The following is a 72,089-nucleotide window of genomic DNA, read 5'->3' on the forward strand; positions in this document are numbered from 1 at the left end:
TTTATTTTAATCCCATTCAATAATATTCATGAAATACATCTGGATATTCTTTCTGGGGAAAATACTCAACTCAATGTATGCATAAAAATTGCAGTCATGCAGAAATGTCACTCAGGCTGGATTTTCATGTACAGAACCATATAAGAGTGATCACTAAATCAACACATTATTCAATGTTATGTTATACATCAACCTTATTAGTTGGTTTTCTTTACTTATACCTCTATGGAAACCCAATAAAAATGGTTTTAATTGAAATTTCACTTCTTACTAAAATATGTAGAGCTGATGAAAGATGTGATCATAACTCAATAATTTGCTGAAATTGTAAGACAAGATAATATAAACCTTTATTTGTCTCACAACAGTTCAATAATCAAAATGAAAGACACTGAAAGGACTAAAATAAGATTATTCGAGTGAACTATACACAAATACTAATTTCTATAAAATACCTCTAACTAGTTGTACTTTCTCCTGAACACTAAAAGCAACAATCCATAGGAACTCGAAAGTAAATTTCCATTATCTATAAATAAATAGTGTATGAATACATTCAATAATAAGCCTAACATGACTTTAATTTTTGAGGCAGTGATTTTGAGACTTTTATCAGGTTTTATGAAGTTGAATACATATTTTTACATTGTATATTTGTCACGTATATGTGAGGAAATAATAATTTTCTGGAAGATTCTTGTTTTTCACAGACACAGAGGTGGGTTTGTGTTCATGGAAACATATGGAAAGCCAGCCCACGTTTACTTCTGAATGTTTAATCCTGAAACTGACGTGGATTATTTTAGTGAAATTATCTTCTCATGAATCGGTAACTGCACTGTCACTTTTATCCGAACTTGAGGGTGTTTTTTCCACCCTTGTAAAGCACAAACCATTTCCACGTCCGAGATAAGCTAGAGCCACCGCCTCTTGTTATTCTTTCTGTTTGACTCTTGTTGCATCGTGTGAAGCATTTCTATGTCTGCCTGTCAATGAACAAACTGTAGATCTCACCTGCGCTAACCTGGACCCTATTCAGTCATGCGAGACAAAGTTTACAACTCTGTCTCCTCTTTCCACGCCTCAAAAACAATCATATCCGTGATGGAGATTCATAGTTGATGGTTGGACACTGTGTAACGCCTTTCTATTGGGAGTTTTGAGTCAGTACTTTGTTCAAGTGCTGCTGCTTCTAAGGCTAGTGTTAGATTTTATACTGAGGCCTGTAATCATATTTAAACTATGACTAACAGGCCTTATTTATATTTATACAAATGTTATTCATATTTAAATCATGAACGACAGGCCTGTGTTGTTTTTTTTTTATCATGAATGCTGATACACTATATGTCACCCATGATAAACAGTAGTAGCGGTAAATGTAGCGCTAACTGATTCTATTTGACTGAATAGGGTCCGACAGTATCAAGAAGGCGGGTTTTCTATGGTTATGACCCGGGGGTGACCTTGGGGGTCCAAACTTGCACATATGTAGCACTAGTTTTGAGATTCGTCTGGCCAGACCGGTCTTTTCTTTTGTATGTTTGTGTAAATATGATGTATATACTGTGTTCTTGTGCAGAGCTCCGCCAGGACTCTGTGAAGCTCCCCCTGAAACACAAGACAGGGCCTTTCATTTATTTATCATAACAAGTCCATCTCACACCCACTCTCATGTGTACATCTAGTGTATGTACTTGTGTATGAAACATGCATGATACTTAAATAACACGGGCAGCGTTGTCGAAGATGGCAGTTTTTTTTTGCTACTGTTTGTACTACTTCGACTCGATGGCTGGTCCACGAACACCGCTGGGTAAAGGGAATGTTAGAGTATTTATTCAAACCATACCAACGATATTTTCGACGATAACCAAGAGTGTTAGGATAATGGGGGATGTGAAGATGTCGCTAGGTCAACAGAAAAGTCGTCACCATTTCATAGGGTGTCCCTAAAGTTTCCTCCCAATGCTACACGTCTGAGACTAGAACCACTACTACTTTGCATCCGTCAATGATTGAATCGTAGATCCTGTAAGTGGGCCTACCAGAGTAAAAACTAAATCTCTGGGTCACTTTCCAAAAATCACAATAAACTTGGGATCTGCCTTTAGGGTCAGCTCCTACTTCATCGACCATTACAAGGTCCTGACAGGAAGTCGCTGCACCGACCCGTTTGTGAAGCCTATGCCCCTTACTTTTCGTACTTAGGGGAGTGTTATGCCTTCTAACATTGACAGGACTTTAGAGAACTACCAACTATTACTTTCCACCCACTACTCACAGTGGTATCAGAGAATTCAACACAATGTGAGCCGTTCATTATTTTTAATGCAGTGAGCAAGTAGAGCACAGACCATCTGTAATGTTGGGCTGGGAGCACCTCTGGAAAGTCCACTAGTTCTTTAGGCAATGTGAGCCATGTATATATCTAGGGAGGCAACAAATCCAAATCTGCTGAAAACAGTGTTAGGACCTTAAGTTCACCAAATAAATTGATATAGTCCAGCCTTTGCGGAGTAGAAACTAAGCAGGTTAATTACCGGCAAAGAAGTCATCTTGGGACGCGGCCAGTGTAATTTGGTCGGATACTCATTAACCCAGAGCGCCACGAAGGATAGACGGAGGAAAACAATGAAGGCTGTCTCAGTCATCTCACAAAATATGTTGAATGATTGAGCAAAGCTAAAAAGACGAAAACAATGGTTTGACTATGGTTTGACCGTACGACAGCGCCCCCTTTGAAACGCCCTTAAATAGACCAACAGAAAGCGGATTTAAATTATTTGGAAATTGTCGTCCTACACAGTTGATAAAAACCCACCTGAGCTTCTGAAGCTCATGACAAACAAAGCTGCATCTTAATGCTGTGTGTTATTGATAGGTTGGTTTTCTGGCATGCACGCTAACGCCCTCGGGGGGGAAGACGACTGGATGGCTTTCGCACAGAAACACGCCCGCGTCTTACGACAGCTCCGGTCACGTGGCATCAACGTGTGAAATCGTCGCTACTTGAAGGCGTTGTCAGTGTGGAGGAAACCGTCCCAAGCTTTTTATTGCGTCGGCAACCAGGCGAAGATAGTGGGGGGGGGGGGCGGGGATGGCGCTGGCGGTGGAGACGTGGAGTTAGAGATGTAGGCTTTACACCTTGCTGCCTCCCACCGCTCATCACTGCATTCTTGTGACTCGGCTAAGGCGGGCCCGTGTCAGCATGCCAGGCCCGACTGACACTCATGCAACCTTCACACATGCAACATCGCACTTGTTTACTGTTTCTACGATACAAGCGAAGTCATTGAATGGAATGCTCGTGATGAATATTGGGTTTTTATTAGCATGCGGTGACTTTGCATGTGCTGTTCTGTTCTGTTGCCGAGATGAACCTGTGAGTTGAAAACTTAAAATTGTACTTTTGACTTTTTTGCCTTAAAAATCTCACTGATCAATCTTGGAATTGTGCAATGCCTTGGGGTGATTTTTTTTTGGTTTTCTTTCGTTTTTCATGCACAGCCACGCCCCTACAACTCCTGAAGCAAATCTGGGATTGATTCTATATCTTTGTCTCTTTTAAGACCAACTCGATTTTAATTAAATTAAACTTATAATATAAATATCTCACTTGAAAATCCACAGCTTTTGTAACAATTGCTTATAACATATTTGAATAACACATTTTAATTGAGTGGAAGAAAGTCTATTGAACACCTACATTTATACCAAATATATTACATTTTAAGGTTGATTTGGTTAAAAGTATGTTTATTTAAATATAGTTTGATTATGCAGTATGTAAATGTAACGTGACCAATACAGTACTGTATATTCTAATAAAATAACTATATCTAGACCATATTTAAATACAGAAAATAATTAGTCATTTAAGTCATTTAAATAGTTTCAAATTTAGGTAGCAAGAGAAACTATAAATAGAACTTTAAATCATGTTAAAATGAAAGCTCACAGATTTGCTTTGATACAGGAGTTGGACGAAATCCATAATCAATTTCTACTCAGCTAAACGTCAGATGGGTGTTTGATGGCTCTTGCATGATGCTGCTGTTGTGACTTGACAGACCAACACGGCATCTGTCAATTACTCCACTTTTTTCAATGGTTTGTGATATAAATTGACAGCACAGGTTTTACTGTTCTAATCTGAATCATTGATGATATAAATGATTATTTCTGTGATGATTGAACTCCAAAATAAATATAAATACCCAAAAAACTGATGTTGTTGTTTCATGTTGTCGGATATTTTAACAAAACGGGAAACGTTTTCAAACATATGATTATGCCACTTTATTTATGATTAAAAGTTTTGTTAATTCGTTTTTGATCGAATTTTATTTCATTATTAATCCAATTTAAACTTTTCTCTTCACTTTTCCTTTTAATGCAGCGAGCAAGTAGAGCACAGCCCACCTGTAATTTTGGGCTGGGAGCACCTTTGGAAAGTCCACTAGTTCTTTAGGTAAAGATGTCCTTTTATTTACAGTGACAAGACACAAACAGCAGTTAATCCATATGGTTGGGCTAAGAGCACCCTCACCATGTATGCCAGTTTTGATTGAAGTACAATTGATTTTCGAATATAGGGAGGCTCATAAGTGTACTTGGTGCCAGAGCTCCCTAAGCCGCAGGTCAATGATCGATTTTGTAATCGTACCATCTGACTTGAGGCGGTATGTTCTGGACCCACCGGGTGAGGAGAGGGGCAGAACTGTCAACTGATCACCATCTGGTTGTGAGCTGGCTCCGATGGCAGGGGAAGCCTCTGGACCTAAACTTGTAGTGCGGGTGAACTGGGAACGTCTGGAGGACGAAGCTGTCAAAGGAGTTTTCAGCTCACACATCCAAGAAGCTTTTTCCAACATTCCTGTGTAGGTCGGGGACATCGAACTTGACTGGGCAGCGTAAAAAGCCGCCATGGCTGAAGCTTCAGTTGCAAGTTGTGGTCTTCAGGTCAACGGTGCCTCAAGGGGCGTTAACCGAAGGACATCTTGTTGGACACCAGATGTCAGGGAAGCTGTCCGACTGAAGAAGGAGCCTTTTCGAGACCTAGTGTCTTACCGGACTCCTGAAGCAGTTGCAAAGTAGCGCCTGACTCGAAGGGCTGCTGCTTCGGCTGTTGCAAAGGCTAAACAGCGGGTGTGGGAGGAGTTTGGTAAGGTCTACTCTAAGGTCCTGGAAAGGAGGGTCCGATCAATGGTTGAACATTAGATTCAAGAGAAACAATGCTGGTTCCGTCCTGGCTTTGAAACTATGGACGAACTCTTCACTCTCTCAACGGTTCTCGAGGATGCCTGGGAGTATGACCTGCCATGTGCTTTGTGGACTTGGAGAAGGCGTACGACCGAGTGCCCAGGGTGAAGTTGTGGGAGGTGCATCGGGAGTATGGAGTGAGAGGCTCTCTACTGAGGGCCCTCCAATCAATGTATTCCCACAGGGGGAGTTATGTGCAGATCCTTGGATGCAGATCGGATTTTTCCAATGAGAGTTGGTCTCTGTCAGGGATGTGCTTTGTCTCAAATCCTGTTTCTGGTTTTCATGGACAGGATTTTGAGGCGCAGCTCTGGCGGGGAAGGTTTGCAGTTTGCCGGCCTGAAGTTCCGATCTCTGCTTTTTGCGGATGATTATGTTCCCATGGCTTCATCACACTGGGACCTTCAGCTCTGGCTGGATCGGTTTGCATCTGAATGTGAAGCGGCTGGGATGAGGATCAACGCCTCTAAATCTGAGGCCATGGTTCTCAGCAGGAGAAAGATCCATTGTTCTCTCCGGGTTGGGATTGAGGCCCTTGCCTCAATCGGAGAAGTTTAAGTGTCTTGGGGTCTTGTTCTCGCATGAGGGTGTTCAGGAATTGGAGATTGGTCGGCAAATTGGTGCAGCAAGGGCGGTATTGCATTCGCTCTAACGCACTGTTGTGCGTAAGAGTGAGCTGAGCCAAAAGTCAAAGCTCTCTATTTACCAATCAATCTTTGTACCCCACCCTCACCTATGGTCATGGTCATGACGGAGAGAACGAGATACAAGCAGCTGAAATGAGTTTCCTTCAACGGGTGGCGGCGACTCCCTTAGAGATAAGGTGAGAACTTCTGTCACTAGGGAGAGACTCGGAGTAGAGCCGCTGCTTCTCCACGTGGAAGGAGTCAAATGAGGTGGTTCGGGCAACTCTTGAGGATGCCCCCTGGGCGCCTCCCTTTGGAGGTGTTCCAGGAGCGTCCAGCTGGGAGGAGACCAAGGGGTCCACCCAGGACTCATAACTCATATCTCTTCACTGGCAAGTTCCCTTAGTCAGAGGTGGGAGATGTTGCTCGGGAGAAGGTTGTAGTGGAACCAGTATTGATTACCAGGCTAAAGCCTTATCGCAGATTTGTTTTTTGATGTTTTGAAAGCTATTGTAAGTAAATAAGTAATTTTTATTTATATAGCACTTTTCCAGACCAGGGTCACAAAGCGCTTAAACAATCAAAACAATACTCAATAAAGTATATACTTTAAAGGGCAAGATAAAACCGATAACACAACAAGATTTTCAGCACTCACCTGGCAAAGCCCCTCATGCACTAACTCAATTTTGACAATTGGTAAAATTGTTACAATTGACAAAAACGAGGGTCACATTTAGATTCTAAAAGCACCAGCACCAAAGTTGGATACATCCTAAATGATACCCATTCCTACTCTAAGGTGGGCCAATTTAAAGAGCCTCTCATGCGCAAACCAATAAAAGCACCTGAATGATAACTTTTTATTCATCTTTGTCTTAAAATCCCTTCCAGGGATTTCCATGTCCCACTTTCAATTCCAATTTGAAACCGGAGCTAATAACACAGACTCCAACCAGCTCAGCATAATTCACGACAAATACCTCTTCAACAAACAACGCGGCAAAAATTTCGGGCCTCTGTGGTGTCGTTGATTCTGCTTTTGATTTCCCCGGAGCCCCCCTATTTTTAAGAGTGTCAACTGATTTGCGTGCCGGTAGAAATGGGGATGAGTAATGGAAATAGTGTGTAGAATCTTGATGACAAGCACCTCCGAAATACCTCGAACCGAATCCCCCTGCAGATGCCAGCGTCTGTCTCTTCCACTCAGGGAGTGAAATGTCCTGCAAGTTAGCGTGAATATCTAACATCCCTGCTGCTATTTTTAGACTTTGACGGGGAGAGAGGGCGCTCTCGCTAAAAATAGCTGGATCGTTTTGTGCTGGATGGGCTATTTTTACACCGTCCAGGGCCTTCCTGGTCCTCTTCTTTTATGGACTATTACATAATGAACCAACTTAAGGTATGACGCAATGGTAGCCGGACATCTTTAGTAAGTAAGTAAGTAAGTAATATTTATTTATATAGCGCTTTTCGAGACCAGGGTCACAAAGCGCTTAAACAATCAAAACAATACTCAAAAAAGTATATACTTTAAAGATCAAGATAATACTGAGAACAACACAGGAGTTCGAGAAATTCAAGGAAAAGCCTGAACAAATAGAAACGTCTTAAGATGTTTCTTAAAGGAGTCAGTAGATCCATCAAGAGCAAAGAGAGAGAAGATCGTTCCAAAGCTTAGGAGCAACAGCCTGAAAAGATTTCTCTCCTCTGGTCCTGAACCGTGTGATGAAGTTTTGCTCGCCGCCAGTATAAATGTTAAGAGTTAATAAAGGTTAGATTCATGTCAGATTATCCGCCCGAGGACCAAACTACTGTAAATAGTGAGGCTTGTTAGCAATTAAACGGGGGGGGGGGGGGGGGGGGGGGGTGTTAAATGTTAAATTCCCGGCCTCGACGATGGTTAAGATTCACAGTCAACCCTGGTGTTTATGAAGAACGCCAGCAGAGCCTGTCGACTCTGTGCATCCGTGATGTTCGCGAAGACGTACGGCTTCTTCGAGAATGTGAACGTGATGAGAAGGATTTTCTACACTTGTGGCTCCTTTTCAGAGCTTATGTAATCTTTTCTACCGACGGCTGGATGCATATCTTTCACAAATTCAAACTGGCAGTGAAGCAAAAGTATGTTTTCAGCGACGCCATCTTAAAGGAATGAGATGATTATTATGTTTGGCTATTACTCAGGTGTCAAAACATACTTTCATTTATAAACTCATGATGAACCAGGAAAAAACAAAGCAAGGAAACTACTTTTTTTTCTTTTTTTTAAATTGTTATCCTCTGAACAGCTTTTTTCTGGATTTTAATTTTAATTTTAATTACATTTGACATTTTCTATCCCAGACCTAAACCTATACCATCTAAATTACTTGAATGTTTTATTCCTTTAAACACGCTTTAGTTTAAAATCCCATGTATACATTTTATTCAATATTTTAAAACGTATTCCATCTGTTTTCTTTCTCGTTTTAATTTAATTAATTTTTTTATACACTTTTTTATTTATATCACAATTTTAATTGATTGTCACGTACACTATAGCTTAGCTATACCTAACGCTAACAAAAACCAACAACAATTTTTTTTAATTTTGTTTAACTCTTGATTTACCATTTTCTGTAAAACTGTATACATCTATATTATCGTTATATATTACTCCATTTTTTTCCTTTTTTTAAATTTAAATACACATTTTAAAATGAATGTTCTCATATACTAAACCTGTTGGTCTCTATGTCAAACACTAACACTAAAACAGAACAAATTAAAAATATTTTTTGTTACCATTTTTAAACCATTTTTTTTTTATTTTAGATTTTTTATCATTTTTATTCCCATTTAATTGACTTGAATTATTTACACCTACTTTAAAAAAGGGACTTGATGAGTGTACGAAAAACAACAACAAAAAAAAAGTTTTAATTCACCACCACTTTTGGTTAAGAAGTGTTATAATGGAAAAGAGTCTCTTTGTTGCAGAGAATTCGTGTTCTACGATAAAGCGCTGCAGGAAAGCTTGAATGGATCCAGTCAAAAAGAAGAAGCCAGAAGTGCTTATATAAGACGCTCATGCAAAAGTTCACCGTAGAGACAAGGGGCGGACGGACGTACCTTTGCTAATATGAGGAAACCATGGGAACAAGAAGGGGAGATGTACTAGTAATAGTTTCTGACATAAAACATCATCATTTTAATTACAGAAATAAGTTTAAAATCATGCAGTCGTTCTAATTTTGCCTTTTATAATAAAGTGATGTGTCGATGAAGCTTCATGGAGCAGTATCTTATGTTTAGACTCCACTGGACATCGCTCCTTAATCTATTTCTTTGAACTGCTATTCTTCCTCGGCCAGAGAACTATTTGAGTCCGAAACCAGGAAGGGCGAAGAGAACCTGAGGCCAAGACAAGACCAAGACAATAGACCAGTAAGACCAAGACCAGACTAGGTAAGTAAGACCAAGAAGAAAAGATAGACCTTCAAGACCTTCAAGAACATCTAGACCAGGGGTGTCAAACTGGTAACCAACAATCCGGCGTCTGAAGACAGTCATCAATTAATTGTCAGTCAGGTGTTGCTTGTTTAAGCCGACACCTGATTGGTTAACTCATGTGTGCTTGACTGGTTGGAACAAAAACCTACACCACCCTGGCTCTTTACTGGACCAGTTTGACACCCCTGGTCTAGACCATTGGTGTCAAACTGGTCCAGAAAAGGGCAGAGACGGTGCAGGTTTTTGTTCCAACCAGTCAAGCACACATGTAACGAAACAACACCTGATAGACAGTTAATTGATTACTGTCTTCAGACGCCTGATTGGTTCAACAGTATGTGCTCGACTGGTTGGATCCAAAACCTGCACCGTCTCGGCCCTTTTCTGGACCAGTTTGACACCTGTGATCTAGACCATTGAGACCATCCAAACCAAGAAAAGACCAAGACAAGACCAAGAGAGGAAGCAGAAAAGACCAAGACAAGACCTAGAAATTACCAAAAAGACCAAGACAAGACCAAGACAAGACCAAGACAAGACCAAGACCAAGACAAGACCAAGACAAGACCAAGACAAGACCAAGACAAGACCTAGAAATTACCAAAAAAGACCAAGCCAAGACCAAGACCAAGACAAGACCTAGAAATTACCAAAAAAGACCAAGACAAGACCAAGACAAGACAAAGACAACACCTAGAAAATTACCAAGAAAGACCAAGACAAGACCAAGACCAAGACCAAAACCAAGACCAAGACCAAGACCAAGACCAAGAAAAGATGAATTAAGTTTAGTTTAAGGTCGATGTGAGGTAATAACTGGGAATTTAACCCTCTGTATACCGGGTACTATTTGTGATTATGATTACATAATCCAAAGTGGGAGTACGTAAGAAAATAGCAACTCTGATTATTTCTCGTCCCTTAAAATGTGTGTTCATTTTCATAAGTGATCAAATTAAAAGCAAAAAAACATTAACATAAGTAATTCTGCTACAAAAACACACTTGTTTACTCAGGCATGAATATTTTAACCTGTGTTTTAGAAGGACACTGTGGTCTGGGTCAATGTTCCTAAACTCCATGATGTCAGTTATGTGGCGGGTGTAGAACCGTCCCCCATATTTGTCCTTCTGTTAGCAAACACAAGCGATCGTGACGCCCATTACAAAAGAAAAACTGAGGAAAGGAACAACTGTGCGATAAATGATGAATGGTCAATTTACCGTCAGGCCTCTGAAATATTGAAGGACCCCTCAGCCGTGAAATCCAATGTAAATGGATCTATTTATAGGACGAGGCATGAAGGAACGCTTGTTTTTTTTTTTCTTCTGGCTTTTAGAGCCACACGGCTGCACTAGAGGGCAAAACACACCGTCCTTCAGCATCTGCATGTAAAGCCACTTTTCTCTGGGATATAAAAGTTTCAGACGGGTCGCGATAAATAATTTCCACATTAAGAAAGCCCTGCAGCCCTGCACATCTGTGCGGTCCACTCAGGTCGCTTCAGAGTCAACAATGAAGGTAGTTTCCAGTGGAAAACATGCTTTATTGACTTCTTTTTTTTTCATTATATTCCACTTTCTTATCATCCGAATGAAACCTTAAATCCTCTAGTCTCGAACAGAGGATATTGTTGTATAGAGAGAAGCCTGGAGAGATTTTATTTTCATTTCACTTTCACCATGGAGACAGCAAGTGGAAATAAATACTGTATACTTCGGCTTCAATGTCATTTTAAACCGTTTTCTTTGAATGGTTGATTCAGCACGTGTCACTTTAAACTAGTGTTTTACTGATAACATACAATTGATCCTATTATATGATTAGAATCGAAACAGTTGTATCTAATTAAGCTGTCACTTCACAATGACGCGATAAGTGGGGAGTGTACTCATGTTGGTGCAACACTGCCACCCAGTGGTCACTAGGCTTATATTACAACCATGAAGGGGAAGAGATACCTTTACAAGCGGATGACAATTTAAAAATCGTCAAATAAAAACTAACGAATCTGAAAGAAAATTACGAACTCGATAGACTAAATTCTAATGAAAAAAAATCAGTTTTATATTTTGTTAATGTGTGTTACAATTTAAACAATTGTTAGTTGTTTAAGAATTTTGTTTTATTAGTTCCGTTACATTTTCTGCATTGTTTTCACGAGTTGGTCATTTTTTCTAAATGTGTTGTAAGTGTTTTTACATTTTGTGTTACTGTTAATAAATTTGTTTTAAAAAGGTTTAAAAATGTTTTTCAATAGTTGAATAAAAGTTATTTTTTCTTTTTTTTTGTGAATTTGGTTTAGGAATGTTTTATGCAATCAGTTTATAGTTGTTATTTATTTTGATTTTTCAATTGTGTATAATCATTTGAAAATTAGTTTTAAAAATGTGTGTGTGTGTTTTATTAATTTGAAAAGCTAGTGCGTAAGAGTAAAAAAGTAAAAGTTTTGTCATTAGTTTGTAAATTAGTTTGTATGAGTTTGTGAAATGGTTTTAGGTTTCTAAATGTGTTTTTTAGTTGATACATTTTTTGTGTAATTAGTTTGTAGTTGTTAGTTATTTTGATTTTTTCATTGTGTATAATAATTTAATCAGTTTTAAACAATTGTGTGTGTTTGAAAAGTTGTGTGATTATTTTGTGAATTAGTTTTTTAGTTTTGTAAACTTGTTTTATTAGTTGGAAAAGTCACTGCGTAAGAGTTTGTAAAGTTGTGTCATTAGTTTGTAAATTAGTATGTATGAGTTTGTATAATAGTTTTAGTTAGTGTAGTACTAGTAACATGTGTTATTAGTGTTTACTCATTTTATTTTTGTTAATTAATTTGTTCTATGAATTCTTAAATTTAGTTTAAAAGTTTTTTAAATGAGTTCCAATAGTTTGTACATTTGTTTAAAGAGTTTATGAATATTTTTTCTTGTTGGTTTTAAAGTTTGTAAATTGATGTCAGTTTTTAGTTATAAGTTTGTTTTAGATTTTGTAATTTGTATTTCATTAGTTTGAATTAGTTTTTAAAATGTTTTTTAAAAGTTTCTAAATGTGTTAAAAGTGTTTATAAATTTGTTTTTTGAGTTAATAAATGTTTTTTTTAGGAACTTCTCAATTTAGTTTAGTTTAGTTCCTCAATTAGTTAAAACTAACCAATAACAAGTGGTTGTAAATTCATAATACATGAATACATTTGGTTTGAGATTTAAAATTAGAGATTTAAAATTAGTTTTAAGAGTTTGTAAGTTTAGTTTGTATTCTCACCCACCTTAAGTCCCCTTAAAAAGCCTGTAATAATCATTTTTAAAAGTGTTATTTGGAAGCATAACCATCAGTATTTCCGCTCAGTTCTTCGTTGCTTTGCAATGTTTGCTAACGTGTCTCTGTGTACGAGGCAGGTGCTGCTGTACAGATTAGAAAACGCTTTATCAGCGTGTTTTCCATGTTAAAATAACCATTTCTTAAGAGGACAGATTATCAGGGAGCTGACGTCACACAGTGGGAACCGTCCACATGACAGATGTGACATTTAAGTGAGCAGCGAGGACGGAGATCCGACATTCATGATGAGGGGACTCTGGTTCTGGCTGGTCCTCGTGGCTTCGGCCGCAGCCGAGGAAGTTTTCTATGGGTGAGTCTCGAATATCAAACACCAATGTGATTAAAGTCTTTTTTTTAGTTTTCATTTTGAAGTGAAAGGAAGTGAGGAATGATATTAGGTTTATTGTGGCGGATGTTTGATCCCCTGCAGAGATCAAGTGCTCAGGATCGTTGCTGAGTCTGAGGAGCAGATCCAAGTCCTGCAGAGCCTGCAGACCACGTATGAGGAGGAGGTACTTTTGTGATCACACGAGGATTCAACGTTATGAGTTTCTGAGACGAGCCTTGAAATTCACTGGAGTCGAATGAATGTGTGAACTTTTGTGAACATTAATACAATATGGCTTTTAATCCATAGTGATGGGTTGATGGTGCTTTATTGAAATAACATTTTCATTAGATTCTGGATCAACATTTTTTTCATTCTTAGCCTTTTAAATTAATATATACAGTATATAAGTTAATATATAATATAGGGCAGATTTTTATTCTATTCTATTTAGATTTTTCTTTTCATTTTATTATTTTATTTCTGGGTGTTTTTTTTATTTGAGGTATTGCGCTTGCTGTTGTTTAAACTGAATTTCCCCTCCCGTGACAAATAAAGGATTTCTGATTCTGATAAAAAGGTTGCTGTAATATTGTCAACATTTCCTTATTATATTTTAAATGCTACGAATAATAAAAATGTTTTACAACAATTGTAATTAGAATATCAAACTGCGTAAAAATGCATGTATTTAGAAAATACATGATTTTTTAAATGCAAATATTTAAAAGGAAAAATGAACATTTCGAGTTCAACTACTAAAAAATTATATAACAACACAAAACCAAATTTTAATAAAAAAAAAAAAAAGTTTTAACATTGTTGTCATTATTTTCAGAGTCCACTAGATGTCACTCCTTTTATTATCCATTGCTTTGAACATCTATTTAAACCTCACAACATTCTGAAACTGAAGGCGCCACCTACTGACCCTTTAAAAATACAACACTTCTTCATGAAGCTTCATCAACACATTCCTAATAAGCAACACATTTACATTGTCCTCAAAAATATTAACTTCTGCTTGTCACTGGTCATAATGATTTGGCAGTAAACCTTCTTCTAAACAATACACATATGATTTGATTTGTGTATTATTTAATGCTGACATACAAATTCAATTGTGATGTTTTTTTCTGGAGATGCACTAACGAAGCTTCATGAAACAATGTCCTCATTTTCCAAACTAGGTGGCGCTGTTTTCCCTCTAAAATGATGGAAAATTCATTGATGTATTTGTTTGAAACCAAAGATCATAATGCATATAGTGCCATCTAGTGGTCTTAAAAAAAGTGGGTCAATGCTTCACGAAGCTTCACCAACACACCAATGGATGTTTCTGTTCTAGTTCCATTACTAAGTCAAAACTTTCCAATTCCAGCTGGACTTCTGGCTTCATCCCGTCTCCGTGGACTTGCCCGTGGAACTCCGAGTTCCTGAGAGCCACCTGACCCCTGTGACAGAGTTCCTTCATGACCACGCCATCAGCTTCACGGTTATGATTGATAACCTGCAGGTTCTCCACTCCATCCACTTTTTTTTTTCTGCTTGAAAACCACATTTTTCATTCTATATATTGATATATATAAAGGAGCTTATCGACGAGGAGAAGGCAGAGATGGAGATGAACCAGATGAAGGAGAGAAGCACCAGGACCTTTAACTTTGGAGCGTATCACACTCTCGACACGGTACTTTTTTTTTTCATCCTTCACTCTTTTTTCCAGCCATGTTTAGGAATGAAATGATCTCCCCACAGATCTACAAGTGGATGGACTCTCTGGTGGCTCAGTATCCAAACCTGGTCACTAAGGAACTGATCGGCAGCTCCTATGAGAACAGACCCATGTACGTTCTGAAGGTAAGATAACGCGCTCACAAGAACACAAACTTACAATATCAGTTTTCTTATACAAGTGTGTTCAGTTCAGCACTGGTGGGAACAAGAGACCCGCCATCTGGATGGACACGGGAATCCACTCCAGAGAGTGGGTTTCCCAGGCTACTGGATTGTGGACCGCCAACAAGGTAAGAATAAACAAATAAAATAAGTAAGTAAGTAAGTAAGTACTTTTTATTTGTATAGCGCTTTTCCAGACCAGGGTCACAAAGCGCTTTAACAATCAAAACAATACTCAAAAAAGTATATACTTTAAAGATCAAGATAATACTGAGAACAACACAGGAGTTCCAGAAAATCAAGGAAAAGCCTGAACAAATAGAAACGTCTTAAGATGTTTCTTAAAGGAGTCAGTAGATCCATCAAGAGCAAAGAGAGAGGAAGATCGTTCCAAAGCTTAGGAGCAACAGCCTGAAAAGATTTCTCTCCTCTGGTCCTGAGTCGTGTGCGTGGAACCATAAGTAGATTCTGATCCACAGACCTCAGAGCCCGAGCTGGGGTGTAAGGCTGGATCAGATCAGTGATGTAAGGAGGAGCCTGACCATGAATAGATCTGAAAGTAAGAACCAGAATTTTAAAGTTGATCCTGAAAGAAACTGGAAGCCAGTGAAGAGTTTTAAGGATCGGAGAAATGTGAGTTCTTCTACTAGAGCAGGTCAGAATTCTGGCTGCAGAGTTCTGAATCAACTGCAGACGAGACACATCCTTCTTGTTAAGACATGAAAACAAACTGTTACAATAGTCCAGTCGAGAAGAAACAAATGCATGGATTACAAGCTCCAGATCATGTTCCGACAACATTTTCTTAAGTTTAGAGATTTTTCTCAGTTGAAGGAAACAGTTTCTGGTCAGTTTTCTGCAGTGTTGTACTAGAGACATGTCTTTATCAAATACAACACCCAGGTTTCTCAGGCTCAGTTTGACAGACTGACCTAAGTCACCCAAGTACTGACTCAACCCTGGTACCTTATCATCAGGAGCAATCACCAGTGTTTCAGTTTTGTCCACATTTAGCTGTAGAAGAAAATAAGTTATAAATCCAACACAGGATCATAAGATATGTGTAATGTGATATGTAATTGAGTTTACAAATTGACCCTTCATCTGCAAAAATTCATTTAAATCCTTAATTTACACATTTTTGTGTACATATAATGTTTGCTTTAAGAAAGACCCAGGTGCGGAAGATAATGAAACCAGCTGAGGTGACAAATAATACAATTTAATACAAATCACGGTGTAAATCTTTACAAAAAGTACATTTTTTTATTTGTCTGCTTTCAGGAATAGACTTTTATCGTGACGGGCTAATGGAGCCTCATGACATGTTTTTCTGTCCAGTTTACTAAAGAAAATAATCAGTGAAAAAGTACGAAACAGGCTTTTTGCCGACTCAGAGTTATGGAGAAAATTGTATTTTTGCACTTTTTTGCAGGTCGACCTTTTTTTTATTTTCGTGTTACCTGTAGGCCGGTCTGTGTTAGCAACGCTAGCATTAAACTGGTCAGCGGTGAAATAAATGCATTCTTTATGAATGCATTATTCAAAATAAATACTTTTGTAGTCACTCTGGTGTCAACTTTTTACATGTCGACTGGTTTAACTAAGTTTTATTGTAAACAGAACATCTTGACGCGGGTAAAATATCTACAGTAACTCAATAAACTCCTGCTGTTCTTCAGATCGCCACTGATTTCGGCCACGACACGTCACTCACTTCCCTGCTGAACCGGATGGACATTTATTTGCTGATCCTCGCCAACCCTGACGGATACGTCTACTCCCACACCAACGTACGTCTTTACTTGCTTCTCCACTCTTTTCATTATGAGGTGATACAGGTGAGTTCACAGACTCTGATCTGAGACAAGGGTTTTCATGGAAGAAACAGTTGGAGTTTTAATTAAAGTAAGTGGATTATACACCTGCATTACAGGGAAAGTCAAATCAAATCTGTGTATTTAGTTGAATTCAATTAATTTCTAGGTATTGTTTAAAGAACTACAACCTTATTTATTCTATTACTACCTAATAATAATTATAACTGTAACGATTGGTTAATATGATAAATAAGAAAATAAATGACAATTCATTTTAATATAAGGTATATAATTTATAAGAATCATAATATAGCATGAAAATAAATAAAATCAAATACGTATTTTATTGATTATTTTTGTTCAAATTAAAAGTTCACTGAATCTTATTTCTCTGAATTTTATTTCTACAGTAACAATACAGTAGCTCCTTGTTCTAGTTTTTCTTTTACAAAGTATTATTATTGTAATCATTGCAATACATAATTAAATTAATTAAATTAAATCATTATAAAGGTATCTCAAGACACTTTACAGTTTAAGTTGGACTATATCGGAGAAAAGAAAAATAGATCTCAGCGAATTAACGAGTCAATAACAACCTTTTAAAAGGCAGAAGGCAGAAACCTTGAGCAGAGCCGGACTCGACAGTGTCGACGGCCTCCAGCTGTGACTGGCTGGAGGGGTTTGATGGGGGATGGAGAGTTGGATAAAGAAAGGAGTGAGGGAGGATACAGTGAGAGAAAAGAAGTTTATCTTTTTTTAAGAAATGTTTTTATTGCTTCACGTCTTCTGTGCAGAACCGTATGTGGCGTAAGACTCGCTCAAGAAATGCCGGATCTACTTGCCGTGGAACTGATCCCAACAGGAACTGGGATGCAGGATTTGGTGGTAAGAATTCCTCAAAGAAATACTGGATTATCTTGTGCCATAGTTTCCTTATCTCGACTTGAACCTGTTAGTTTACTTCATTTATTTCACTAATTTTGAACCAATGTTAATCCTGGGGTCACACAAGAGTTGATTTAAATCTCTCTCTGTGGGAGGAAACCAGAGTTCTAACCTGAGGGAGAACCTACTTAGATAATGGAAATAGTTTTTACTTGCAAAGATGCAGCACCAACCTCTTAACAACCATGAATCCAGACCAGATATTCCATCTGTAATTACTTAAAACAGTTTATTAATAAATATATGTGACGAAAACTTTATTTAAAAAAATCGGTTCTAAAAAAACTCTTCTCATCTATGAAGGAGGATAAATTACATAATTATAAATATATGAATACATAACTATATATATAAATAAATAAATGTATAAATACACAACTAAATATATAAATAAATGTATAAATACATAACTAAATATATACATAAATAAGTGTATAATTACATAACTAAATATATAGATAAATAAATAAATAATTGTATAAATACATTACTGAATATTTATATAAATAAATGTATGAATACATTACTATTTATATAAATAAATAAATGTATAAATACACAATTAAATGTGTAAATAAATGTATAAATACATTACTAAAAATATAGATGAATAAATAAATGTATAAATACAAAACTAAATATGTATATAAATCAATAAATGTATAAATACATAACTAAATATGATATATATTTGTATAGAAAAGCACCGTTCTTCAACAAAAAAAAAATCAGAATTTATGCATTTTTTTATTTTTACTTTTATTAACACATTTATTGATGTTTTTATATATTGAGTAATTTATTTATACATTTATTTGTACATACATTTATACATTTATTAGTTTTTTAGTTATGTGATTTAAAAAAATAATACGACTCAGACTTGAAAACATTTCCTACATTTAAATTCTTTCTGGATTCAAAAGTACTTCTTTCCTGGCAGGTCCCGGGTCCAGCAGAAACCCCTGCTCCGACTCCTACCACGGCGTCTCGGCTCACTCCGAGGTGGAGGTGAAGAACGTGGTGAACCTGATCGAGAGCCACGGCAACTTCAAGTCCTTCATCTCCGTCCACGCCTACTCTCAGCTGCTCATGTACCCGTACGGCTACACCTGCAACCCAGTGCCGCACATGGCCGAGCTGGTGGGAGAAGAGTGTGTTGTGTGAGTGTGTGGAACTGTTGTCGACCTTCTTGTGTGTCGCCCTCAGGATGCTGTCGGCAGAGCCGCCGTGCAGAAGCTCACTTCCCTCCACGGCACCAGGTACAAGGTTGGGAGCATCTGTCGAATCATCTGTAAGTGCACAACAACACACACCGTCCTACATGCACTTACATTACTTTCTTTTGTCATTCTCCCTTCAATTTCCTTACTGATAAAATGTTAATAAACAACTCATTTCATTTCGAAAACATGCCCGAATTAGCAGATATAGGAAATGTCTCCGTTTTTAATGTCTCATTTTTACGACAAAGCAGTTATTTAGAGCTTTATACACTCCTGTGTTACCACTTGAGGCAGTACCTGTACTTCAGTCAACCTTTGTTGTGTTCTTGAAGAAAGTATTTGTCTGTATTTTTTTCTTCTTCTGCTCTTTTTAAACACAATAGCCTAGGTTGATGTTTATACTGTATGGGATTTTCAATGCACGATGCTATCTTGGTCCGAAATGTAAACGAAAGATACAACATGTTAAGAATTTTAGAGCCTTTCAATAAATCTGAGGTTTATTTTGCAATGCTACTACTAGTACTACTACTAGTACTACTACTAAATGTCTTTTTGTCATATCTTGGTGCCCCCTTTTATGCACTTTTTTAACCACAATTCTTAGGATAGCTGAGGCCTATTTTATGAAAATAATGCTCAGAAACTGTCAACAATATCTGGTTTAGTGGTTCTACTTCATCTAACTAGTTTACCTAGTCGTACAGTCAGTCATGCTAATGACTAAGCAAGAATCTGGGAATATGATAGTATCACCGCATGACTCTTGACGAAGTCGTAACTGCCTTTATTTGCTTTGAAACCAAAATATGTCCAAACATCAGCTTTAAAAGCTGCTGAAGTCCACTGTATCCTCTCGTCCTCAGTCAATCTGGCAGGATTTTATTGTTCCTTTCCATGTTAAATGTAATTTTAAATAAATCTACTGATTTTATTTTCTACAAATTTTAATCAATAAAGTGCTGTCGAATATCGATACATTATCGTGGAACAGAATATCACGATATATCGCAATATCAATATTTTCTACAACCCGTAATATAGACTGAATGTAGATGATGCCTGAACAAAAAGAAAATTCCGATGCCAAATACAGATCACAGATGGTGTACTTTACGCCAAGTACTATTAACAATATAATCATAAGAGGGAAAAATAAAGTTGAATTTACCGTAAAGAAAACGGTGTGTGAATTTTTTGCGCTTCAGAACTTTTTTACGGGGACCATGCCAGGTTCATCTGTGCCCGGAATCAAGCGGCGTAAAATTGAAAGAAGATCTTGACATTAATATTTAGATCCTTATTTTCTAAACTCTCCAAAAATAAAGTACTACACAACACTTGTTATATTTATTTTCTACTTGCAAAAGAGAGTAGTTTTTAATGCGGCTTGTTAGGTGGTAACAGGGTACTGTCTCTCTTCACAGACCAAGCTAGCGGCGGCAGCATCGACTGGTCCTACAACCTCGGCATCAAGTACTCGTACGCTTTTGAACTCAGGGACACTGGGAGGTACGGCTTCGTCCTGCCGGCCAATCAGATCATCCCAACAGCTTCTGAGACCTGGCTGGCTTTGAAGCACCTCATGGAATATGTCCGTGATCATCCCTATTGATCGTCCATGACTGCGTTTTGCAACATCTGCCATTAATAATGGCCAATAAAAATGTTGACTGTCAAGTGCTTGTGTGTACTTTTATAGGCAGGAAACAAAGTTGTATTCTGTGAAGCTTTAATTAGTTAGTTTTAATTGGAATCATGAAAAAAATTAATTACTTTTATGTGAATTATTTTATTGTAAAAATATTAAAATTTAAAACACGGCATAAACAATCCAAAGTATACAATAATCTTATATTTATGACAATGCAAAGTAAAAATCCATTGATTTACTATTTACTACAAAATACTATTATGTTCAAAAATATAAAACTTAAGTTACTGCTACTAGAGCTTCTGCTACTACTACTACTACTACTACTACTGCTACTACTACTAGGATGTATTGCTACTACTGCTACTTTTACTACCATTACTACTACTACTACTACTACTAATAGGATGTATTGCTACTACTTTTACTACCATTACTACTACTACTACTACTACTACTAATACGATGTATTGCTACTTCTAATACTTTTATTACCATTACTACGACTACTACTAATACTACTACTACTAATAATAATACTATTATTACTACTGGTATTACTTCTACTACTACCATCACTAATACTATTATTATTATTATATTTATGACAATGCAAAATAAAAATCAATTGATTTACTATTTACTATAAAATCCTATTATGGTCGAAAATATAAAACTTAAAATACTGCTACTAGAGCTACTGCTGCTGCTACTACTACTACTACTACTACTACTAGGATGTATTGCTACTACTTTTACTACCATTACTACTACTACTACTACCACTACTACTACTACTACTACTACCACTACTACTTATATGATGTATTGCTACTACTTATACTTTTATTACCATTACTACTACTACTAATAATAATAATAATAATACTATAATTACTACTGGTATTACTTCTACTACTACCATCACTAATACTATTAATACTGCTACTACTTCTAGGATTACTTCTCAATAATACTAATAATACTAATTCTAATACTAATAATAATAAAAATAAAAATGATGATAATGATAAGTTGCCCAAACGTTGTCACTATATTTCGCGCGTCAGTAAACAGTTCCCTCACTTTTCTGTCTCAGTCAAGGAAAGTGTGTCAGCAGATCTCAGCCAAAGCGACAGAAAATGGGTTATTTAAGGCAGATTGACGTTGAAAACTTCAAGTCTTGGCGAGGAAAGCAAGTTATTGGTCCTTTCATGAAGTTCAACTGCGTTATTGGCACCAACGGTTCTGGTATGAATACTTTTAAACTTCATCTTTAGCTTCATCTTTAGCTAGCAACACCCTCAGGCTGCTAATGCTAATCGCTATCAAGCTAACTAGCTTTCTAATACTCTCGTTTATCTCGATTTAAACCGTTTATAAGTCATAAAAAACTTGGCTATCAAATACATATGACTTATTTTCAATGACAAATGTATGTATTTTGGACTATATTTACTTTATTGTTAGCTAAAGTCACATTTTAAACGTTTTGTAGCATTTTAGAGAACATGAAACAGTTCAGTCACTTCATGAGTATTATTGTAAAAGTAAAGAAATATACTAGTTCTTACTGATAAAGCACTTTTCGGTGACTTGGAGTCTTCAATTCAATCATTTTACTTTACTTTATTAGTAGTATTGTATCAACAGTTATATTTTTGTTCATAAACTTTTTTCTTTCTATCCTAGCAATAGTGTTCACTTAAATCTTATCATTTACTGCGATAAAAGTCATAATTTCTGTCCAAAATAATACTAAATAAATAAATAAACTAAACTAAATACTACTAATAACACATAGACATAGGTTAGTCCAATGTGATGAATGTGTGCTCATTTTGAAAACAAATTAATATACTTTTCTATCATAGCAATAGTGTTAACTTAAATCTGATTATTATGATAAAAGTCATTATTTATCTCGAAAAAATGTTTTTTGTTAATTTAATTATTTTTGAAAGGTGTAAATATACACATAAAACAATTCTATTAAAGTTAAATACTCTTTTTGAGAGACAGTGTTGATCTGATTTAATTCTTTGTGTCATATAGGTGAGTCCAATGTGATGGATGTTTCCTCATTTTTGCTTTTATTTATTTTTACGAAAACCCTTTGTCTTATATCCCAGCAAATCTGATAAGTTACTGACATAAAAGTATTTAATTGCGTCCAAAATAATGGCATTTGTTAATGTAATTATTTTCAGTATGGTTGAAAATACACACAAACAATAATACATTTTAAAGTGAAATACTTTCCTTGGAGGACAGTGTTGTTTCGATTGAATTTTTTGATGTCAAATAGGTAAGTCCAACGTGATGGACGCTGTTAGCTTCGTCATGGGAGAGCGAGCCGCCACACTGCGAGTAAAGCACCTCAGAGACTTGATTCATGGAGCCAACGTGGGTCGACCGGTCTCTGACAGGACCAGCGTCTCTATGCATTACGTGGATAACGAAGACCAGGAGATCGTCTTTTCTCGTCGCCTTTGTGGTCAGTTTTTCTTTTCAAATGTTCATATTAGTTATAATATTAGTAATCGAGCCAGCAAAGTTCTGGAAGGGTCAACAAGGTGCATGCAGGAAACTGTTTCATCTCCTTGTATTATTTTGTCCACAGATACATTTCTGGTGTTCTTGCAAACTCTTACATCCAAGAAAAAGTTTTTTTTGTCAATACTTACAATACTCTTTCATGTGTTTTACAGGAGAATCCTCTGAGTATTGCATCAATGGTGTGCAGGTGTCTTTTAGTAGATACACAGGAGAACTAGAAAAGATTGGAATCGTTACAAAAGCCAAAAATTGTCTTGTGTTTCAGGTAAAAAAAAACTTTATTTATGAATATTTTTTTGTTTATTTATCTGTGATTGTATTAATATCCAGACTGCTGGTCTGTTACTCGTCTGTTTTAATATCATTATTTTTTATTCAAGAGCAGTCTCCAATACTTTATATAAATATATATATATATATATATATATATATATATATATATATATATAGTGTATATATATATATATACACTGCATATACACTGCATATACATAGTATATAGTATTGGAGACTGAATATAGAAATATATATACTGTAAATATAAAACACATAATTATTAATTATTAACCATAAATAAATAAAAAGTTATTAAATAAATGTTTGAGCATTTTAGTTTTCATTATGATTTATTTATTGTATTATTTAAATTGTATCAATCTAGTTTTATCTAAGTTTAATTAAGTATTATTTCATCTCTAAATTCTGTTGCCACCACAAAAAAAAATATTTTGTAGTGTTTTTCACACTTAAATGATGATAATAAAAGTTTTAAATTCTGAAATGACTAACACACAATGGATTGTTATGTTTCATCTTTCTCACTAGGGGGCAGTGGAGTCCATAGCTTTAAAAGATCCAATCGAGCGAGCCAAGATGTTTGAGAGGATTTGCCAGTCCAACGATTTCGTTGCACAATATAACCAAAAGAAAGAGGCTTTGATGAAGGCCAAAGAAGAAACGCAGTTTAACTTCAACAGAAAGAAAGCTGCCATTGCTGAGAGGACGCAGGTGTCCCAGGAGAAAGTGGAGGTATTTGAAAACATGGCACATGTTGAGACAAACTAACACAAACAGATCCTTCTAAAATGTATATTTTAATCTCGTCATGCAATTGATTATTATATAGTTGGAGACAAAGTCATTGAGGATGTGCTGTGACGTTTAAATATTTAATTGTATATATTATATAATACAAATAAATCATAAAATAGTATTAATTATTTTGTTATTACAGTACAGTAATTTAAAGTATTTTAATATCCAAACTAACATTTTTCCAAATAAAAATATTATTTTATTTATGGTCCTGAAGAAGTTTAATATACATAAATATATTTTTTTAAGCATTTTTTTTCAAAAAATTAAAAACTTTACCCATAAAAAGGACAAATAAAAAAATCAAGGTAAAAAATGTTTTTTTTTTAAGATCTTTAACAAGTTATTTTCAGAGTTAAACTAGAAATTAAATTGATAGATATTGATAGATATATATTTCTACAGGGTTCTTTTTATAGTATTACTTTACTTTATGTGGCTCACATAGGTGGAGTCAGAAGTCTGCACTTTACCTAGTGCTGATCTAGAGGTTTATAAAAGCGTTCTGACAGCTACCATGTAAGTTTGACGTACATTTACCCTCCATAGGCTCAGAAGTACCAGACCATGATAGATGATCTCAACCAAAAACACTTGGATCTGAGCCTCGCTGAGCTTTTTCACAATGAGAAGGACATCCGAGCTTTAAAGAACGATCTGGCTGGAAAACAGGAAGAAACGTCCACGAAGATGGAGAACATGACGAGGTCTGAGCAGATTGTAAAAGACAAGAAGAGGAAACTTGGGCGACTGACAAGAGAAGTGCAGCTCCTAGAGAAAGAGTCCAGGTGGGTACAAATACCAAAACATTGTGACACAAAGATGATGATTTGAAAGATATCTTAACGCTGTGCTGATAATCTTTGCTAGTAATCAAGAGAAGCAACTTTTCCAATCTCGAGCCCAATATATGAAAACGAAAGTGAAGACCTCCCATCACATAAAGAAGACAGAAGATGTCCGCAATACCTTGAAAAAGAGTGTAAAACTCTTGAATCTGAAGAGACAAGAGCTTGCATTGTATCAGCAGGAGAAAGCTGAAGTGGAGAGAGCTCGGAAAGACTACGAAAATAAGATTCTGGAGGAGGGAGATTTGCAGGGAAGAGACATTCAGCTCAATGAGGATCAGGTAACGACAATCTAAATAGATATGTTTTATAATGTAAACTGTCTGCATCTGTTTTTAAAGGGCTACAGATGTAAGTAGCATAGTGCTTAATCTGGTGCAGCCATCTTTTTAATGTAAATGCACATTGTCCTTTTAAAATAAACTGAACTGAACTAAAATTAATCTCACACAGAAATATACATTTCTAGCAGTATCCATTTTCAAAGAGAAATAGCAGGAAGAATACACAGAAAAGTACGTGTTATGTAGCATTAAATTAGCAAATATAAACTAAAATAAGATAAAAAATTAACACTTAAATGGTAGTGGTATAGACAAAACGTTATGATTACGTGTCGCTTTATTAACTGTTTAAAGCAATAAATTAAGAGCAGATAATCTAGTGGTTAAAGAGAAGTTTTTTTTTTATGTCATGAATCAGAAAGTAACTATCTATTGACCACTCTTTATGTATTTATGTTTCAATTTAATTATAAAAACTAAATCTAGATTATAACTTTAGGAACTATATTGACATTTTTGTCTTTGACTGAGAAACATTTTTAACAAAAGATGTTTTCTGGCCTGCAATCAAAAAAACGTTTAAATGTGACAATAGAGGAGAAAAACTTAAATAATTAGACATCTAAATGAATAATAAGCATTTTTATTTAACTTTTTTTTTTGGTAAGCAGATTCTGTGGTGTCATTAATTAAAGAAAATCCAGAGAGAATCATTTTATATCCTCCTTCAAAATGTCATGTTGACACACGGACTTAAGAGAGGCTCTGATAAAAGACTTAAATCCTATAACAGAAGGAAAAATACTCAACAAACACTTGGTAACAATGCTTTTTAATTCATCAAAATCCTATAACTAAGTGCTATTTCTTTCCTAAAAGACTTGGAAAAACAATTACCAGCAAAAATGTGACTGTTTCTACATGTGCGTCCATGTGTCATTTGTTGCAGCTGCAGCAATACAAAGAGCTTACGGAGTTTGCGAGACAAAAAAGTGCTGTTCTCAGCCAGAAGGCAGATAAGCTGCAATGGGAGTTAAGAACTGACGCCGAGAAGATAGCGTTTCACCAGCAAAGAAGAAAGGAAGTGGAGGTGTGGCGGCAAATGGATCTTTTTTAATGATCACCTTCTTTACATGTATTGATTCATGTTCTCCTCCTTCACAATCACGTGCTGAAGTCTGGAATCAAAAACAAGCTGGTTCTGTTGGATGATTTGGCGAAAAGAGCAGAAAAACTGGAAGAGTACATCAACACTACTCAGTAGGTTTAGATCCATACGTTGATGAAATAAAAAAGAACAGGTTGTGTTCTCTAACAGAGGTATTGTGATATCATAGGGCGTCCATTGAGCAGTACTGTGAGCAGGAGCAGACGTTGAGTGCTCAGCTGGAGCAGGGGCGCAAGCGCACCCTTGAAGTGGAGGAAGAGATGTGTCAGGTACTGGAAACGCTGGGAAACGCCAGAATGGACAACCAGGAGAGCAAGCGGCAGCAGAGACGGATAGCCATGCTGGGAAAGTTGCAGAGACTCCACCCAGAATCTGTGGTAAATGAAAAATGAACAAAATTGACAGTAATATCCATCTCTTATCATCTTGCTATTGGGTATTTAGGCATTCCTATATCATCAATCTTATATTATTAATATTATATAACTTTTTTTAATATTATGATATAAAAGCTATTTTTTCACAATATTATTTTTATTGGCTTAAATCTTATTGAGAGGAGAATAATTACTTACGAAAAGACAAAAACTGAGAATAAAAGGTCCTAAAATGAACATCATTTATTCATGTTTTCAGTTTAATTAGTAATGAATAATCGAAATAAACACAAAATAAGGTCCACATATATACAGTCAAAGTCTGAGCTAGAGAGTATCTGCCAAAGTTCTGCTACAATGACACGATAGAAGTAAGTAAGTAAGTAATGGTTATTTCTAGGGTGCCTTTCTAGACCAGGGTCACAAAGCGCTTTAACAATCACAAACAATACACAGTGAAAATATATACTTAAAAGATTAAGTCAGGGAAAAGCCTGCACAAATAAAAATGCAGAGCGTGAGGAAGATCATTCTAAAGCTTAGGAGCAACAGTCTGGAAGGATTTCTCTCCTCTGGTCCGTAAACGTGCGGGGAAACCATCAGTAGATTCTGATCCGCAGACCTAAGAGCCAGAGCTGGGGTGTAAGGCTGGATCAGATCAGTGATGTAAGGAGGAGCCACATTTCAAATTGATCCTGAAAGAAACTGGCAGCCATTGAAGAGTTTTAAGGATCGGAGAAATGTGAGTTCTTCTACTAGAGCGGGTCAGAATTCTTGCTGCAGTTTTGTATTAACTGCAGGCGAGACAGATCCTTCTTGTCTAGACATGAAAACAAACTGTTGCAATAGTCAAGACGAGAAGACACGAACACATGGATTATAAACTTGTGACACCATTTTCCTTTGTTTGCGGAAGCCCGACTGAGACTTCTTATGGATGTCGCTCTGATCCAAGAACAAAGACAACTGCTGAAACATCACCTTTTCCAAGATCTTGGACACGAATGGTAGCTTCTGTTAAAAAAACTTCTGTGGAAAGGGAGAGGTTTACCATTTTTTAATAACGAGCCTACAAGGAAGGATGTCGTACGAGCAAGAGGAGGGTTTCATCTTGTTCACCAGTGCCGAAACATTAGCCAGCGTTACAATGTTGAAGGAGGACCCCAACCTGGAGACAGGCTCAGTGTCACACAAAGGGGGAGCGATTTTCGCTTTGATCAGTTTAATTTTGTCAGTGAAAAATCTCAACAATGCATTGCTGTCAGCTTCACAGAAGACAGGCTTGATTTTAGGAGCAGCAGGAGACACGAGAGAATTTATTGTGTCAAACAACACTTTTTCTCTTTTTTGTTGTTGCCAGTTTCCGAACGTAATTACATTGGGCAGTTTCCATCATCTCTTCTGACTCAGGAGATCTTCATTTGTCCAAGGGCACCGTTTTTTCAGAATTGTCAAGTTCGATTTAACAGGTGCCACTTGATCCAGTATTTCAACACAATGATTAGTGAAACAGTGGATCACATTGTCCAAGTTAAGGCAGTCATTGAAGAAAAGACGTTTAAACATAGCAGAAAAACTGTCTGCAGTATCGGCTGAGATAACACGCCTCTGAGACCTAACTCACCTCTGAGCCCCACCAATGTGTCATCCCTGGGCCAAGGTGACCCGAAGGCAGGAAAGGTATGTTTGAGGTATCCCTTGTGTTGTCTTTGGGACAACCTCCGCCACTGCATATGTATTTCTGGAAGCCAGGGAAGTCGGGTCACCTTGACCCTGAAACAACACAAGGGTTAAGATAGATGAATTAAATGTAAACTTCTATATTTTTCTTAAACTATTTCAATATTTTTGTCCCAGTATGGCCGCCTCTACGACGTGTGTAGCCCGATCCATAAGAAGTACCTTCTGGCGGTCACCAAAGTGTTTGGTCACAACCTGATGGCCGTTGTCGTGACGACAGAGAAAGTGGCTCGTGACTGCATATCTTTTATAAAGGAGGAGAGAGGGGATCCTGAGACTTTTTTGCCCATTGACAATCTAGTCGTAAGTAAAGTTCTCTACAACTCCTCCAGCGGGCTCTTATTTTGTTTCACTAATTAAAAATGTGTTTTGTTTTTCGAGGTAAATCACATCAACGAGCGACTGAGGGAGATTTCTGGAGCCAAAATGGTGGTGGATGTTGTGAGGATTAACATTGCCTCAAGTGCCAGCCAGCTAATGAAAGTGGTACACTTTGTGTGTGGCAATGCGCTGGTGTGTGAGACAATCAAAGAAGCCCGCAGTGTGGCTTTTGACAAAAAGGGACGTCAAAAGGTAAGAACTGAAGATCTAAACAGTCAAGAAACTTCAAGTCATGTCTCCAAAATAGAACAACAAATATGTTCCAAATATATCACTTCTGATAAGTGGAGCTCACACCTGCGTCTGTCTAGGGATGGGTTGATGAAGCTTCATGAAACAGTGTCATATTGTTAAGATCTATTTTTTGGCGTCCTCAGTTTAAAAATGATGTGAGGCATTAACAGTGTTGATGATCAAAGCTTAATATTATAGAAAAAAGAGATGACTCTGAAAATAATGATGCTTCCTGAAGCGTCATCAACTCATCAGAAATAGAGGACATCAACATACAGTTAAAAGCACTGTTAGGCCACTCGGTCATAAGAGGTCACTTTTTGTAGGCTGCAAGCTGGGGAGTCCTTCAGCATTTCTTTTTAACTTTCTTTTTTTATATAATTGACTTTATTTTGTTGTTTAATGTATTGGGGATGGTGTGGTTTTCTCATTTCTGTAACTTTTACTTTTATTTTTAAATATCTGTTCAATCTTAACCTTATAATCAAAGATATATAAAGGATAACGTTTGATATTTACTTCTGAAGATGAACAAAAATTGCTTTAAATGGAGGCTCGCTTAATATGTCACAGGCCACTCGTGGGCCACAGGTTTTAGATAAGTATAGTGTGAAAATAACCCAAAGATAGAATCTAAGATATTTATTTTCTAGATTTGTTTTTAGGTATTGCACTGACTTGCTAATAACTTCGAGGTGGCTGTTCTATATCAATACTTTTTAATGATATGATTTGCAGCTTCAAAATCTGGTGTTGGCTTCTGTGCTGCTGATAAACAAACACACATCATTCTGGCCTGTTAAATACACTTTAGTACAAGTATTTTGATCCCTTTACTGTTTCCTTACCTCACCTTGTTAAGAATAAAACTAGTGACATTCTTTCATTTGTCCAATAGACAGTTTCTCTGGACGGAACTCTTTTTTCAAAGTCGGGGCTGATCTCTGGGGGCTCCAGTAACCTGCGGACAAAAGCTCGCTGCTGGGACGACAAAGACATGACTCAGCTTAAAGGAAAGAAGGAAAAGCTGACGATTGAGCTGCGTGTAAGTTTGTGTCGTTATTTGAAGACAAACATACAAGTGAATAAGTTGTGTATTTGGTTTGGTGATGTGTCAGGAACTCATGATGCTCAAGAGAAAGGAGACGGACTTAACTCAGATCAGGGTGCAGTCCATGGGTGCTGAGAAACGACAAAAATACACCCAGAAGGAGTTGGAAAATATAAGGAAGAAAATCATTACTCAATCTCAATCGGTACAATATGAAAAGTTTGAGCTAGAAAGTAAAAGGCACTTTAAATTGACTCTATATTTTATTTTCCAGGACATTTCTCGCATGGAAAGTGAGATATTTAACTTGGACTCTCAGATCGACATACATCAGAAACGTGTAGAGGAGAAGAACTCTGAGGTGACAATGATTACAGAGGAGATAAGTCAGGTACTGTCGCAGACTGAGGAGCATTGAGAAGTCTATTGAAAAGTTTTCTGTCTGGTTTTGACAATATTATTTTTTGTAATAGATGGAAGACTTGATTTACTTGGACTTCTGTGCTGAAATCGGCGTCAGCAATATCAGGGAATACGAAAAGGAACATCTGAAACGTCAAACTGAGATTGACTCAAAGCGGTAAAAGATTTTTTTAAATATTAAAATGTTAAAACATAAATAATTGCAGTGAGGCCAGTAGATGTCTGCATAGTTACCATGCAGAAAATAATTAAAAATGTTAGGTTTTTTTAAGTAAAGGTATAAACTTCATGTAGTAATCAAATTTCTTAGCACAAAAAGCAGCTATGTATTAGTAAAAACTCTTAACAAAAAGACAATAGAAATCGTCTCTTCAGGTTGGAGTTTGAGAAGCAGTGCACTCGGCTCGAGGCGCAGTGGGAGTATGAACAAGAGCAACTTGAGAAGCAGCAGAGGAATCTCTTTAAGCTGGAAGAAACGATTAAAAAGGAGGAGCAAGCAGTTCTGGAGCAGAAGAAGGTGCTTGTTTCAACCGCATAGCATTAATCTTTTATAGATCTGTGACATTTGACTGACTTTTCCAGGAAGAATCAAAGTTTTTGGACGATGTTGAGATGGATGAAAAGAAACTGTCAGAGATGAAGAATGGGCTGCTGAACATGACAAAAGACATCAGTCTCCTCAAATCTGATCTTGACTCAAAAACCAGCTCCTTGAAAGGAATCAACAAGTAAGACTCATTTAATTTGACAATATATTACTTAAATATTATACTATGAACAGATTGTGTTTTCAATAAAGGTCCCTCTCAGCAACAACAAAGCATTTATCTTGTATTTTTCAGGGAGGTGACGAGTCTTCAGCGGGAGGTGATGATGGCTGAGAGTGTACTGGAGCAGAAACATTTGGCCAGACACAACCTGCTCCTCGCCTGCAAAATCCAAGGCCTGCCAATCACCATGCTCTCAGGCTGTCTTGATGAAATCAGCAACTTGCAGGTGAGGCACTGAAAGCTGCCCGGTGAGGGTTTTTTGCTACTTCATTTGTTTTTAAACATTGATTGCCACAAGAACAATGACAAAAATCGCACTCTTTGGCCTAGAATTGAGACAAATTAAAAAGTAAAGTGCAATGTTGTATGTGTGCTAGGATGTGGATTAATTGTTAGACTATACGTAAAAACATCACATTTAGATTGAATAAAGGTTGTACAAATGCTCATGCTCGCTGTCTGCTCCATCATTGTTTTGATTGACATTTAAACATGTCAATCAACACTCTCCAACTAGCCTTCCAACCAAAAAACAACACATTCTGAAACTGTGCAACTCATTTTGTTTCAATAAACTCATAGCTGCATCATTTTGCATTCACATACCATGCATTGTTTCCAAATCTAAAATTTTAACAAGTTTGAAGGTAAGTATATAAAGAAGAATATAAATGAGTAAGTCTTTATTTGTGTTGAGAAGTAATGTTTTAATGCTATAAAAGTTAAACAAAATCATGTGTTGAATACTAACATTTTACTCCTGCTTCACCTCAAGGCACATATTAAATATACATTTCTAAAAGTGACATTTTCTTTTAAAAAGATGGACATGGGATCTGAAGGAACATCTGCCTCAATGAGCATCTACGAGAGGGAGGACCAGCTTATCATCGACTATTCTGGTCTGGGAGCAGAATTTAAGGTATTGCACAGCCAGTCAATGAATAGCAGAGTAGTGTTGAACCTTCAGTGGAAACTGTTTGAACAGAATGGAAATGCAGAAGAGGTGCTGACCATGTTTGAAGGATTGAAGGAATCCATCGCCTCTCTGGAGGAAGGCCTGCATCAGACCGCAGCTCCTAACCTTAAAGCATTAGAAAAGATGAGAGAGGTGAAAGACAAGTTGGAGGGCTTAACTGAAGGTACTGTCATATTCAATGTTCTCATGAGTAAGTCTTCACTGCGGCACTTTATCCAAATGTTTGTCAGCCGTCGTGGCAGGGGTTCAGGTTGTTGTGTTTTGGTCCTAAATCAGAGTTTGAAGCCAGCACCAGGACAGCCAGGAAGTGCAGCCGAGAGTTCGAGGAAGTCAAAGCGCAGCGGTATCAACGCTTTAGCAAGTGTTTTGAACATGTGTCTGAGGTGCTCGACCAGATCTATAAAAGGATCTGCAGAAACAACAGCGCTCAGGTGAATCTTAAGCACTCACTGTTGTGGTTTGTCTTCAATAAGATGTGTTTCAAGAGGGAAACTCAAGTGGAAACCACTGTCTTCACTTGAGTTGTATTACTTGGAAAGGATAGAAGGTGGTTTGTATTCAGGTGTCACATACACACACAGCCAAAAAAACAATTCTCGGCATTAGAAAACATTTACAGATTCCGTGGTGCTTGGTGTTCAAACGGAGACGTGAGTAAACAACACTGTTCTTGTGCTGCAGGCGACTTTGTCTGCTGAGAACCAGGACGAACCGTACCTCGGCGGCATCAGCTACAATTGCGTTTCTCCAGGAAAACGCTTCATGTCCATGGATAATCTGTCCGGAGGAGAGAAGTCTATTGCCGCTCTGGCTTTGGTGTTTGCCCTCCACAGGTATCAATTAAAAGCAGAAGTACAAGATCTAACAGAGCTAAACATCTGCATGTGGTGCATCATCACTCTTGGTTAATTAATGTTGCTTCTGAAGTTTTCGTCCAGCTCCTTTCCTCATTATGGACGAAGTGGACGCCGCTCTGGACAGATCTAACATCGACAAGGTGAGACTCAATCGTCCAAATACATCCCTGATACAAATCCATTATAGAAAAAACATATGTAAATTCCACCTGCAATAGTTAAATGAAAGAGTTTGTTATTTGTTTCTTTCATATTCACGTGTAAATCATCCCCAGGTGGTCAGTTATATCTGTGAAGAGTCCAGAGCAAACATGCAGGTCATCGTCATCTCTTTGAAAGAAGAGTTCTTCTCCAAAGCTGACGCATTGCTGGGAGTTTACTGTCATGTAAGAATCATGTCTTCTGTGTGGAGGGACTCTTAAGTATTGATTTGGGGAGATTAAAGTGCGTTCATCGTTTTCTTTTCACAGGTCGATGAAAGCACTGTAAGCCGTATCCTGACCCTTGACCTCACCCCCTTCCCGGTGGAGCGCGATGGAGACGAGAGAGAGAGCGGCGACGTTGACGAGCTGGCAGACATGTTGAATGGAATCTTTTGAGTGAGAGATCCACGTCTTCCCATGTTATTTGTCAACACAAGGTTCAATTCATGAAACAGTTAATAGACATAACTGCTGACATGGTTCACTTTACATGTGGTTTGATGTTGACATACGTTTGGTTGTTATTGTGTCTTAACAGTTATATGATGAATGTTTCTCTGCCCATCTTCTAATATGCAGTTTTATATTCTTAGCCTGTGGAATGTTCCCTTTCATGCAGTGTAGTACTTGAATGCTACTCAAAGGTTTTCTCTGTTTATTCATGAATTTAAATAGGTTTACGGTTGATGTCAGTTAGTCTGTGCTTCATATATCTAATGTGTTACATGTGCTGGAATACTTCTTTCTTAAATGTTATTGAAAAACATTCCTACATAAAATGTTGACCATTTGTTCAAATTCTATGGAATCCGTTTATTTTTATAATTTATTGTTATTATTTTCTAGGCTCAGGTATTATATTTTATTATTCGTACACGAAAGGGTTAAACGTGTGTCTCCCGAGCAGTGGGCGGTGACCAAAGTCTCGTGATCTATATTTACGGAAGTAGTTTCTTCCTTTTCTTCCGCGTTAGCTTTCTGTTCTTTGTGAGACGATACGTTTGGATTTTATCTACGTTTACGATTAAACATAAAAAAAAACCATCACAGCCGTTTAAAAAACAAAAAGTCCATGAGGTCTCCTTGTGTTTACTACGCTGTTGCTAATGTTTAGCAACACTGGCTAATCGTTGGCTTCGTCATTGAAAACCTGACGTCAGGATGATTTAAACTGATCTTATGTTGCTTTACGTGTAGTTTGAGAAATCATGTTTATTGTTTAATGTGAACAGATAGTTCATAGCATTGCTTACAGCGGAATATTAGCATTATGGGCGCAGAGCAAAGCGGAGATGCTGAGCACAAACCCTCAGACTACAGCTCCCCTGGTAAGATTGTTTCCATCAACATATCTTTTTAAATAAGTAAAATGTTGATCCTTTTCTGCTTTGACAGTTGAGGAAACATTAAAGCTGGATTAAATTCATTGACAAAAGGGTAAAATATACTGTTGTAACATGTAATAGTCATGAGGACACATTTAAAGTATCTTTTAAATGCTTCTATTATTTATTTGTTCTGTGAAATACCACCAAAAGTTCAATTCTATTTGGAATTGTCCCTCCAGTGACTAAATTGTATTGCACATGTTGATTGAAATCTCATTCATTTAATCCTAATGCTATTTAAAGATTTGATCAAGGCTGAAGATGCTGAGAGTAAGTCTGGATAAATGTCTCCTCCAGTTGTTCCCTCCCCGGCCAAACAGAAGGCGAAGATGGATGACATCGTGGTCGTGGCCCCGGGGACTCAGGCGATGCGGAATATCCACAACGACCCGGACGTCATAAAACTTCAGGAGATCCCAACATTTCAGCCACTTTTAAAAGGTACTTTATCAGTTTATTAGGCTCAGCTTTTTGTCCAAGAAGTGTTACATAAGTCTCTGTAAACCTCATATTACCATTAAGAGTTGTGTCGTCAGATTTATATATGGATGCAGTCATTTCTGACAACTTGTAAGGTGTTAAAATATTTTTAAATAAAAATGTACAGAGAAATTTAGGTCAAATGTTATGAAACGATGCTTCAAATGAGTAAAAAAAATCTTAAATTATTTATTTTTTTCTTCTTGAAGCTCAAACATCTATTCGAATTAATTTCACAGATGAATTGTTGTCATTCTGAGCTTGTTATACTTTCTAAAGAGTTTCTTGAACGGAATCACAATTATATCAACATGTCTCCTCCCTCCTTTACATACATTTTGAATTCAGCGGTTGTGAGATCATTTTCGCTGCAACTTATTATCAACTGAATAATTTCTCAACAACTTACTTGCAAAAGATGTGTCAGTTTTGTCACTTTATCTGCATCATGGAGTGAAGCAGTGATGAGTTCTGAGTTCTGTTCCTGTCGGATGAATCACGTCTTCTGGCATTTTTCTCTTCACAGGAGTCCTGAGCGGACAGACGTCTCCGAGCAGTGTGTGCCTGGAACGTCTGGACTCTGCGCAGGTTCTGCAGCTCTGCGTCCGGTACCAAGACCACCTCCACCAGTGTGCAGAGGCGGTGGCCTTTGACCAGAACGCCCTTGTTAAGAGAATCAAAGAGGTGAGACAATTGACCTCAATGTGTCTTCATCTCTTTATATATTTCTTATCCTCTTTAATTCATATCTTTGTTTGACTTGAATCGGAGAGATCATTAACTTTTTTGGGGTTATAAAATAGGAAGGTTTTTTCGAATAATTTTGGATTCAGTAGGATCTTAAAACTCAAATTAACATTCCCAAATTCATTTGAATCTTAAAAAGTAAAAAAAACAAATTATTAAAATGGAATAGTTGTATTCAGCGTTTTAAAATTTTGTTTTATTTCAGATTCCTTCGGGAAATTGTTTTTTACTAGCTTTAGATGTAGATTGTTTTAGACTAGATGTTCTGGCCACCTTAAGTTAGCCTGAGAGATCTTAATCAAATAATTATTTTCTCAAATGTACAGTTGAATTTTAGTAACTTTTCATTATCAATGTTGTAAGACGTCTGCTGTCAGGTTCATGAATATTATTTCATTAAATGTGCTTCACTTAATTTTAATTGTACATTTAATAAATAATACATTTAACATTTTCACTTCATTTTAGTAAATTTCTACAAGCTTAAATCTTCAAAGAAAGTTTGGTTTGCACATTTATTTTCCATCTTACAACAAAACCCTGATTTGCATGTGATTGAATTATGCAATTTAATAAAAATAAAAGCCATAATATTTTGATGCAGCTTTGAGAATCCCGGATCTTCAATGTATCAACCTGCGTATCAAGCAAAAGATAAAGGCCCTATAAGTAGTTATTTAAAAGTGTTTCTGGCTCCCTCTGGTGTCGCAATGATGTCAATTCTTCGTGGTTTACAAAAAAAAAGAAGATAAAGGTTCTTGTTTTATCCATTCCAATGAAAGCACTGATCAATGGGGTCACGTGACGCTCGCAGTCTTCCCTGATGGTTCGGCGAGGAAAAGTTCCATAGAGAGGAACTTTTTTTTAAATAACGGCTGGAGAGTTTTTGTACAAACTATGCCAAACCAGTTAATACAGAAATCATTTAAAAAAACCTTTATTACAATTTTGTTGGTTTAAAGCTCAAAAAAACAACAACCTTAACATCTTTATTAATGTTTTTGTTTAATTTTATTTGCAGTTGATTCACTTATACATGTAAAAATGTGATGTTCACACCTTGTGTTGGGGAAATAAAGTTTATTTTTTAGTCGGCTAGACACAGGATATCATCAGGGTCTCAAACCAGAGCTCGTTTCTCATGAAAGTCTTTACTAAATTTGATTCATTTTCTTGTGTGTTTTCACTGTGAATTTTGGCCTTTTTTGTCTAATTGTATATGTTTATTTGAGAAATATGTTTATTTTAAAAGATGTAAAGACATATAAACATAAACATGATGCTAAAAAAAAAGAAAAGTTCAACATCAATAACTGGGGCCGCAAGTTTGAGGCCCCTGATCCTAACCCGACTCCCAAAACACTCCCGGCTGCTTCCAGATGGACTTGTCAGTGGAGACGTTGTTCAGCATCATGCAGGAGCGCCAGAAACGCTACGCCAAGTACGCTGAGCAGATCCAGAAGGTGAACGAGATGTCGATGATCCTGCGGCGCATCCAGATGGGCATAGACCAGACGGGCCCGCTGATGGAGCGCCTCAACAACATGCTGCCGGAGAGCGAGCGCCTGGAGCCCTTCAGCATGAGGCCCGACACCGACTCCACCAAGTAGCCCCCAAAAAAAAAACTCAGCCCGGTGGAAGACGAGGAACGTGTTTTTATTTTTGACTCATGGAGTCATCCCCGGAGGAGGATGGAACTACTTTATATCAGCGTGAGCACAGCTCTTTACTTCTGGCGCTGACCAGCTCGTCACAAAGTGTTTAAGTGCAGATCATCTGCTCAGGCAGCCGCCGCGGATTATTACTAATCCTTTCCCTGCAGAGGAAAAAAAAAAAAAAAGGAAATCTTCCAGGCACATCTTGGTTTATCTGGAGAGGTTTGGATCCGATGAAAGGTCCCAAATATCTTCATCTACCACTTTACAACTCCTGTGAAGCATGGAGGCATCTTCTGGTTACTGCATGTTTGTTTCACCACTTTAATATTGGGATTATCACGACTCAAGAACTCAAACCACCTGAGAAAGATGGACGTCTCTGGAGCAGTGAAAACAAAACCTCTTGCTGTGTCATTTGGAAATGTTTATTTATTTGGATTGTTGGTTGTTTTTTCACTTCAAGTATATGTAAATAATTCAACGCACAACTGGAACAGCTTCAAACTACGTTTTGTGATTGTTGGAAATAAAAATTGACGTCATCAGTGGAAGAAGCAAGTATTTGAAGTTCTTTTGATTTGGGTCACGGCTTGACAGACCAGGGTCACAAAGCGCTTAAACAATCAAAACAATATTCAATAAAGTATATACTTTAAAGATCAAGATAAAACTGATAACACAACCAGAAAAGCCTTTTTTTTTGTTAATTTCCAGATGAAAAAGAGTAATAAATGATGGACAATTGTGACAGGAGTACAGGAAGGAAGTTCTCTGTTCACTTCTTTGCAGTATCGTGCCAAAATGTGAACTGAAATGAAATTTTAAAATACAATCTGGATCTTTTGACCACTAGATGGAGCCAAAGATGTCTGCAACCGTTGATTTTTGAGTCTTTTTATACTTGATGGACTCGTTTAGTCTGTTTTTGTATTTTTTATTTGCGTCAATTATAATTGACCTGATTCAATGATTAGAAATGTTTAATTTCCTCCTCATCCACTGTAGGGTTATTCTAAAAAGCTAGTTTCCTTTTAGTAGTTGGAAAAAAAAGTTCTACAACCTCAAAAGAAAACGTCCTCAATTTAATATTAGAATTTATAATAATATAATATATTTTAATGGGGATTTACAGAATTTAGATTTAAATGTACGCTATACACCACTTTAAATGTGTAAAAAAACAAAAAACTTAAGGCCTTGGCTCCCTCGAGTCATCCACGGGACAGTGAACCATCAACATCTTCATATCATTTATCATTAGTAAAACTTATTTTTTAAACAAATATAGCGTGTTATATTAAGTGCATGATAAATAAATGGTTAAACTAACTTTTATAGTCATTATTATATTATTTTTATATAATAATATTATTTTATGCACAAAAGAGATTCAAGAGTAAGTCAAATATTTAGAAATTGATATATGGTTGGAAAATAGTGAAAGAATTAATAGAATTTGGAAGAAGCTGTAAAAGTTTCTACACAGTGGTGGAAGAAGGACTGCAGCCACAGCAATAAATTCCTGTTACAAGTTATAAAAAAAACAACTCAGGAAGTGTCTTCTATAGCCTCTGTAAAATAAAAAATCTGAGCGTTTTAATAATTCTCTGTGTCTAGTTCCTTGTGAAGATGTTTACAAAGTCAGAGAGCAGCTTACATCCAGTCGGCTCGCTTCAACCTCAAAGCTGGTATCCGTGTGAGGCATTAAAGGATTTTGCCGGAGAAATCCTCCTGCTAATGGAAAGTGGAAGAGGGTTTCTCACACGGGCGGCGTTTGATTGTGAACGCGGCACAACCAAGTCAATTACAGAAGGATCCTCCTCAGGCTCGGCTCCCTTTGAGCTCCCGAGATTAGCTCGCCTTGTCGTCACAACTTGTCTTTGGATTACATCCCTTTCCTTTTTCTTTGATATGTTATTGCCTTTTATGTTGAAATTAAAATGGTCTGGAGCGCCCTGTGGGCTGTTGTTTGAACCGGGGAATGGAAATCGGGGAAATTTCACCAGAAATAAGGAGGAGAGGTCCCACTGTGAAGAAGGACTGCAGCTCAGAGATGATCGGGAAATGGAAGTCGTGAATGAAGTAGTGACGTGTCAATGAAGCTTCATGAGGCTTCTTTTTTAGAGTCCACTTCACACACTCTTTTTTCTATTACTTTGAACATCTATCGAGACTTAACTTCGTTTTCTAACTGACGGCACGATGATTCCTGCTTTTGAAAATGCCTTTGAAAGAATGAGTTCCTTTTCCAAAATAAATCACCTTTCGCACTAAACAAAGGAACCTTTTTATAAATATTTTTTCTCTAACAAATGCCTCATTCTTTGTAAGGATGTGTAGTTATTCAAACGGCAGCAGTCGGCAGAGGCGGGTGGAGATTGGTAAGTAGAATCTACCCTTGACTCGTGATCATTTGTAGCAAAGTGTGGTTGGTTAACCAAGTTAAAAAAGAGTATTTTATTTGGCCGAGGCTGACAGTGATATTTTCACCCAATATTCTAATATCCCTCATTTTCTACTCGCCCTAATGTGGCTGATGGTTGGGATTATTCTGTTTCTTTTAAGAGTTGTAGACAAAAATGTTTGTTCATTTTAATGTAGCGACTGGAGCTCAGTGGTCTTCATCTTTATTTTCGTCCAAAAAGACGTCCAAATGAGAATTTGTTTTAGTCACTTTAAGTACAATTACTATTGTTAATAATTAATCACTATATCTATTAAGAACAATATCAGTGGTGCCCACACTAATGTGAGGACCACATTAAATAGATGGATTGATGGGATTATCAGGAATGAAGAAAAAAACGAGTGCTGGACAAATGTGAACAGTGACACCAAGAGTTGTTTCAATCAGAAATTCAAAAATAAAGCTTCTATATCTTCAACCAGTTAAAAAACTAAATTAAGATCTTCTTCAAGGAATGATATATATGGAGCTATTTTTGTCTCGCTGATATTTGTAATTCTATCTGTAATCTGTAAAAATCATAATTGTAACTTGTATTTTACCATTTTCAAAACATTTGTATTTGTAAATATATCATTTTAATTTACAAAATAAGTAAATTCGTTTGTAAAACTTAAAATTCTGAGTCGAAATAACATTTAAATGTGGATCAGCAATGACACGGATTCTCTGTTTATTCCGAGACTATCGTAGCTGATGCTTTGTAAAAATAAGAGACGACGTTTTAATTCATGAAAACCCGGAATAAAAGATTCATCATTTTACTTTCTTTAGAGTTGTTTTCTCCCTTCTTTAAAGCTTCTTCACTGCTTTACTCAACGAAATCTGTCAAGTTGATACATTACAAATATTAGTGAGACAAAAATATGCCCATAGATATAATGTATAATTATATCATATGTTAGATGAATAAATATAATGTATTTTTCACTCCAGAAATTACTTTTTTTAATGGTTTAACAATCTTTAATGTCAATTTTATTAAAAATCTCAAATCATAACAAAGTAATCTCAAGACACTAAAGTTGAAGTAAGACTATATGGGAGAAAAGAAAAACAAGTGAATCAACAAAGAGTGAATCTTGAGATCCCAGATTCCAAGAAGTCAGTGTGAACCTGAGAATTCACACTGAAGGACACAAGTCGCTGGGAAGAGACAGATTCTAGAAAACAACAAACCTTTGGTAAGTTTCCACGACGATCACGTGCGACGGCCATTTTAGAATCAAGTGTTTACAGTCACTGACCAATCCTACATTCACATTTGACTAGAGGCGTTAACCTGAATATTCTACTATAAAGATCCACCATTTTGTCTGATCTTTGCGTTCTGGCATTCGAAGACGTCTGCGATAGATCTCTCTGCTTGCTAGCGCCCGTGTTCACGTAAGTTTGTCTCTGACTTTTGCATAATTCACTAAACGAGCATTTTTCTTAAACTCATCCATGTGTCTGTCCTTCATTCCACCACCACGTACGAGGCTGGGGAGGGGTCGGTTCATCGGAACACAAAAACCCCTAACATTATAGTTTAGCTAATAATACATTTTCCGAGATTCTCATTGATTTTCAAAGCACGGTTATTTTCTTCGAATGTCCTCTGTAATTAAAGAAGCCTCGCTGACAGTAAGTGGTGCGCAGGAGATGTTATGGAAAATGCTCCTGTGCTCATAAATCACCCTCGTACCCCCCTTACATCACGTCCTCTGGAGAATTGGTCTCCCGAAATCCAGGGCGTCATACGCCAGTTGTCCATAATAACGTCACCTCTGTTTGAAATGTCATGAATTTTTTATATTTGACATGGATTATTTATCTTTTTCGGTAGTAATCAATGCATTAAACCACTGCGTCAGAGCGCAGGTCAGGACCTCGGTGGTGTGTGGTGTTTTTTTTTTTGGTGTGACTGTGGAGATGAAAAACTGCCAGTCGTGTCCAAGCAGCCAATTGGCAAGTCAAAGTGCTCGGACGCCAGAATTTCAGTGATGAAGCTCTTGGATGCAGCGTCCGTCATGTGCACGAGCCAGTGGAATGAACTCAAAGTCACAGACAATGTCACGGGATGCAGAGTGTGGCTAAACTAATTTAAGGTCGGACCACCGGGAGCACCTGAAGATAAACATGCAACAGTCTTCATGGTCTAGTTTGAGGTTTTTCTCTTGAACATTTGATTTGATGAAGGATGTTTCAAGCGGGGGGGGGATTGAATGAATCTGCTGTTATTAAAGACTGACACCTCATATCCACCAACACTAGCTTTATTTCACAATGTCGATTTTCTCTAGTTTCCTAGTCAGAAAACTGTCTTGGTTCCATTTTATATTTGGTGCTTTTCTTTGCATTATTCCCTTTGTACCATGTTCTTTACATTCTCACTTTGTCATTCCTTGAACTTTGTTCATTATTTGATCTTTGTTCTTGTTCTTATTTTTATGGAACTATCGTCTGCTGTGAACTGCAAACCTAATTTCCCAAAGGAGATCTCCAGAGAGATTAATAAAGTCTGTCTATATCTATAAGTCTATATCTTAAAGACTGAACTCTTCTTTTTACCTAGTAGGTAACCTTTGTTGTCTTGTTCTTTTCAAAAAAGTTTTGAATTACAATCTGGACCTTCACATTATTTGAAGAATTAATCACTCTCTTTCAAAAAATGAAAAAAAAAAATGGTTGTTGTTTCTGGTTAAAGCTTTAAAATATTTCTAGACTAGTACACTTTGATATAAACACCACAAAAAAAGTGTTTGTGACTCAAATTTTCCAAGTGAACTGAATCGATTTCAAAGATAATTAAAAGATTTGTTGATAAACGGACAAAAAACATGTACATTTGGCAGTATTATGAATAACCATGTGGATCTACACATATTTTTGAAGAATACATCGCTCTCTTTCAAAAAATGAAAAAAAAAATGGTTGTTGTTTCTGGTTAAAGCTTTAAAATATTTCTAGACTAGTACACTTTGATATAAACACCACAAAAAAAGTGTTTGTGACTCAAATTTTCCAAGTGAACTGAATCGATTTCAAATATAATTAAAAGATTTGTTGATAAACGGACAAAAAACATGTACATTTGGCAGTATTATGAATAACCATCTGGATCTACACATATTTTTGAAGAATACATCGCTCTCTTTCAAGAGAGACATAATTAAAAAAAAAAAACAACCACAACATGAATGTTACTTCTTTGTATCTTTAAATAGTATTTTTGTACTTCAAAACCAGGTTTCTAGTGGAAACTTCTCATGTTGAAATGTGACTGCAATTCTTCTTCTGCTGTGTTTTCCTCAGAGCGAGGCTATAAACGTTCAATTGGACACCAGATCAATGTGCAGCTTAAGTAAAAAAAAAAAAGAAAAAAAAGAAAAAGAATGATTTATGTGCCTCCTCACCGGGTGCCCAGAGCCTGGCTGCAGCCCAAAATCATTCAGCACATAAATAAAGTGTGACGTGTGTCAAAACGGCTCTCGCCCTCCAGACTTTAACACTTATCGATGACTTTAGAAATACCTGACTTTGGATGTATATGTTGAAAGTTGGGTTTTCAAGACGCCATCCGTTCACATCAGACCATTTGAATTATGTCATTTACGCACTTTGTGTTTGCGATATGAATTTAATTTACACGGACAGACAGATAATCTATGACCAATAAATCAAACTGAATCTTTAGCCCAATAGTGTAGCCACAGATAATCAATCCCTTCTTTTATTACAGTCTAAAAGGTGTTTTATTTTGGAAAAACAACCATGTTTCCTACAAAGAACGATAGCATTTTATTTTCCCTTTTGACAAGGAGTCACCTCATACAAAATTAAAAACCTGCATTAAAACTGCAATCAATAACGAAAAAAAAACAAACATGTCATCCAGACAAATCAGCTCCCAGAATCTCTCCAGATCCGATTCAAAGCGTTTGACCTACATAAATGTGTATTTTCTGCAGCGCCGAGGAAGACGGCCGATGTCCCGGGGATGAGTTATTATTGTCTTTTTCACGAGACAACCCAGTCACCTCCAGTGATGGATACACTGCAAAAACCTCCTTCTTGAGTTTCAGCCAAATATTCTCGGTCAGACCGGAGTCATGATTTCTAGCTGGAACCACAACCTCAGTGGGCATCTAATAAAGTGCTTTATTACTTCATCGCACATTGTTGCTTTCCCAAGGACGCGCAAGACGCCGCGACCGACCGGGAGCGACGTGTCCTTCCACCGGAGCTGGACTGGACACGAACCAGAACACAAGACCACTCCAGCGACTCAAATATAAACTTTAATTGTCCTCAAATGTTATTTTTCCTGTCTCTTAAAAATATTTTATGACGTTAAGTTTAGACCTTTCAACATTTATAGCGTTATAACATTCTTAACGGCTGTTCACTTATAGAGGATCTTTCCAAGATACGATGTGAAATTATGTTCTTCAATGAACGTGTGTAACGTAGTGATGGGTCGATGAAGCTTCATGAAACAGTGTCATATTTTGTTTAGAGTAGGTGGCGCTCTCAGTTAGAAATTGTGTGAGGTTTCAATAAAAAAGTTGTTTAAAGGTATAGATTATAAAGCAGAGGTGACGTATATCTGTGAAAAGAAAGACGTTGTTTCATGAAGCTTCAACGACACATCGTATCAAATAAAAACTTTTGTTTTTCTTATGATCTGTTTTATGTCAGGAAATTGATTATCATATCATCTTAGAAGGTAATTAAAAAGTTTTTGAGTCATTATGTCATGTTATTTCAAAGTAATGATGTGTTGATGAAGTTTCATGAAGCTTTGTCAACACATCATATCGAATGAAAAACTTTTATTTCCTTATGATCTGTGTTTTATGTCGCTACCAGTATCAACAGTAGTTGAGTCCATCAGTTTGTTGAGGCACTTCAAAGTAATGGTGGGTTTATGAAGCTTCATGATGCTTCTTTTCATAGTCCATTAGATCTATTATAACTTTTAAAATGGAAAATCTATTAAAACATCATTTTTCAACTAAGGGGGCTCTCAAAACACAAACGTGTTCGTTTATATCCCTATTATCTGTGTCTGTTTACAGTTTTATCTCAATAAAAATAGACTGTTGTAAATATTACAATAATAATAATAATAATATCTCATCTTGGAACTTGATTCAACAAACTTTGCATCGTTCCCTTTGTGAAGTCTGTTTGGAATCTAGTATCAAAAATGTGACGGATTGATGAGGCTTCATGAAGCTTCCTTTCCGGTCCACTAGATGTCACTCTCTGCTCTATAATCTATTACTTTTTTATTGAAACCACATGTCGTTTTTGAAACTATGGGCGCCACCTACTGAGCTCCTAAAATATGACACTGTCTCATGAAGCTTCACCAGCACATCACTTTTTATGATGCTATATTTCAGCGAGTATTCTCCAAATGATGACATTTTAAAGTGAAAATGGCTCCATGAACAAATGGTTGGAGACAAAAAATGTGATTTCTGGTTTGGCGCTCGCTGCCTGACTGCAGCGGGAGAGAATAAATCAGTGAACATGTGGTGATCGATGTATAAATCTGGCTCCAGAGGTTCCCCCGCCTTTTTATTTATGTAAACAAGAATGTTTTCTGGATATATCAGCCTAACAACAAGTTGTAAAAGCAGAAATAAAACTCCAATTTTGCACCTGTGATCGCGTTTGTATAGAGTGGCAGCTTGATATAAGTGTGTGTGTGTGTGTGTGTGTGTGTGTGTGTGTGTGTGTGTGTGTGTGTGTGTGTGTGTGGGTGGGTGTGTGTGTGTGTGAGAGACAAGTCAGATGGTGATTGCGTGCCCTGAAGGCTGCTCTCATGAAACCAGAGTGACAGCTCCATGTCTCATCTGAACACAGCCTGCAGCAGACAAACAGCAGCTCCTGCAGGAGCAGACGGAGTCAGGTGGTCTGAGAGAGGATGAGGCCGGAGCTGGACTCGTCACAGGAGATGATGAATCGTCGGCTGAATAGAAAATATTCGGAGTCAGGCTGAAAGCTCGGAGGGACCGCGGGCCAATCGCGGCCGGTGATATGATGTTCTGCGGTCCTCCTATAGAAGCTGAGCAAGGGACTCTTTGAACAATTAGATGATCGTCACATTCAATTTGATCATATTTATCATTTAGATGGTTTACTTTCAATTTTACAAAAACATACAATTTGGAAAAAAAAAGAGAAAACTTCATGGTGAGAAATTCACAAAACATTAAATTTAACTAAATAAAAATCTAATTTATATTTTATACACCTAATTTATATTTTATACACCTATTTCTTTATATATATATATATATATATATATATATATATATATATATATATATATATACGGTGAGAAATTCACAAAACATTAAATTTAACTAAATATAAAGCTAATTTATATTTTATACACCTATTTCTTTATATATATTTGTGTTTATTTGTGTTATATATATATATATATATTTGTGTTTATTTGTGTTATATGTATATATATATATATATTATATATATAAAGAAATAGTTGTATAAAATATAAATTAGATTTATATTTAGTTAAATTTAATGTTTTGTGAATTTCTCACCGTATATATATATATATATATATATATATATATATATATATATATATATATATATATATTATATATATAAAGAAATAGTTGTATAAAATATAAATTAGATTTATATTTAGTTAAATTTAATGTTTTGTGAATTTCTCACCGTGATGTTTTCTCTTTTTTATATATATATATATATATATAAGAATAAGAAAAATTGCGATATGTCGAAAAAAAATAAAAATGTTATGATACTGTATTGATATTCAACAGCACGATACTTATTACATAATTTAAAAAAACATACCAGTAATTCATTTGCTGTCCAATCGTAGTTTATTTAAAAAATAATAATAATTTTACGCTTTATATTTCTATAAAGTGAATTTTTTTTTATTAACAATTACCATGCAAATATTCACAGATTTATTAATTTTTGTGTTGCGAATCAAACTTCCCTACAGTAGACGATAAACAGTCACTATGCCCTCGGCTGCCAAAAGGAACAATTTGGATCCCGGTGTTGACTGAGGACAAGAGGATACGATCCACTCCTGTAGCTTCTAAAGCTGATGTTTGGAAATATTTTGGTTTCAAAACAAATAAAAGTAGTTACAACTACTTCAAGAGTCATATGGTCAGTAAATTCTGTAACACAAGAGTAAAGTACTCGACAATACTACAAATATATCCTTTTTACTACGGTATCACTATATAAAGTATCGTTGATTCTGTATCGTAATATGTATAGTATTGCTGTATTCTTTCCACCACACACCCCTTATATATATATATATATATATATATTGTATATCTGTGTTGTATATATATATATATTTATATATATATATACAATAAATATATATTAATAAGTAATTAAATACTAATAAACAATTAATTAAACGATTTATTTAATAAATTCCCTATTTTCTAATTAACATTTTTAAGCATCAATTTACATCAGGTTGAAATGTGTTTTCGTCTCAGTGTTTATTCAGTAAAAGTTTTGTTAAAATTGCTGAATTGTTCAGAACAAGAACTAATAATAAAAAACATTATACATTCGTTCAAAAAGATTTTCCGTCGGAGCTAAAAAGGATGATTTTCTCAGACCCCCGTGTTGGCAGCAACCACAGGTGGTATTTAAAGGACTCGACGGTGGTTGATTCATCGACACGTTCCACTTGAGCCGCATCGCCATAGCAACCAGAAGCGGCGGACGGTCGTCAGCGACGGTAAACAGGAAATGGCTCTCGAACGTTGACCTGACGGAGACGAGAGCAGCGTCACCTCTACAGGGTTCACAGGGTTCACACACGAGAAGAGAGGCTCTCGACCCCTGGAGCTCGTGATGGAGGGTCTTCGCTAACAAGCACAAGTTGTCCAGGTTTTGTTCATTGATGTCCTGAGAGAGAACAGCAGGTCCCTGAAGACTCCTGCAGGCTCTCAGCAGAACATCACGTCTTCTTCAATAATTGGCCCTTCACGGCTCCGCTAGCTTGTTGAGCTAATGTGGCTATTTCTGTGTTTTTGGTTTGGAAACAAGTTTTCTCAAGTCTGTCAGAGACTGTGTGTGTGTCTGTGTGTGTGTCTGTGTGAGTATGTGTGTGAATATATCTTTGTGTGTTAGTTCTGTTTGTGTGTGAATACTGGAGTGTGTGTGTTCCATGTGAGTGTGTGTGTCTACATCATAGCTGATTGTGTGTCTACGTCAGTCTGTCTATGTGTGTGTACAATTTGAGTGTGTGTCTACATCATATGTGAGTGTGTCTACGTCAGTGTGTCTATGTGTGTGTTCAATGTGAGTGTGTGTGTCTACATCATAGCTGATTGTGTGTGTCTACGTCAGTGTGTCTATGTGTGTGTTCAATGTGAGTGTGTGTGTCTACATCATATGTGAGTGTGTTTGTCTACGTCAGTGTGTCTATGTGTGTGTTCAATGTGAGTGTGTGTGTCTACATCATATGTGAGTGTGTCTACGTCAGTGAGTCTATGTGTGTGTTCAATGTGAGGGTGTGTGTCTACATCATATGTGAGTGTGTCTACGTCAGTGTGTCTATGTGTGTGTTCAATGTGAGTGTGTGTGTCTACATCATATGTGAGTGTGTTTGTCTACGTCAGTGTGTCTATGTGTGTGTTCAATGTGAGTGTGTGTGTCTACATCATAGCTGATTGTGTGTCTACGTCAGTGTGTCTATGTGAGTGTGAATATGAGAGTGTGTGTGTCTACATCATATGTGATTGTGTGTCTACGACAGTGTGTCTATGTGTGTGTTCAATGTGAGTGTGTGTGTCTACATCATATGTGATTGTGTGTCTACGTCAGTGTGTCTATGTGTGTGTTCAATGTGAGTGTGTGTGTCTACATCATAGCTGATTGTGTGTCTACGTCAGTGTGTCTATGTGTGTGTTCAATGTGAGTGTGTGTGTCTACATCATAGCTGATTGTGTGTCTACGTCAGTGTGTCTATGTGAGTGTGAATATGAGAGTGTGTGTGTCTACATCATATGTGATTGTGTGTCTACGTCAGTGTGTCTATGTGTGTGTTCAATGTGAGTGTGTGTGTCTACATCATATGTGATTGTGTGTCTACGACAGTGTGTCTATGTGTGTGTTCAATGTGAGTGTGTGTGTCTACATCATATGTGATTGTGTGTCTACGACAGTGTGTCTATGTGTGTGTTCAATGTGAGTGTGTGTGTCTACATCATATGTGAGTGTGTGTCTATGTCAGTGTGTCTATGTGTGTGTTCAATGTGAGTGTGTGTGTCTACATCATATGTGAGTGTGTGTCTACGACAGTGTGTCTATGTGTGTGTTCAATGTGAGTGTGTGTGTCTACATCATATGTGAGTGTGTGTCTACGTCAGTGTGTCTATGTGTGTGTTCAATGTGAGTGTGTGTGTCTACATCTTATGTGAGTGTGTGTGTCTACATCATAGCTGATTGTGTGTCTACGTCAGTGTGTCTATGTGTGTGTTCAATGTGAGTGTGTGTGTCTACATCATATGTGAGTGTGTCTACGTCAGTGTGTCTATGTGTGTGTTCAATGTGAGTGTGTGTGTCTACATCATATGTGATTGTGTGTGTCTACGTCAGTGTGTCTATGTGTGTGTTCAATGTGAGTGTGTGTGTCTACATCATAGCTGATTGTGTGTCTACGTCAGTGTGTCTATGTGTGTGTTCGATGTGAGTGTGTGTGTCTACATCATATGTGATTGTGTGTCTACGTCAGTGTGTCTATGTGTGTGTTCAATGTGAGTGTGTGTGTCTACATCATAGCTGATTGTGTGTGTCTACGTCAGTGTGTCTATGTGTGTGTTCAATGTGAGTGTGTGTGTCTACATCATATGTGATTGTGTGTCTACGTCAGTGTGTCTATGTGTGTGTTCAATGTGAGTGTGTGTGTCTACATCATAGCTGATTGTGTGTCTACGTCAGTGTGTCTATGTGTGTGTTCAATGTGAGTGTGTGTGTCTACATCATATGTGATTGTGTGTCTACGTCAGTGTGTCTATGTGTGTGTTCAATGTGAGTGTGTGTGTCTACATCATAGCTGATTGTGTGTCTACGTCAGTGTGTCTATGTGTGTGTTCAATGTGAGTGTGTGTGTCTACATCATATGTGATTGTGTGTCTACGTCAGTGTGTCTATGTGTGTGTTCAATGTGAGTGTGTGTGTCTACATCATATGTGAGTGTGTCTACGTCAGTGTGTCTATGTGTGTGTTCAATGTGAGTGTGTGTGTCTACATCATAGCTGATTGTGTGTGTCTACGTCAGTGTGTCTATGTGTGTGTTCAATGTGAGTGTGTGTGTCTACATCATATGTGAGTGTGTCTACGTCAGTGTGTCTATGTGTGTGTTCAATGTGAGTGTGTGTGTCTACATCATAGCTGATTGTGTGTCTACGTCAGTGTGTCTATGTGTGTGTTCAATGTGAGTGTGTGTGTCTACATCATAGCTGATTGTGTGTCTACGTCAGTGTGTCTATGTGAGTGTGAATATGTGAGTGTGTGTGTCTACATCATATGTGATTGTGTGTGTCTACGTCAGTCTGTCTATGTGTGTGTACAATTTGAGTGTGTGTCTACATCATATGTGATTGTGTTCGTCTACGTCAGTGTGTCTATGTGTGTGTTCAATGTGAGTGTGTGTGTCTACATCATATGTGATTGTGTGTCTACGACAGTGTGTCTATGTGAGTGTGAATATGTGAGTGTGTCTACGTGTGTGTTCAATGTGAGTGTGTGTGTCTACATCATATGTGATTGTGTGTCTACGACAGTGTGTCTATGTCAGTGTGAATATAATAGTGTCTGTATATGAGTGTGTGTCTATATGAGTGAGTGTGTGAATACCTGAGGGTGTGTGTGAGTGTGTGTCTGTGTGAATACATGAATGTTTAATGTGTATTTGTGTGTGTTTGCATTAGTGTGAATGTGTGTATAAAACATAAAAAAAAAGAAAAGTTTCTGACTAAAAGAGTGTGTGTTGCAGAACAAACCCCCGTGTCGTGAAAATTCCTTTTTAAAAAGTCGCTGCAGCTTCTTCTCCGGCAGAAGTTTCAGTGACAACGGAATTTTTCATCCATAATTCATGGTCGGGAGGAAAGAAGCCTTTGAGACAGTAGCCATGTCCGTCAGTGCTCTGTTGTGTTTGACACGCTCAGATGAGTCAGTCAAAGCAGCCGCTGGGAACACTGCTCCCTCCTTCTCTCCCTCCTTCTCTCTCCCTCCTCCCTCATCCCTCTCTCCGTCTTTCTTAATGTTGAGCGTCTCAGGCCCCCGGAGCTCAGCTGTTTTGTTTTTCACTCTGCAAATGTTGGTTACAAATGCTTCTCGTCTTGTTTACAGCTTGTTTCTCGTCCTTTCGTCCTTCCAACCAGACTTCAGTCGTCGGTGCAAAAAACATCATTAGAATACCAGCTTGAAAAAAACAAACAATCGCTGTTTATTTCACATCTGAGACGAGCTCCACGTAAAGAAAACCAGGACAGACTTAATGAAAACTCTTTGAATCCTCTTGAGAAACCAGTTTTTGATTGTGGTTTGAGGGCTCAGTGTTAGCAAGAGAGGGTTCGTCTCAGTTCACTCTTTCATAGGCCGTGGAGATGTTGAACAAAAAGACGATAAACCCTTTTTGGATTTTTGAAAATGCAATCATTTTGGAACCTATTGCATCACCTTTGGACAAGCATTACATCTAAATAGTGGGGACGAGTTGATGAAGCTTCATGAAACAGTGTTGTATTTATTTAGAGCTCAGTAGGGGGCGCCCTCAGTTTAAAAAGAATGTAAAGTTTTTAATAGAATAGATGTTCAAAACAATAGATTATAGAGCAGAGAGCGACATCGAGTGGACTCTGAAAATAATGACAAAGCATCGTGAAGCTTCGTTTAATCAGTACAAAATGGCGCAGTGAAATCTAAAATGCTTAAAAGTTTGTCAAACTTTTTGATATTTAAAAAAAAAAAGAAAGTTAATCCTCAGTACTTAGTCATTGTGGGCTGATGAAGCTTCATGAAGCATCGTTCTCTTATCTACCAGACGTCACTCTTTGCTGTTTAGTCTTTGACCTTAAAAAATATTAACAAAAACCCTTTCATAATTTTGAACAGCACCACATTTTGCACTTTAAAAAAAGAAAAAAACACTGTTTCATGAAGCATCGTTCTTATTTCCATTAAATGGAATACTTTTCGGTCTGAACTTCTCATCATTTTTAAGCCAATATCGCCCCCTACTGACCATTGAAAATTAAGACACTGTTTCATGAAGCTTTATCGACTCATCACTACTTGAGATGAGAGTTGAAAAGAAACATTCACTGGATACTTTTTCGAAACAAACAGCAGAACTTGAATGAAAACTTGATAACAACTATTTTGCAAACACAAATTTTTAATAAATACTGATGGCACAAAAGTTTAGTGATGGGCTGATGAAGCGTTCATGACACAGTGTCCTCAGTGGGTGGCGCCAATGTAAGGTTTGGATAGAAAAGATGTAGAAATCAATCAATTCTTAAGAGAGTGACATCTAGTGGATGCTAAAAATGAGGACACTGTTTCATGAAGCTTCATCAACTCATCAAAGTCCATTGATTAATTTTGTGAATAACTTGTAAAAGCCTTTTTTTTCAAACTCGGCGACGTTTGTATGTGACCTGGTCTCGTAGAGGAAGTGCTCATCTCTAGAACTTCCTCCATCATTTAAGAGCAACGTTCACTTGGAACAATTCAAGTGGGAGGAATTTATCATTAACACTTATTCCCATGCAAATGAGAAGTGCTTCCCGAGAACACTTATATATATATATATATATATATATAACATATATATATATATGAACGGCTGAATATCTCTTGCTGATGATAATAGTCTTGGACAGCGTCTTCGTTTCATTCTTTCTCTCAACGTCCTCTTTAGCTCAACACTTGAGCAACATCTTCCTTATTTAATATGTATTACAGATGGTCTGAAGTTCATTGAAAAATGTTATATTTGAACTTTCAGGGGGGTCTTCCGCCCCCCCATTGTGCCCCCTTGCAATTGAAAATAGGAACTAAAAACATTTGAAAATATTTCTTTAATAAATAAGGTTAAAATGACCTATGAAATTAGACATAGTTTAATTTTCAGGGGGTACTGTTGCCTCTCGTTGCGCCCCCTTATAATTAAAAAAAAAGAGCTGAGATTCTCTTAATCCCCCTTACTTACTAAGTAAATATGAAATAGATACTAAACAATAAATATTGAGCAAGGAACTTATTGGAAGATTTCATTGAAGTCTTCTGACCCCCTTTACGCCCCTTAACAAAGGAGCTGAATTTATGGAAATCTACCTTATAGAGTACAGTATGTACTACAGTATGTGTTTTATTTTTTAATCAAAGTTAGTGGAAATATTCCTCATGCATTTTGTAATGAATATGGTTTAAATTTCCTTTAAAATTTTCAGGGGTGTCTTTTCCCCCCCTCCTGCGCCCTTACAATTTACAATATGAGCTGAAGTTTTGAATATATCTCCCTTACCTACAAAGTATTTTAGTAGTTAAATTGTAGTACATATGCAATACAGATACAGACATATCAAGAAAGGAATTTATGAGAATTTTCCGCCCCCCTAACCAATTAAAAATAGGTGCTGAAGTTCTGTAATTATTTCTTATATATTTGATTGTACATTTGTATACAGAATTGCACATATTTACATTTATGTATCTCTATTTCAGGGGGGTCTTCTGCCCCCCTTATCTTTTCCTTTACCTTATTGATTCGTCTTCCCCTCTAAACCTTCCCCGAGAGATCAATCGTCCTTTCATGGGGGTCTTTTTTTTTCACCCACTTACAATGAACCAAAAATATCGGATTATATTTTCGTCTTTACCTGCTTAATCCCTTATCTGTTGTTCTTAATTGAGGATCTAAAAGAGATAATCTGGGTCGTTAAAACCAAGGACAAACAAACATATTGAGTCAACCCTGGTAAGCAGCAGCAGCAGCAGCTGATCTCCGGAGGCCATGATTCAGTCTGCGTCGGTTTGCAGTCTTGATTCGAATTCGTCGCTAAATAATGTATCCACTTCTCTGAAAGTGTGACCCTGAGAAAGAACTGAGGGAATTCTGGCCTGCAGGTGAGGAGGAGCCTTTCATCCTCTTCTGTCTGCGACGCCTGAATCATGGAATGTTTAGTCACACGGGGAGCTCGTGCAACACTTCAAATTAGTGGCTATGAAATATTCAGGCGGCGCCTCTGCAGAGAAACCAAACAGCAGGCGCGTTGACGGGTGATTGGGTTCCAGTCTTTCTGCGGGCTCACGTTGATTTCCTCCATTCTCCTCTGATTGACATTATTAGATCTCCTTCATGGCTGTCGGGCATGCAATTATGCTGCCGGCGGATGGAAAACACTGCAACTGCTGGATAACACAGCTTTGAAATTCAACTTCTGTTATATATACATTGAATATCAACACATTTCAAGCTTCAATTATTCAAGCTTTAAAGCAAACATGAGGCATTTGATACATGGATGCATTTAATATATATATTTAATTTCTGTATCAATTATTATCCTGTATTGTTTTTTTCTAGACAGGACAAAATGCTACTTAAGGTTAAGTTAACTTAAAAAATGTGATCAAAATCATGAAACATTCATACACGATACAGTGTCTTCCTTTTGAGAACTAGATGGAACTTTGCTTTATAGTCTTTAAGTCTGATTTACTAATCAATTAAACCAGGAATTGTTTTCAAATTAAAAGTCCGATCTAGTGATCTTTCAAAATAAAGCATTGTGATACGTCATCAGCTGTTTCATGAGGCGTCATCAACCCATCACTTCAAAGTCATTAAAATATACCAAATCTTGTTTAACTATAACCTCAAATCTCCTTTGTATTGTCATGTACTGTTGTGTATCGTTACGTACTGTCATGTATCATTATGTTCTGTCATGTATCGTTACGTTAATCACATATGTTCAAGTATCGTCACATACTGTCATGTATTGTTACGTATAGTAACATAAGTTCAAGTATCGTCACATACTGTCATGTATCGTTACGTACTGTCATGTATTGTCATGTACTGTCATGTATCGATACGTTAATCACATATGTTCAAGTATCGTCACATACTGTCATGTATCGTTACGTACTGTCATGTATCGATACGTTAATCACATATGTTCAAGTATTGTCACATACTGTCATGTATCGATACGTTAATCACATATGTTCAAGTATTGTCACATACTGTCATGTATCGTTACGTACTGTCATGTATTGTTATGTACTGTCATGTATCGATACGTTAATCACATATGTTCAAGTATTGTCACATACTGTCATGTATCGTTACGTACTGTCATGTATTGTTACGTACTGTCATGTATCGTTACGTACTGTCATGTATCGTTACGTACTGTCATGTATTGTTACGTACTGTCATGTATTGTTACGTATAGTAACATATGTTCAAGTATCATCACATACTGTCATGTATTGTTACGTATAGTAACATATGTTCAAGTATCATCACATACTGTCATGTATCGATACGTACTGTCATGTATTGTTACGTATAGTAACATATGTTCAAGTATCGTCACGTACTGTCATGTATCGTTACATACTGTCATGTATTGTTACGTATAGTAACATATGTTCACGTATCATCACATACTGTCGTGTATCGTTACGTACTGTCATGTATCGTTACGTATAGTAACATATTTTCACGTATTGTCATGTACTGTCATTTATCGTTACGTACTGTCATGTATTGTTATGTATAGAAACATATTTTCACATATTTTCATGTACTGTCATTTATCGTTACGTACTGTCATGTATTGTTATGTATAGAAACATATTTTCACGTATTGTCATGTACTGTCATGTATCATTACGTACTGTCATGTATTGTTATGTATAGAAACATATTTTCATGTATTGTCATGTACTGTCATGTATCGTTACGTACTGTCATGTATTGTTATGTATAGAAACATATTTTCATGTATTGTCATGTACTGTCATTTATCGTTACGTACTGCCATGTATTGTTACGTATAGTAACATATTTTCACGTATTGTCATGTACTGTCATTTTTCGTTACGTACTGTCATGTATTGTTATGTATAGAAACATATTTTCACGTATTGTCATGTACTGTCATTTTTCGTTACGTACTGTCATGTATTGTTATGTATAGAAACATATTTTCACGTATTGTCATGTACTGTCATTTATCGTTACGTACTGTCATGTATTGTTATGTATAGAAACATATTTTCACATATTGTCACGTACTGTCATTTATTGTTACGTACTGTCATGTATTGTTATGTATAGAAACATATTTTCACGTATTGTCACGTACTGTCATTTATTGTTACGTACTGTCATGTATTGTTACGTACTGTCATGTATCGTTATGTATAGTAACATATGTTCACGTATCGTCATGTACTGTCATGTATCGTTACGTACTGTCATGTATCGTTACGTACTGTCATGTATTGTTATGTATAGTAACATATGTTCACGTATCGTCACGTACTGTCATGTATCGTTACGTACTGTCATGTATTGTTATGTATAGTAACATATTTTCACGTATTGTCCCGTACTGTCATTTATTGTTACGTACTGTCATGTATCGTTATGTATAGTAACATATGTTCACGTATCGTCATGTACTGTCATGTATCGTTACGTACTGTCATGTATCGTTACGTACTGTCATGTATTGTTATGTATAGTAACATATGTTCACGTATCGTCACGTACTGTCATGTATCGTTACGTACTGTCATGTATCGTTACGTACTGTCATGTATTGTTACGTATAGTAACATATGTTCACGTATCGTCACGTACTGTCATGTATCGTCACGTACTGTCATGTATCGTTACGTACTGTCATGTATTGTTACGTATAGTAACATATGTTCACGTATCGTCACGTACTGTCATGTATCGTCACGTACTGTCATGTATCGTTACGTACTGTCATGTATTGTTACGTATAGTAACATATGTTCACGTATCGTCACGTACTGTCATGTATCGTCACGTACTGTCATGTATTGTTACGTATAGTAACATATGTTCACGTATCGTCATGTACTGTCATGTATCGTTACGTACTGTCATGTATCGTTACGTACTGTCATGTATTGTTATGTATAGTAACATATGTTCACGTATCGTCACGTACTGTCATGTATCGTTACGTACTGTCATGTATCGTTACGTACTGTCATGTATTGTTACGTATAGTAACATATGTTCACGTATCGTCACGTACTGTCATGTATCGTCACGTACTGTCATGTATCGTTACGTACTGTCATGTATTGTTACGTATAGTAACATATGTTCACGTATCGTCACGTACTGTCATGTATCGTCACGTATCATCCAGTATTGTCATATCGCATCTTCATCCGTAGAAGTTTTTATATGTTTTTGGTTGTGTTAATGGATTATGTTGTTTGTTTTAAAACTTCAAGGTAAATACAAAAAATATGTTTTGTCTGAATTTTTATGTCGAAACGATTAAGTCACAGTATAACTGAAGGGTCCAGATGAAGAGTTTGATGCTCATTATTCCTGTGGAGCAGGAGAAATATAATCCATCATAGTTTAACATTTCCGTGTTCTGTCACTCACAAACTGGGCGGTGAATCAGGAACATGTCACTTTAAAAACAACAATTGTTGCATTTTCCAACAGCAGTCTGATTCCGAGCTACAACAGTGACTAATGAGCAGAATCTAATCAAAACTGAGCATACAGTGAATCGGTCCGGGGTGTGCGGTTTGAAAACCAGCCGTAGTAAATCACAGAAGGTAAAGGCATTGCAAATGCGTGACCTCCTCCAGGGGGGCAGCCAGGAACTCAACGTTGACTGCTGTTTCCGGAGCTCGTCTTGGAATTCCAAATGATCCCACCCTCAAAGAAAATCAACCCAAATGCGGCAGCATTATCATCACGGCGATAAATAACCGAGACAGATGAATAATTGCAGCTCGTGGAATCAATTCCAATTCAAAGTTCTGGACAGGCTAATGGATGGGGCAGCAGTTTTGGCTGTTTTGGCGTCGTGAGGTGCAGCTGGAGGAGAGGATGATGGGGAAACCTCAGAGACGCCACGATGATCCACGACGTTCCCGCTCTGATTGGAAATGTGATGATGTATGAGATTAGGGAACGTATCGGCCCCTTTACGCCTTGAATTTTTTGTTTACTGCGATTGAATAACATGGCGGCCAGATGCTCATCGATCGACTGACTTAGTTTTATTATTTATGTTTTGTTGTTTATTCTTATCTACGGTTGAGCTGCAGGAATCCAGGATTGTGCACTTAAGTTTTATGTTTCAAATCGTTAATTGATAGAAGTACTTTCATCACTTAAAAACAAGACATAAAATGTTATTTTTAACATAATTAAAGGAACAAAACAAGCTACAATACAACATAAATGTCCCTTAGAGACGCAATAAAATCAACAAAACTAGTAAAACACAAACGCTTCAATAATATTAAACGCTGTACTACTAATTCACCCCATATTAATATATTATTTATTTATTATTACTATTCATCTTTATTTTTCTTTTTTTTCTTTGACGATTCATGTAAGTGTGTATATACAGAAGAACCTAATACAAATTGTTAACATTTCCTTCAATTAATGAGTATAAAAGCAAAGATATAATACATATTTTACTATGAAAATATTTATGTACCTCCTTGTTAAAATGTCTAAATAAACCTAATCTTTCAAATAAAAAATCTTTCATGATGCTAATAATAAACACATAATGATGCAATATTATTCATAATATATATATATATATATATAATGCGTATAAGAATATAAACATTTTAAAAAAAAGTAGGAAGATCAAATTATTTTTCTATTATATATCAAAAAGACTATAAAAGTGCATGATGGGAATTACTGATTGAAACAACAGACAGTAATGAACACTATTTACAATAAAACGTCACATGTATAGCAATTCTATTAATACCGTGTAGGGTGTTGCACACATTCATAGAACTAGATTATTTATAGTAACCCTGGGTCTTAACTGGTTGACTATATAAACATCTAAATTTTTAAAGTTATATTTCACCACAAGACTACTCAGACCAAGTGTAGGTTGTGCTCGAAAAGACCAAATTATAAGTAGTGATGTGTTGACGAAGCTTCATCAAACAGTAGGTGGCGCCCTCAGTTTAAAATTGATGGGAGGTTCCAATATAATAGTTTTTGTATGAAAAACAAACTGTTCTAGTAATAGTAAGAGTTCTAGTTGGCTTAAATAATGACACTGTTTCATGAAGCTTCATCGACACATCAGTACTTTTTGGACAGGAATTTTGTAGGAACAAGTTGTGATCTTGCTTCCGTACATCTGAATCAATATCTGCATCCATCAACCATTTTTCGCTGTTAAAAAAAAGTGTTAATTAAGACTCAAACTCATGCGTTCATACTGGTCCAGACAGGAAATCCATATTCATATTTGTGAATAGAAGGTCATGCGACGAGAGCCAAGAGACCAGTCGTCCGTACTTGTCTTTGAGAAGGACTCATCAATGTTTAATTGATTTATTCATCTATTCCTAAATTAGCCTAGATTGTCGCTCACATCTTGAGTATATTGAATATATAAGTGGCGTCCCTCGCTGTATCAGGAGTCGACTGTCAGTCATCACTGCGCACTTAATGGTGCCAGGAAAAGAAATGCTGACCAGAGGATTTTTTACATTTAATGAAGTTGCCCCTCAGTGGTTCGGCCAAATTACAATGTAACTTCCACACAACAAAGCTCATTAAAACTTCTGTGGTTCCAGCAAGAAAAGAATCACACGTTAATATAGATTGTGAATTTTTTTTTCAATCAGAGTTGTCGATTAATTTTGATACATCACAATGAAATTACTTTTTAATCTATTTTGAAGTTAATTAACTTTGCTTGAACAGACAAATGCATTGAATATCTTTACGCACTTAATGTTTCTATTAAACCCATTTATGATGAGAAAATACAATCAGATAAATAACAGAGTTTCTGTTGATTAATTTTGATTGAATTGAATCAATTTTAATCAATTTTGAATACTTGCATATTTAAAAAAACTTATGAAAAATACTTACTCACTTAATGTGTTCATTAACATTTATGATGAGTCAATGCAAGATCATTTAAATTATTTTAATCACAATTATTATTGATTGATTTTGATTAATCACAATTAAAATGTTTTCATCTAGTTTAATAACGATTCATTTCCACTTAAACACCCATATTCAAAGAATAATAAAATATACTCACAGTATGCACTTAATGTGTTTATTACATATTCATATTGATAAAAGAAAGATGAAATTCTTCAGATTAATTATTATTATCGATTAATCATGATTAATCTTCTTCATAGAACCCGAAATGTGACGATGATAAATCTTCAAAATGTGTTGAAAAATATTGTAAAGTATTGTGTAGCGAGCCGCACACAGAACAACACACCACTGGTGTGGTTATCGTGAGCCAGTATAGGAGATGAAAACACTAATATTAGCATCAGAGCCTCCATTATGCTGGAAGCGACTCATCATAACAAGCGGCAGCAAACGAGGAAGGTGGACCACGTGGGAGGCGTTCACCTGAGGTGTGTTCGCTCTCCTGCACGCATGGATTCAGCCTTAAATCTGTTTTTCATGCTGAATGAGAGTGAGGCGAGAACATGGCAGCAGGAGGATATGAGAGAAGGAGTGTGAAGAAAATTATAATTGCAAAGTGGCAACTTGACTTCTGACTTCGCTCTCACTCTCACTTCAGCAAAGACTCTGTTTCTACTGATTTATTTTAAGATTTATTGATTTAGTTGCTCACATGCAAAATACATATTCATCTTTTCAACCTCTGTTATTTACATTAACACATACAAGCACGAGTCATTGCGTCGGTCTGTAGGTGGCGCACCGACCACTTTATCGCTAGATTTATTAAAGCTTTTGGTCAGTAACTTGTGAGGAGTTGATGAAGCTTCGTGAAACCTCTCAATAGTTTCTTTGAGAGGGGAGAGAGACATCTATTTTTCTTGAAATCCTTCGCTTTTATGAAAATTTGTCATGATGTAATCTTATATCTCAGAAGTATTGTAATGTGTTGATGAAGCTTCATGAAACAGTTTCATTACAAAGTCCATTAAATGTCACTCTCTGCTCTATAATATAATGCTTTGAACATCTATTCTTTCATTTTCAAACCAAGGGCGCCCCCTATTGATCTCTAAAAAATAGGACACTGTGTCATGAAGCTTCATTCATCATCACTACTTAAAACTCAGAAACCTTTGTTATCTCTAGAGCTTTTTATATAAAATATTTCCTATAGAGTTTAATGATTTTATATAGATACATGTAGAAAACTAAACCTACACCTTGTATAATAATATATTATATACATTTTTCTGTTCTTAAATGTTCTTAAAATATGAATCTGTTTTTTTCTGTGTAGGAGTTACATTGTTTTACTTCTATTTTATTCATATGTAACTTTTTGAAATGCGTTTTCTGTTTCATCTTAACATGTCATGTACAATATCCTAATACTAACTACTTTCTGTAGTATAATGCTACTTTTTTAATTTTATTTGTGAATTTATCATTTATTTGGAATTATTTCGTTGTTTTTCAATCTGCTTTAAGAGACCTGCAATATATACAAAGTATTCAAGTTAATAAAACAACATTTAAGGAACAAGGAAATTGTTATGACAATATTATTGAACTGGATTTATTTTACTAATATATATTGATGCCTTTATGAGTATTCAAAATATCAATAATGCGAATGAGCCCCATCATGCAACTTGCTCGCACAACACACGCAGTCAAAGTGCAGGAGAGGAAGCTGTAGCACTTGTTGTGCAAAAGCTTAAATAAATAATGGAAGGTTTCGATCAAATTTCTTGCTTAAAGCCATCAATTAAACAGCAAAGAGTGCCATCTAGTGGGCTCTGATGTGAGGACGATGCTCCATGAAGCTCCATCAGACGGTCCTCTCACAAGGACCAAAATAAATTCTTTTCACGTTATTATTTCAATTGTCTTATGAATCCAGACGACAACACTTCTCAAGACGGAATATGTGTAACCAACCATGAATGTAGTTAGAATATTGATGCCCTCAGCTCTTAAAATAAACTAAAAAAAAAGAAGTAAGAGGCAACTTTATCCAGATGTGGACAGGTGTGTTCATCACCTGAAGGTGAAGAGGGAAGAGAAAAACAACAGCTGATGTCAATCTTCCTGAGGAGAAAAAAAAGGTTTAAGTGCAGTTTTATGCTTGTTTTTCCAACTGTGGACGCCCAGAAGAAGTTGAAGAAGACGAGCTGGAGAGAAACTGACGAACCAATAAGAAAGTCGGTGCAGAAACATTCTGTCTGTGACACCTTGTGCTGGAGAGAGAGAGAGAGAGAGAGAGAGAGAGAGAGAGAGAGAGGGGGGGTGGAAGGAAGGAAGGGAGGGATAAATGGGGTGAGTGGAAGGAGAGAGCGAGCGAGATCAAAGCGAAGAGAGAGACTCAAGGATGAGAGATGGCAGCGCTGCAGTGAGAGGTTCCTCCCCGGGAGCCGGTTCTCTTGCGCCGGCGTGAGTCATGGATGGGATGTAGAAGCGAGGAGCTGCAGAGGAACGACACGTCGGTGTGTGAGGAACGGCAGGTAAATCAACGCAAATACCTTTTTTTCTTCTCCTCCATCCAGCAAACTTCTGTGGAGTTGCCGGTCACTTTCCATGTCCGTCCATATCCTCCCCCGCACCTGAGCGCTCCCTGTCTGTTGACGTTTGAAGATGCTGCAGCCTCTGGAGCACCGGAGATGCTGCCGGAGAATAACAAATCAAATCGTCCACGTGAAGCTGCTCGTCGTTCCTACCTGGGTTTTGCTTTTGTTTTCACTTTAAAAAAAAAAGAACCCTTCGTTCTATCCTTGTGCGATCAGAGATTTGTGGCTGAGTCCTCGCCGAGTGACAGCTGAGCTCCATCACAGCTTTCATCGTGACTCAAACTGGTAAACTGCAGCTCGGCTTGTGACACAAATCCTCGTCCCAGCATCAGCCGTGTGGGAAGAACATTCCGTCTCTCGGAGTCATAAGAGGTGTTTACTGTTGCTCTTCCTTTGTTTGCCGATTATAGCCAGGTGTCATCAGCGTACGGGTTTATTTTGAAGACTCTTGCACTAACTTTCACCCTCTTCATTAACGCCTTTTTAAATGTGTTGGAGCTTTAACTGGCGCTTATAAATAGATGGGTTGTTAAATGAAGGCAATTTTCGCCCTCACATGCCCACAATCCAGTCGGAGCATTAAGTGAGAGCATGTAATAGTCGGAGCTTCGCCTCAACATCGATCTCTGGTTTCTATCTTCTTATCTTCTGCAGCTTACATTTCATTGATTCGCCTTTTTTACCTGCATTCCTGCAGTTGTTTTGAGATTGCTATAGATTAACTGGAGCACGGATCAATACAGGAAAATAGCTGTTACCTGATTTGATTTCAGTCGTGCCAAAGAGTCCGTGTAACATCTTTCATGGTTCATTGAGACGATTTTCTGTTCTCGTAGACCCGAGGAAGTGTCTGTATTTAATAAGCTACAATCAACATAAGGGTTTCCTCAAACAAAGATTTACCTGCAACACAATGTTTTTAACTGGATTCATATTTTTCACAGATTCAACATACATACAGGACATTTAGATCGTCTAGATTAGAATAAAATACATATGATTTAATATAAAAGTAGAGATAATTCACTAAAAATACTTGAATATACTAAATACATTGCAATCACTGGAGAAAATCTAACACAACCATTCGTAAACAGTCACGGTACCATTTAAATAAATTGAATAAAGTTGAATTATAAAAGCTATGACATATTTGAATTCAGATGAAACACACAGTTCTTGGGTGCCTTGACATACTTTTTCGTTTGTCATCAAGTCTGTATTTTCTCATGTAGTCTACTTCGAACAATCTATGTTTACTACTGATGTATTATCTACCAAAAATAAAATACATTTTGTTGAAAAATTTGGCAAATTAATTCCAATTACCTAAAGTAAAGTAAAGTGTTTTAAATAAACGGTGTACATAAAATCTCTACAATTAACCAGCAAAAAAAAATACAAGCCCCATGTTTTCACCGGAACACGACGATGAAAATCTTAAGGAAAGATTATCATTTGCACTCTGGATGGCCGACATCACATTTTGGCAGGAAATCACTTTTGGTCATAACGGCCATAATCCTCACCCTAATGTAGCCCAAACTAAATATTCACGAATATCCTTTTCTCCCCTGAGAGGAATCAAAATAAAACACAAGTACTGAGTGTCGTACCTTCTTTATTTTGTGATGCCTTGCATGGATAATGGAATACAAATAATGAAATACAAAAGTGATGTTTTGATGAAGCTTCATGAAGCTTCATTAGATGTCACTCTCTGCTCTATGATCTACTGCTTTGAACATATAATATATTGAAACCCCTCATGTCATTTTTGAAAGAGGGCGCCACCTACTGAGCTTAAAGAATATGACACTGTATCATGAAGCTTCATCAACACCTCACTTGAAAATTCATCAACATTAAATCCAAAGATGGAATCATAGGTGGGATAAAAGAGAAAAAGAAAAGAACAAGTAATCATGAACCCTGGAATCTACAACAATTTTTAATTGGTTGAAATGTTTGCTTAACTCAAGTAATTATCTACAACTCATTGGTTCCGTCCCCATTGTTTTAGTATTTTAATAGAATTTAACGCATCTTCCACTTTCAAAAGTTACAAACTGATTCCGCGGCTCGTGGGAAAAAAGCCACTCGCTCGTGTCAGTGGAGATTTGGAAACAATCCATATAAAATCAAAGTTTCTTGAAGTTGCTCTCATCGTCTTTGAAATTCAAGGCAACGTCTTAAAGTGTCAGGGCGGCAGTAGTCTGCGAAGATCGATAAAGAGGCAGAGGAATGTGACAGGGAAGCAAATCAGCTCCAAAGCGTTTTTTAAAGGTTTTCTCAGGAGAACCATAGACAGGTGATGTTTGTAGACGATTGTTTAAATAAAGTTTTAACAACAGGCTTCACATTCAAATGAGACGTAGAGCTCTTGGGTTTATTATTTTACAGTTTTAGTCATCTGTGAGAAAAAGTTGATGAATATAAAGGAAAATAATTGGAGATTTTCTTCTCATTATAGCAGGAGGAAAGTTTAAAGTCAACATCACCATCTGTTCTTCAAGATTCTTCATTTAAACAGACAGGCAGACGAAAATAACAACGTTGCTGAAGCATCTAAAGTTCAGGGACAGTGAAACAAACAAGCAGAATGTGGCAGAAACGCTGGCTTCGCTCACTCGTTTGTTACATCGTTCTCCACTTTATCAAGTTCACAGTGAACCACTGAAGCTGCCCAGACTTCCATCCAACAGGATCACTACTCCTGGTTTATGCATCGTAAAGTTTGTGTTTCCTTTATTCATGTACAGTTTTTGGGAAAACATTTCCCCCTTCAAAATATATAAGTAAAAGAACATTTTGTTCTGTTAATATTTTTTGTGGTTTTGACATAACATTAGTAACTGTCAAGAACCATCATTACTTCTTCCAAAAACACCCCTTGTAGTATTTTTTTTAAATGTGTGTCGATTAGGAGTCTATATTTGCAAGAATCTGGCGGTACGATATGTATCATGAAACAGAGGCAACGAAACGATATATTGTGGTACTGTAGTAACAAGGGTATATTTGTAGTATTGTCGAGTACTTGACTCTTGTGTTACAGAATTTACAGACCGCATGATTATTGACGAAGTCGTAACTGTTTTCTTTCGTTTTTAAACTAAAATATGTCCAAACATCAGCTTTGAAAGCTGCAGGAGTCGACTGTATCCTCTCATCCTCAGTCATCAACAGCATCTCATTGTTATTTAAGCTGCGTAATGACTTTTGCCATCTAGCGGCCTGAGGTTTAATTGCAACTCGGAAATGAACAATCGCCATGAATATATTAATATTATATAAAAATATATTCAATTATTTAATTGTATACACACTTTATTAAAATATAAACCATAAAATAAGCATGATAAAAACATGATTTGAAACCCCACCCCCCAAAAAAACAACTTTTGTTTTACTTTACGATTAAAATCGATGCAGTGCTGTTGAATATCGATATGGTATTGTGAAAAAACATCGCGATAATTAAGTGTATTGACATTTTCTTAACCCTTGTGATATCTCAGGGTCAAGGCCCGTGACTGTTTTCTGGCCATCGGGTCACCTTGACCCCTGAGAAAACATTAAACACATATGCCGATTGAGACCATCCGATCGTCTTGAGCGTACCCTTTCATTTTTCTCACCTACCATCTGAAGCCAACTGATATATTTTTCTTTTGCGTTGTACCTTCTTATTTAGAACCAAAGTACTGTTAAGGACATGAGTTCAAAGTGACCCAAAAGTGTTGGATGATCATTAAAACGACTGGTACAGCGAGGGAAGCGTAAATGGATTTAAGAAGTTTAAGAAGTGTGAGGTAAAACCAACCGGAAACACAATAACAAAGAGATACCAGGCAGGGTTCGTAACTGAATGTTAAATCTGGCAGAGATACATATAAACAGTGAGCTCTGTTCCTTCACGCTACAGTGGACAATTTATTTGTCTCTTTCTCAGCTGCTGTAAATGTTTCTCCTGGTGTTGATACTGGCAGCAGTCATGGAGTGCATGACAATATCACTCGAACTTTTCCCACCGACGTTGTAAGTGACGGTGATTGTCCGGCCTCACACGTCCAGACGGTTCCTTATCGACCTGTGAGGGTGAAAATCCTCGTCCATGTTGAACCGTTTCTCTGAGCTGCCTCTTCCCTCTCTCCTCGCAGGTGCTTTCTCTGTGGGATCGTGGATCCACGTCAGTCCGTGAGGGACGACAAACCACAGCAGCTCCAGCAAGGTAGGAGCTCGAATCAAATCCAGCCTTTTATGTGGCCCACAAGAGCTTTAAATAAAAATGTTTGCTCAAAAATTCAAGACGGTGCTCTCGGCCAGCATCGTGAAAGAAATACACGCGCTGAAAGTTTTTTTCATAGCAGCTTAAATAACAATGAGATGCTGGTGATGACTGAGGATGAGAGGATACAGTCGACTCCTGCAGCTTTCAAAGCTGATGTTTGGACATATTTTAGTTTAAAAACAAAAGACAACAGTTACGACTTCGTCAAGAATCATGCGGTCTGTAAATTCTGTAACACAAGAGTCAAGTACTCGACAATACTACAAATATATCCTTGTTACTAAAGTACCACAATATATCGCCTCGTTGCCTCTGTTTCATGATACATATCGTACCGCCAGATTCTTGCAAATATAGACTCCTAATCGACACAGATTTAAAAAAAACTACAAGGGGTGTTTTTGGAAGAAGTAATGATGGTTCTTGACAGTTACTAATGTTATGTCAAAACTACCAAAAATATTAACAGAAAAAAAAAGTTCTTTTACTTATATCGGATGGTTTCAAGAAGTGGTAAGAATGATGCCAAGAATAATCTTTTAAACTATTTTAATGACAGAATTCATTAAAAATGTCTGTAATGAACTTCATAGATGCTAAAATTGTGAAAAAATCATATTATAGTGGACTTTGCTCTAACGTCTCCTGTTATAATATATATATAATATATATTTTCGGGAGATATTATTGGTCTTCAATATTTTTTCATTAAAAGGTTGATATTTTTCTCAATACTTGGATAGAAAAGAAAATATTTTTAATATCAATTTTTTTTTATTTACATTACAAAGTTTAATTTCTACTTCCAATATTGGTGGATTTTAATGACGCAAAAAAAGGCAAAGTTTATTTTCCACCTCTGGTTCATATCAAGAAGCAAAGACAACAGTAATTAAAAAAAAAAAAAAGTACAAAAAATGCTTGAAACTCCTCCAGTAGATCAGACAGAACATTTCTTTACTCATACATATGGAGTTTTATAACTTGTGTCTCCTCCAGGCTTCAGCAGCGTCTTTTCTTTAAAAATAAATTCTCTCCAACAGGAGTTGTGATGTGGGTCGATGTGGACTTTCTTGACAGCTGCTGCTGCTGCTGAAGTTTGGGGTAAAGCAGAGAAACAAACCAGATCATGTGACCTCTGGGATTGCAGAGGAGCTGTTGTCAGGACGAAAGAATATCTTTTGTGCGGCTGACGGCGTGCAGCTCAGGTGTTTGGAACGCTGGTGAATTTCCTCTCGTCTTTGCCGTTCACTTGTTTTTTTCTATTTGATCCTTTGTTTTCTTCAGATAAAGCTTTTGTTTTTGTTGTATAACGTTTTGACAAAATGATTATTTGAGACAAAAGAAGGGATATAATAATTTGGGTATTTACGTACTTTCTCGTAACCGTCTCTTTGGCCCAGATCTTTGAATAATTAAAAGTAAGCATTTTATTAATTATTAGTGGAAAGGAAAATCACAAATAAATGGTTTGAATTGTATGAAACACCACAAGGGATACAACAGACACATTTGTTTTGGGGCCTTTGGGTTACCTTGACCCAGAGAAACCACAAGGGATACAACAAACACATTTGTTTTCGAGCCTTCAGGTCTCCTTGACCCAGAGAAACCACAAAGGAATACAACAAACACATTTGTTTTCGAGCCTTCAGGTCTCCTTGACCCAGAGAAACCACAAGGGATACAACAAACACATTTGTTTTCGAGCCTTCAGGTCTCCTTGACCCAGAGAAACCACAAGGGATACAACAAACACATTTGTTTTCGAGCCTTCAGGTCTCCTTGACCCAGAGAAACCACAAGGGATACAACAAACACATTTGTTTTCGAGCCTTCAGGTCTCCTTGACCCAGAGAGACCACAAGGGATACAACAAACACATTTGTTTTTGAGCCTTCAGGTCTCCTTGACCCAGAGAAACCACAAGGGATACAACAAACATATTTGTTTTCGAGCCTTCAGGTCTCCTTGACCCAGAGAGACCACAAGGGATACAACAAACACATTTGTTTTTGAGCCTTCAGGTCTCCCTGACCCAGAGAGACCACAAGAGATACAACAAACACATTTGTTTTGGAGCCTTCAGGTCTCCTTGACCCAGAGAGACCACAAGAGATACCAAAAACACATTTGTTTTGAGACCTTCGGATCACCTTGACCCAGAGACAACACAAAGGGATACCACAAACACTTTTGTTTTTGGGCCTCCAACCAAGAGTCGTGATGGAGTTTAACTCTCCATATTTAGTGACTTTGATACAATTAAAACATGGATGATACGGATACTATCCACGAAAGCCCATCAGCCTTCATGGCGACCCTTTGACAAGTTCAGTTCTAACATTAGCTGTGATGTTCCGATATAATACAAATGGTGCCAAACCGTCTTTAGATGTTGTTTCTTGATAAAAACCATCCGTTATTACTGGGGATTGACTCCACAGCGAGAAGCTTGTTTCCACAATTCTCTGAAATCTTTTGTTCTTTTAGCAAAAACTGGGTTGTTTTTAAAATAATCAGGTCTTCTGTTGAAAACATAGAGGTGGAGGTCCTGCGGCGATCCCACTCGGCTTCATTATTGTCCCACTGACAACAACCCGGTAAGAGATGTTTGGATTAATAGAAATGGTCTGATATTAGCTGGCGAGTGATCAGAGGCAGGCTTGGCAGGCGGAGCTCGTGAGCCTCTCAGTGAGTCGCGGCGTTGCCAGAAAACAGTGTTTGTGTTTCACTCAATGGGCGGAACGAGACCGAGCGACCGCTGGGATTCACTGACAGCACTGGACACACTTGTTTTTCATTTGTTTGGTTCACCCAAAAAGGGAAGAACACCAATTGATCAAAGCAATTTTTTTTGCAGAATTGCTTTTAAATATTTTGAACTTTTTTGCTATTTTACAAAATCACATTTGCCAGCTGGTCTGGGAGCGAACCTGGATAATCGGAGGACAACGAAACGAAAGGAAATGAAACGAGATACGTCTTGTAAGTTTAGCCATTGATTTTCAAAAATATTTTGAATCTTTTTGCATTGGAATAGCATTTCCTAAGAAAGAATTGACCCATTTTCCTTGAAGTTAAAGTCACAGTAATCTTTACCGACTTTGTGTGATTAAAAATGACTGGAATAAAATATGTCTTGAAGCAGATTTTTGTCTAAATCAGTGTCCAGTGAAGAGGTTTTTTTATGATGTGCAGAGTAGGAAAGATGAATGTGTCAGATCCAAACATTCTCTGCCTCATTAGCTGCAGGTGTTACGTGATAATGAACGATGGATACAGAAGAAGAGGCGGTGAAGACATGAGGGACACGGACAGAAGAGCCTTGAAACTTAGAAGGGTTGTCAGGACACCACAAGTATAGTAGTTGATACTAATAAAAAAATGAGAAAAATCTCTAAACTTAGGAAAATGTTGTCGGAACATGATCTGGAGCTTGTAATCCATGCGTTTGTTTCTTCTCGTCTGGACTATTGTAACAGTTTGTTTTCATGTCTTAAGAAGAAGGATCTGTCTCGCCTGCAGTTGATTCAGAACTCTGCAGCGAGAATTCTGACCCGCTCTAGTAGAAGAACTCACATTTCTCCGATCCTTAAATCTCTTCACTGGCTTCCAGTTTCTTTCAGGATCAACTTTAAAATTCTGGTTCTTACTTTCAGATCTATTCATGGTCAGGCTCCTCCTTACATCACTGATCTGATCCAGCCTTACACCCCAGCTCGGGCTCTGAGGTCTGTGGATCAGAATCTACTTATGGTTCCACGCACACGACTCAGGACCAGAGGAGAGAAATCTTTACAGGCTGTTGCTCCTAAGCTTTGAAACAATCTTCCTCTCTCTTTGCGCTTAATGGATCTACTGACTCTTTTAAGAAACATCTTAAGACGTTTCTATTTGTTCAGGCTTTTCCTTGATTTTCTGGAACTCCTGTGTTGTTCTCAGTATTATCTTGATCTTTAAAGTATATACTTTTTTAAGTATTGTTTTGATTGTTTAAGCGCTTTGTGACCCTGGTCTAGAAAAGCGCTATATAAATAAATATTACTTACTTACTTACTAATACCAGTACCTTTATTTGAATACTTCTCTACCACACAGCACATGTGTATACGTGCTTAGAACGTGTATTCGATACTCACGGTACAGGAATAAACTATGATCGTTGTATTTTTTGCATGCTGGTGCCAAATTAGTACCGAAGTATCGGTTCTTGTGACAACCCTAGTTGAGAGAGTAAACAAAAGCTTTAACTGTAAAAAGCATAGCTGCTAAATGCTAATGCTAATCAATCTTTTCCCCTAATTTTATCAATTTGATTTTGACTTTGTTTTGTATTTTCTCCCAATTTCGTTAACTTGAAACATTTTCACAAAAGAACTAGGCACAGCATTTTATCTCAAATAAGATGTCAGTACTTTGATAAAATTCTTGACTGCTTTAATTTGTTTTGAAACCAAAATATGTCTGAGCATCAGCTTTACAAGCTGCTGGAGTCGAATGTGTCCTCTCGTCCTCAGTCATCGTCAAAATTTTGTAGGATTTCATTGTTATATTAAGCATGACTGCTGCCATCTAGTGGCTGGAGGTTTAGTTGCGACACAAAAATGAACAAACGCAATAAATATTTGGTTAATTTTATTTTGT

General features: G+C 36.9%; 4 protein-coding genes across 5 annotated transcripts in view; all 4 read left to right on the forward strand.

Annotated features, from left to right (window-relative positions):
• Positions 1-12,929: 12,929 nt before the first annotated feature.
• cpa4 (carboxypeptidase A4) lies at positions 12,930-20,596 on the forward strand. Its single transcript, XM_087797360.1, has 11 exons — positions 12,930-13,005; positions 13,126-13,207; positions 14,405-14,539; positions 14,615-14,713; positions 14,782-14,883; positions 14,949-15,050; positions 16,605-16,715; positions 17,540-17,630; positions 18,634-18,833; positions 18,900-18,984; positions 20,344-20,596. The coding sequence occupies exons 1-11, from the start codon at positions 12,938-12,940 to the stop codon at positions 20,529-20,531; spliced, it is 1,263 nt and encodes a 420-aa protein (XP_087653486.1). The 5' UTR covers positions 12,930-12,937; the 3' UTR covers positions 20,532-20,596.
• Positions 20,597-21,693: 1,097 nt separating this feature from the next.
• On the forward strand, positions 21,694-34,342 carry smc1b (structural maintenance of chromosomes 1B). 2 transcript variants are annotated; one of them, XM_087797304.1, is made up of 25 exons: positions 21,694-21,821; positions 22,879-23,067; positions 23,282-23,394; positions 23,955-24,158; positions 24,774-25,012; positions 25,095-25,353; positions 26,306-26,446; positions 26,534-26,616; positions 26,694-26,901; positions 28,759-28,944; positions 29,023-29,214; positions 30,155-30,301; positions 30,375-30,512; positions 30,582-30,698; positions 30,781-30,887; positions 31,106-31,247; positions 31,313-31,458; positions 31,573-31,726; positions 32,324-32,422; positions 32,489-32,642; positions 32,756-32,910; positions 33,161-33,312; positions 33,407-33,476; positions 33,612-33,722; positions 33,807-34,342. In XM_087797304.1, the coding sequence occupies exons 1-25, from the start codon at positions 21,713-21,715 to the stop codon at positions 33,933-33,935; spliced, it is 3,744 nt and encodes a 1,247-aa protein (XP_087653430.1). In that variant the 5' UTR covers positions 21,694-21,712; the 3' UTR covers positions 33,936-34,342. The 2 variants fall into 2 exon arrangements, with proteins under 2 accessions (XP_087653430.1, XP_087653429.1); XM_087797303.1 differs by having other exon boundaries at positions 30,375-30,698.
• A 135-nt stretch (positions 34,343-34,477) lies between these two features.
• Positions 34,478-38,370, forward strand: borcs5 (BLOC-1 related complex subunit 5). Its single transcript, XM_087797305.1, has 4 exons — positions 34,478-34,867; positions 35,225-35,368; positions 35,934-36,091; positions 37,534-38,370. The coding sequence occupies exons 1-4, from the start codon at positions 34,810-34,812 to the stop codon at positions 37,762-37,764; spliced, it is 591 nt and encodes a 196-aa protein (XP_087653431.1). The 5' UTR covers positions 34,478-34,809; the 3' UTR covers positions 37,765-38,370.
• Positions 38,371-62,922: 24,552 nt separating this feature from the next.
• Positions 62,923-72,089, forward strand: part of LOC148074020 (alpha-1,3-mannosyl-glycoprotein 4-beta-N-acetylglucosaminyltransferase C-like) — a 44,508-nt gene continuing 35,341 nt past the window's right edge. Inside the window, exons 1-2 of the mRNA XM_087797359.1 lie at positions 62,923-63,085; positions 67,312-67,382. The gene's annotated coding sequence lies outside the window, so the exon portion shown is untranslated. The remainder of the gene's footprint in view (positions 63,086-67,311; positions 67,383-72,089) is intronic.

The sequence above is a fragment of the Callionymus lyra genome, chromosome 8 (assembly GCF_982586985.1).
Source record: "Callionymus lyra chromosome 8, fCalLyr1.hap1.1, whole genome shotgun sequence".
Classification (NCBI taxonomy): domain Eukaryota; kingdom Metazoa; phylum Chordata; class Actinopteri; order Syngnathiformes; family Callionymidae; genus Callionymus; species Callionymus lyra.

Excerpts from the sequence above, each read along its gene's own strand:
- borcs5 (XM_087797305.1), top strand. The coding sequence starts at position 34,810 with ATGGGCGCAGAGCAAAGCGGAGATGCTGAGCACAAACCCTCAGACTAC. Across the intron at positions 35,369-35,933 it reads ATTTCAGCCACTTTTAAAAG|GAGTCCTGAGCGGACAGACG; the intron begins GTACTTTATCAG and ends TTCTCTTCACAG. Across the intron at positions 36,092-37,533 it reads TTGTTAAGAGAATCAAAGAG|ATGGACTTGTCAGTGGAGAC; the intron begins GTGAGACAATTG and ends GGCTGCTTCCAG.
- cpa4 (XM_087797360.1), top strand. The coding sequence starts at position 12,938 with ATGATGAGGGGACTCTGGTTCTGGCTGGTCCTCGTGGCTTCGGCCGCA. Across the intron at positions 15,051-16,604 it reads GATTGTGGACCGCCAACAAG|ATCGCCACTGATTTCGGCCA; the intron begins GTAAGAATAAAC and ends GCTGTTCTTCAG. Across the intron at positions 16,716-17,539 it reads ACGTCTACTCCCACACCAAC|AACCGTATGTGGCGTAAGAC; the intron begins GTACGTCTTTAC and ends TCTTCTGTGCAG.
- smc1b (XM_087797303.1), top strand. The coding sequence starts at position 21,713 with ATGGGTTATTTAAGGCAGATTGACGTTGAAAACTTCAAGTCTTGGCGA. Across the intron at positions 25,013-25,094 it reads CTCCTAGAGAAAGAGTCCAG|TAATCAAGAGAAGCAACTTT; the intron begins GTGGGTACAAAT and ends AATCTTTGCTAG. Across the intron at positions 26,617-26,693 it reads GAGTACATCAACACTACTCA|GGCGTCCATTGAGCAGTACT; the intron begins GTAGGTTTAGAT and ends GTGATATCATAG.